Below are 72,089 nucleotides of genomic sequence, written 5' to 3' on the forward strand. Positions count from 1 at the left end.
GGAATATATTAACACAAAGGAGAAAATTGTTGATATCTTCACAAAAGTATTACCTAAGGATGCTTATGAGTGTCTGAGAGGTAAACTAGGGTTGATACCCCTATCAAAGGCTGTGTAAAAGATAGACTGAGTATCCTACATCAAATATATTGACATTCATTTCATAAAAATTGATGTCGTGGATCTTACTTTAGGAATTTCCTAAAGTAATCACATAACTGGAATTACAAATTAGTCACAAATAAGGTGACAGAGGGAGAAAATTGAAGAACCTGCAAAAACCTATATTCGCATATAACAAAAATGCCAAGTGTTGAATGTATGTCTTTGGCATTGTTGTCAAAGAGGGAGAAAGTACATTAAATTGATCAAATAAAAGAGGAACAATGGAGAGCACACCATCAGAAGATTAGAAGACAAAAAGCAAGAAAGAGGGAGAAAGAAAAAAGCAATCAGAGGAAGGATCAGAATAAAAAGAGGGAGATATTTTGATATTCTATTGATACATGAAAGAAGACAATCAGATAAAGAAGGAACTAATAGGGAGTTATATTTTGTAACCTAATCAGAAGAGGGAGTTGTTGATAGAGGGAGAAGTTTCAATCACAAGTTTTCTTTTTGGTATTGCCTTACTATTTTAACCTAGTTAGTTTGATGGAACAAGATGTTCATCATTTGTTTGACTGGTTGATTAGTTTGGTTTGCCATCAATGCCAAAGAGGGAGATTATCAATAGATGATTGAAAAGGTCATTTGAGTAGAAAGATTGTTGAAGAAGATTGTGTGTTTCAATCATTATTTTGTCACTGATGTCAAACCTACTACATGTCGGTAAGATAATTGCTTATATGTTTCAAGCACTATCACTTAGTTGATTGATGAGGAGGATTTGATCAAAAAGATGTAACAAAAGTACCTAGAGGAAACGTTGAGTTATGATTATATATTGAAGTGCAAGAATCAGTTAAGATAGTGATAACATAATGTATTGGTGATCTACTTAAGGTTACAAAATAATTGGCTACACTTAGAAAGTTCAGAAGAATAAAGTTAAACAAAGTTCATTTGCCAAGCTTGACCAAGTTGATAGTAGGTGTTGAACAAAGTTAGTGCAAGCAGAGGAAAAAGTTAGTTGGAGGTGAGTGAAAGAAAATTCTAGTGGATGTCAAGTAAGTTAGTAGATGCCAAGCAAGTTAGTTGATGTCAAATAATTTTCAGTTGATGTCGAGTGCCAGTAAAATCTAGTTGATGTCGAGTGATTTTACAGTAAATGTCGAGTAACACAGTATGTTTCGAGCATCAGAAGATTGATAATTTTGAGCTGCTACATTATGACAAAGATCAAAGATTCGCCAAATAAAAGCTGACAAGTTTATTTTCTTGGAACTTATGAATCAGGAGGAAGATAAGATTGATGAGCTAGTGGCACAGAATCTTATGTAAACTATTTTGGAGGCAAATTCAAATAGATTTCAAAGAGAAGTTTCTAGAAAAGACAAGATATGGGGATAGATACATTGTATCCTACCTAATCCATCGAAAACCCTAATTCTAGAGATGGATAATGAGCAAGAAAAGTGTTCTAATTTCCTATATGTAGGAATGTCTGGTCATAAAGCAAAGAGTTGGAGATTTTTGATGCGAAAATCTGATAAGGAGAAGGAAAGGGATTTTGCATCATCAAGTGACCCAAGTGAAGAAGTCTACAATGGCGTACCAAGCAAGGAGGTTTAAAGAGGATGAATGCTTGAAGGGTGAACAAGCTATCAAAACTACAAAGATTGGAAGCCAAGCAGAGCTGAGGATTGAATAGTGATCTGTAATCAGCAAGTAATGTTGTAAGTTGTATCAGATCAAAGCTCTACTATTACTTTCTAACAATTGTATCAGCCTAGGGTAAATCCTTTAAAGTAATGTTGGCTTAGTATTCATTGGAAAATCCTTTAACAGGGTGGCATTCCAAGTGAATAGCCTAAAGTCCTCTAACAAGGCTCACTTTTGACAGGGTGATTGAAATCCCTTAACTGGGTCACATTTAACAATGTGTATTATAACCTTTAATAGGGTTGGCTTTTAATAGGGCATCACTTCAGAAGAGTAAAAAAGGAGTGGCATGTTACTAGTGGTTTTTCCCAAATTGAGTTTCCACGTTAAATCATTGTGTCAAATGTGTTGATGGGTATGTTGTGTTTCATGCTTTACATTTTTGCAAGTTGATTTAACAGTAACATATCAGTTTTAGTTAACACACAATGAATGCATGCATGGTTAAGAAAGTTTTATGGGTTCACTAAATCTTGAAAAGTTTTATTTGTACATCTGGACCTTGAATAACTGATTCACCCCCCCCCCCCCCCCCTCTCAGTTATTCTAAAAGAATTCCAACAGTTCCTTCCTCAATTGTTTTGTCTACATCTGATCTGTTGCTACTAGAAAAACCTCCACATGTGTTTGCACTCCTTGTCAGATTAGGTCGAATGTTCACAGCACTAAAATTTTTTTCCACTCTAGCTAGATCTCCAAACTATCTCAGATCTACTTTTGCAAATTCTAATCATCCACACAATGTTTCCTTTGTGAAATCTTTAGTGTGGGGCATTACTAATTGAATCATATGAGCTACTTTCTTGAATGATGGCATCAAGATTTTCAAGATCTTCCATATTACTTCATCATCTTCCTTGGTTCCACCAAGAGACTGAATTCCTCCAACAATTTTTGATATTATATGAATATAGCTTCTTATAGATTCATCTTTTATCATCTTAGCATCTTGAAATGCACATATCCAATTATGCAATCTCATTCTTTTTGCATGTGTATCAACTTTAAATGCATGTTCTAATGCTTTCCAAATTTCATGAGATGTTTGAAGTGAATTTACCTGACTATATCCATTCTCTGGAAGAGTTGATAGTAGAGATTCTCTGGCTCTCATGTTACACATGAACAGATCTCTTTCTGCTTCAAGCTATTTTTCATCCACAATCATCTTCTCACTCTTTGTCAAGATCCAATAACCCTGACCCATGCACAATAGATGAGTCTTCATCTTCTCCTTTCAACTTTCATAGTTGGCCCCATCAAATCTAGTACTATCCTTTCTGAAAAGATTTTCCATCGATCTCCCAAAGCAATTAAGCTTATCCTTCAAGGGCCTAATGCTCTGATACCAATTGTTATGATTTATAGTCCACTAATATAAATGAGAGGGAGGTGAATCAGTTATCCAACTATTATCATAATTATCAACCTTAAGAAAACTTAACCATATGAGCAATGTAAATTGAAACCACAACAAGATACTCATACAGAATAACTAGATATGTTAACTAGGGAAACTCTTAATTAGAGAGATAACCCCGGTGGGGATATTACCCACAAGATGATGTACTAATTTAAATATTCCTTGTTAGAGGATGGGCCCTGTTAGGAGTCTATGAATACATTCAGTACATATGAGTCCATGTTAGAAGAATTTGAATCCTTGTTAGGAGATTCTAACCTTGTTAGGAGTTGTGGAAGACAACTGGACCCACTACCCAAACAACTTCAAGGGAAAGACCAATGAACTCACTATCCAAATGATCTCTATATTATTCCTTGCAGAATAATAGAAATGAAATATACTTCCTCTTCTTTTGTCATGTCAATCGGACCTCTGAGCCTTCTGATCTTGTAACCAGATCACAAAACTCCCATCCAATAATCCCTTGCATCGCTTACTCGCATTCAGTGAGCACTTTGCTCCTTTTCACACTTCACACTTCATACAATGATCACAACCCATTACAAACAAGGAAAACATCTTTCCTTTATACCATATCTTCATAATAATTCCTTGAGTCGAGCTTGAGGCTTTCCCAATTAATTATAATAAGATAATTAATTAATTACAATTATAATAGCATTGTTGGCTCACAATCTATACAATACTTCACACATGTGATACTAGGGCTTGTGCATTTGCTGACATCATCAACAAGTTCTCCTCTATCACTACCTGACTGTGCATCTTCTCATTACATCTTAGATGTAAGATAGCAAACAATATTAGGAACTATTTTCCCATTACTATGTCTCTGAACTGCTCTCTATAAATCAAGTACAACTTCTATACATCTTCGACTTAGACTATGTGCACTTGACCACATTATCAAAACATTGTGTCGAACATGTCCATAGTTGTGCATCATCAAAAAATCAAACCATTGTTTGTACTATTAAGATCTATGTCTGCTACTCAATCAATCTTTACAAAAACCATGATATGTTGACATCAATGATAAACACAATCATGAATGCAACATGTTAATACTCTCCAATGCTTAGGATACTCCCAGAAAGTAGTATCATTAGCATTCATACTAACAAAGATTTGTAATGAAAGATATATTTTGACGATTGAACTATATAAAGAATATGTTAGTAGTTGTAGTTATGCTTTGGACATGGGATTATCAAAAAAAAGAAAATGTTGAATGATACAGCACAACAAATAAATTATTAGAGCTAGTGAGTTAAAAACTTATTAAATACCAAGAAGATGATAAGATTATGTTGTCAAGAGAAGTTATTGAAGCAAGTGTAGAGCCACGAGTATTGAAAATATGCCAAACTATAACCAAGGTTAGGAACGGTCTGCAAGAGTGAGGTCAAACCTTCAAAGAATAGAAGAATAGTTATTGAACATTAGGAGACCTTAGATAATTATTATTAGTTATAAAAAAAAGGAGAAAATATGTATATGACCTGATAAAAATTAATTTAGGAAACTAATTTTTAGATATAAACTGTGTTTAAATATGTTGATACCCCTTAAAACATTGTTAGGCCAAAAGGAATTGATTAAAATCTACAAAGATTAGTGTCATGGAAAAATAAAAGAGGTTTATAATATTATATAAACCCTTGGGATGCTATTTCCATGTAATAAAAACCCTTGGGATGTTATTTCCATGTAATAAATTATGATTATAGGCCTAAAACCCTAAATAATTATTACCAAAACAATGATTGCTTTCAAAAATTAAACTTTTAAGGATATACTTGTACATTTGGAATTGTTAGACTATGAGGGTTGAAAAACAAGGTGAAAACCCAAAAAGATAAATGTTTAAGGGTCACAAAAGATGGTTAGGAGTATATCTCAATTCTTGGGACATCATTTTCATGTAGGATCATAATATTAGAGACTTAAAATGCCTTAAAATGAAAAAAATGAAGATTAATTATACAAATGTTGAACCTTTTTCAAATGTGTTGAAATAAGTTTGTCGACTCACTAAGCTGTGATCAAGGCCAAAAACTATGATAAAAACCTATACCATTCAATTCTTAAAGTACACAAAGAAGGTAAGGATGGTATATAAACCCTTGGAACAATATTTACCTATGAAAACACAAGATTAAAGACTTATAAACTGAAAAAGTTAACCAAAATGAAGATTATTTTCATGATCCTATCAAGTTGTCAAACTTAATCAAAACTTATGAAAACTTGTTACACATACATTGATCCATGAATCATGACCTTTATGTGTAACAAAAACACTCTAGGACATGAAATATGTCAATTCAAGTGTAGATACACTAAAAAACAAGGAGAATACAATGATCTAGAATTTATGAGTGGAAAATATTTACAAATGATAATAAAAATGTGCATATATCATATGGGGCATTCCAAATGTGTGTACATATAAATTTGAGCATACAACAACAATTAAGAAAATATCAAATCATTTTGCTAAAAATATATACTAATGCATTTCATGTAGTATTTTAAAAAATTGGGTTACATCAAATTTTTGGGTGTTTGAATGAATTGGGGCTCTAATTGTGTGAGAGGCTCAAGCGGATGGGAAGAGGAAAAATGTCTCCATATGATTAATAGGGATGAAGAGGTCCAATATTTAAGGGAAGTCAATAGTTGATGCTTCCCTTAGAGAAAGTAAACGACCGAGATTGCATGGTACCTTTGAGTACCTTAGAAGCATGGAAAATATTTGCCTCATGTCACACATACAGAAACCCAATTTGTGAAATTAATCCATGCTTGTACAGTTTTTTAGGACATGTATGAGTGGCGATATTAATAAGGGTAGGAATCTTCAAGTGGATAATTAGCAAGTTAAACGATTTTATACCACTTAATGAAATGTGGATGAGAAATGAGATCAAATACACATCTATGTTCATTTATTTTTAAGATGGGAACAAAGAACTTAGGTAAATAGATATTGGAATGAATTATTTGAGGTGGGTTGTAGAAAATGATGGTTAATGATTAATTCTAGGAATTTGGTCAAGTGAATGCATTAATGAATATTGATATTATTAATAAAATAGGAAAGTATTATTCGATTAATATTGGGATGTAAATTAGATAATTAATCAAATAAGTAGAGATTTGTCAAAAAAATTCAAGTGGTTAATTGAAATGGTGATATCTCACTTTTAGGTGTTCATAATTAATTTTCGTAGAAGAGATTTCTACTTCTAAGGAATTGAATCATTTAGTACAAGTTAGAGAAAATAATAACAATATAATTTTAATATACTTATCAAGTAATTTTTATTGTCTTATTGACCTCTCTGCATAGTTAGAGATCTTGTCATATTAAAATCATGTATTCATCAAAGTTTACTTGGATATTTTATTTATTTGTAGATGTATCTTCCTACTATATGTTGTGCTCAAAAGTCATCTCTACAATGCATTTACCCTGATTATTCTGCCTTACATAAAAATAGAATTATAGCATCATAATTTTAAACTTGTAGGATTAATATCATCGCCTTAATGTTGTGGTGTCCTAGCTCTTATCTAAGCCTTCTTTTAGGGGGGCAAACTAAAAAATATGATGTCATATCCTTGTATGTTGAACCAAACATCAATCCTGAGCTCAATGCATTTGATTCCCAACTTGATCGCCCTATTTTGGTAGGTCAAGGATGTTTGGTGCGCCCTTTACGTTCCAATTTAGGGCCAAATTTACACTTGTCAATGTGAAGTTCTCATTAATTGTTTCTTGATCCCAATGTCTTAATATGACTAGTGGAAGTTAGCTTAATTCGCAAAATACCTCAAGAAACCTATATAAGAGCAATCTCTCAAGTCATTTTCATATCACATAATATTCAACATCAAGGTCTAGCATTCAAGGTGGCATTTCATCACATCATATCATTCAAGCATCCTTCAAGATCTAAGCGTTGTGGTAAGTTACATCAACCTCCATCAAAGCATTTATTTATGATTGATCATCTTTATGTCATATCAAGTTATTGCAACAATGCATGTGATCACATTCAAAGGTGATTGTACCAACAAGTCTAAGGTAGAAGATTTAATATTTTACTTAAGAGGTTCAATTTTAAATAAATTTCAAGGTTAAGTCCCAAACATAATTTCCAACTAGGCAAACCTCCTTCAACCCAATATTTTCCCTTCTTTGGGTGTTCATGTGGCAAGATTAGAAGACATAAATTCAGTATTATAGTAAGTGCCTAGAGATCTATAAAATGATACTTCACATGTCAAAAAAATAGAATCGAGGGTGGCCCATGCACCATTGACCGAAACTTCTTTTACAAAAATTTCAAGGAATTTGCTAATTAGCATTATAGTATTAAAAAGACAACATTCATCCATATTTAAATTCGCATTCATATCTAGATCTTCTCTTTTCAAATCTATAACCCTAGTCTACAATTTTTTTTGTAATTTTCTATGCATGTTAAAAACCCTCAACTTCTCATATTTTGTCCTATAAGATATAGCATCCACTTCACACCTTTTGCATAATCATTCACAACTCAAACAAGGACTGTTGAATTCATGTTGTATTCAAGTTAAATAGGCCAAATTCCTAGTTTGCATGCATAAATTGGAGAACCCATTTTCCAATATTATAATAGGTGCCCTAGATATGACACTGTTTGAGTAGCCAACCTTCAATACCGTAAAATTCCAAATCTCATGGCCTTTAACATTTTCACTCTATTCACCAAAAATACATATCTTAATATAGAAAAGTTGTCTCATAGATAAATACTTTCAAATGTCTAACAAATGAATTCTTGCCTATCCACATTTCATATTATATCTTCTCTACAAGAGTACAAGTAAGAGACCTATTTTTCAATTGATAAGTAATATTAAGTACCTTAGCTTGTAATATTATCTTTGACTAGAACTTCTTAATAAGATTCTATCTCGATCCAAAAAGGTTTTGTTCAAGTTACCAGCTATTTTATTTTATTGCAATGCATATGGAGTCATTGTATGTCTAGAAATTTCAATATGTTTGTAAAATTTACTCAAACTCCTTAAATTGATACTCACCAAAATTACTCGACCTTAATACTTTTATTTTCTTATCAATCTAATCCTTTATAAGTTTGGTAGACTTGTAAAAAGATATTTTCTACAAAAATATCGCTCTCCTACCTAGAATAATCATCAATAAAGGATACATGATACTAAGGATAATCAATAAAGTGTGAATCCATAGAGCCAAATGAATCATAATAAGTCACTTCCAAAATACCTCTTGATATAGTGTTCCTAAAGTGATCCTTACATTGGTATGCTTTCCTATAAGATAATTGCCAATAAAATTCAAAATAAATAGAATAATCTAAATTGATGCCATATTTTTACTTACCAAGGTCTTCAAATTCTTCTATACTATGTGACTCAACCTATGGTTCCCCTGCATACCATAACTAGTTTCAGTAATGACGACTAAGCTGCATAAAATTATTGTGTGTATCAATCCCTTTCATCAAAGGCAACATTCATTCCAAATTCAATCATCCTATAAATAGAAATAAAATTTATTGCCATATTTTCAATATGACACACTTAGGTCAATGAACTAATAATTACTACTAGTAACATGAGCAAAGATCAAAGTGATACTAGCATACTCATCATCATCCAAAAATTTATCAAAAATATCATCTGTGTACTTCGACTTGCACTTCTCCTTTATGTGACCTCTCCTTCCACAATTCCAATGCTTTACCTTAGGTTTTCCATGAGAAACTTCTTATCTCCAACTTGTTTATCCCTATATATTTTAGTCTACTCCTTATAATCAAGGAAATACTAGATTATCCATCTATGGATTGTCTCTTGCTTACTTCACTTAACAAGGCATGTATAATGCCATCTACATTTGGTGTAGATTAACTACCATTAGTTATCATAATCATAATCTAATGAATTAAGAGTAGGAAACAAGTTGAAATTAAAGCATTTTCCTCTTATTCTTACTTCAATCTAATTTAAATTTATTGACTCATAAATAAACAAAATATGAGATGACTATTTAAGATTTCTTTTTCAACTTTATAAAGTTATGTTCCTCTATTTCATCTTTAATCAATAAAACTTTCCTTTCAAGAATAGTTTGTTCACAAGACTATTAACTAATAAAAGGTCCCTACTCTTTCCACAAAAAAATTTTAGCCAGTTATAATAACACTTTCATGTTTTAAATTAAAAAATTTGAGATTGTGGGTTTTTAATCCACTTAACTCCAATACTCATCAAACATACCTATAGTTTACAATGAAGATGATAACATTGTCTATTGATCCATCTCTACTAGGAGGTCATATCATTCAAATTTCATAACCAAAATTTTCCTATTGAGACTCTCAAGCTCAAATATTGACACGTTAACCATGTTTGACAAGTGGTTCATTGTAAATTCATAAAATTATTCAATGACTCTCACTTGAATTATGTACGTGTACAACACAAAACCCCTTATGCTAATATTTTACTACTAAACATGTAAGTCCTCGATGCCAAATTATGTCACCATGTCTAAATGGGATTTCTCTAATAACAAATATAAATAAACAATTCCCAATATAACCAATAAAGTGGTAGTATGAAGAAGGAGAAAAAAGGTAAAATTATATGCCTAACCTCATAAACATGAGGTGTCTAGTTTAATGTGGGAAACCCTTATAGGAAAACAAAATCACTAAAAATTGGGTAGTTATGGTTATATTAATCTAAAACTTCCTCTAATACATAAACTGGGTAGTTATGTTTATATTAATCTAAAGCATCCTCTAATACATAAACTATCTTTATGCATAGTAACCAAATCCAACCTATGGCTTGTGATTGTGGGGACTGACTTCCTTGTTGCTTCTTGTCTTCTTCAAAGATTTCAGCGATCTCTAGGACATGTACACAAGCACTATTATATGTTACCTTGCATTGCTATACAAGCTTCAACAACTCACTCAATTCATGATGTAATACCACATTCTTCACCTAATATCTTGTGGACCCTACATAAACCTCAATTTCATACTACAATGTGTAACTCAATATTCTACCACAAAGGCTTGTAACATTCTATACCAATTCATGGCCAAAGAATTCAACAAAATATCATACAATCCAAGACTTCTCTTACTCAAGAACCCTCTATATTTAAATGAAGTGCGCCCCCTTTCTTATGAATTCCTCATATGATGAGCAATGCATGGTGCATTCAAGCATTTTAGACATCTTACTCCTATTTTTTCCATCTCTAACCTTCACAACTAGGTTTTTATAACCATGTACACCCTACATAGATTTCATTATGTAGCACATTATTACATCATAAACAAAGGAGATGATTGTTAACTATTTTAGTTACTAGGTATGATTAGCCAAGTCTAAATCAACAATAAATATCATATCAAAATAATAAATAAATCATGTGATGGATTTCATCTTAATCGTTGCACAATTCACCAAGAATGTGTTGAGACTCTTAACTCGAAGTTCTTCAGGTGGACTCTTGGGGTGAAATGTGTGCCCAATATGCAATTTTTTAAGCACGAGATCTAGACATAATGGCCTATGAATGTAGTAACCCCATATGAATTGACTCAAATTCAGTAAAAGTGTTAATAAATTAATCAACTAAATGTTAATATTGACTTACATTAAGAAAATCACAATTAATGATGTGTTGTGAGCCTTAATCGTCTTCGCGAATAAATTGTCTTCCATGTTAGAATTAAGATTATACTAAATAAATATTGTGGGTGGCTCTATTAAATTTAATCCACTCAGTTGCAACTAAATGGTATTTTTTGTTTGGCAGTCAATTCAACTAAAACATAAAAAGTGAGACACTCAACAAAAGAGAGAATTAGAAAATGGGATTTGCATAGTTGATGCACATAAAGTTAAAAAAAAAATTAAAGATATATTTTTTTTAAAGGGTATGAAAAAGGCTCTAATAAGATATAAAAAATAATTTATTTCATTTTGTGTGTTAGTTTTAATTTTTTTCAAGAAACAATGTTTTATTTCATAAGGTTTGCAAATGTTTGTTAGCTAGTATCATATTTCTAATACCATGAGATAAATTGCATTCACTTACTCTTACTTTAAAATATATGTTCTCTATCCTTTCCTAGTTGCGTCTATCTGGATTCTCTTTAACAATTTTATTTTTGTAATAATTTTACTCTTACGAATTTCAAATGTATTGATCTTCTCTTAGTCCAATATTTGCTTGTCTTTGGCCTTAGTATTTGTGGAGAACCCATTTTTTATAGTTCCAAATTCAACGCTTTTAGGTCATGTTATATAAGGGAGTGGTGTAGGAGCACCCATAGGCCTATCATACCTCTATAAGATTAAAATTTTAAGTTTTGTTTTTTGTTTGTAAGGTTTGATGTGAATAAGGTCATTTTGGACCATTTCTAGCCATTTTGGTACATTTATGAAGTTTGTCATTTGGACAAAAGTTGCTTATTAGTTGCCAATGTCATCTTTATTATTGCAATTACAACCTTTTGAAAAGTTGTTAAAGGACTAGTTTATGGTCAATTGTAGGATGGTTGGACATAATATTTAGATGGCACAAGTATATATGTGAGACTCCACCTTGAATTTAAAGACTATTGAAGTTTGGGATGAAAGTTTGAATTCATTTTTGAGCAATCTTATGTGTAATTTATTGTAATAGTCATGTTCTAATGCTTGTTACAGACATGTATGTTATAGTATGCATATGAGACCAATGGAAAAATTGAAGGAATGAATCTAATTTAATATGCTTTTAGTTTTCACAAATTTTGTTGAGTTTTGAGTAAGTTGTGACATTTTTAGTGAGTGTAGGTCTCTTTAGAAACTGCAGTTTCTAGTTTTGATAAGAAAAAAATCATTTCTCCTTATTGGTATAGAGAAAAATGCTCAAGATTGCTAAAAAGTTTTATTTATATATAATCTTCAATTTATTCAAAGGTGAGGTCCTAGCTTTTTTTTTTGTAAAAGTTATGAATGAAAGAGCATTGCATTTCACAATGAGTTGGCCTTGAGTTTGATCAATGAATGTCTTGTTTTACCCTATTTTGTATAAAACAACTCTACTTCACTTTAACATATGTTTGGCAAAAGCCAAAAGGTATCCAAAACAATTTTCTTTACTCCCTTTAATAATTATTTGAAGGAAATTATGATCACAAAGGTTGAATTGTTGTGCCACCTTCAAAACCTAGTAAGGAGGAGAATAAGTTTTTTATCCCTTTTGTACAAAGTAACCTTCCCTAATTCTGTCTCAAATAAGTGTTCCTTCCCATAGACCAAATTTGGTCCACAAGTTTGTCCAAAAGTCATGTTTCAAAGGCTTCTGGCAAGAATCGAGGTTCATGAAGGAAAGCCCACCAATTGATGAACAAGGGTTTGAAAGAGATTGTTTGTGAGTGTTCTTTGTATCAAATTGGCAAGATATGCACTAGAACAAAAGTTGTGAGAGAGGTTTTTGAAGGTATGAAAGAGAGCCAGTGACTTATATCCTCCAATAGTGATGAAATTGGGTAGAAGATATGTAGATTTCTTCCAATATCCTAATGGATAGAGGATGGGTGGGTGTGTGTGTGCGCCCGTGCACATGCACCCGTGTGTGTCTGCGTGTGTGCATGCGCACGTGTGTGCGTCTATGTGTGTGTGCGCGCACGTGTGTGCTTGTGCATGTGTGTGTGTGCGCGCGCGCGCGTGCATGCGTGTGTGTGTGTGAAATATCAAGCAAAGTAGTCTATGGGAACTTGTAGAGTAAGGAAGTACCCATTAAGAAACAAGTGATGACAAGGTGTGTATGTGTGTGTGTGCGCGCGCGTGCGTGTGTGTGTGTGTGAAATATTGAGCAAAGCAGTATGTGGAAACTTGTAGAGTAAGGAGGTACCCATCAAGAAACAAGTGATGACAAGCGAGAAAAGTGAGATATAGAAGAAAAATGAGAAGGATAAAAAGTGTTCAGAATGAGATCATAGACAGAAGAGAAGCTTTGGAACAAGAGAAAGAATAAATCTCAAGATGCAATAGTTTCTTGAAAGAGAAAATCGATAAATGGTTGGCCTTGGCCAAAAAGAAGGAAAATTAGCCCAATCAAGAAAATCATTCAAAGGAGAAGATAAGGAAGGATAATACAGCTAGACCTTGGAGAGCCTTTGTTGATGGTGGAAGAACCTAAGTCATTTGAGGAAGAGGAAAAATAAGATCAGGAGTCCATTAAAACTCAAAATGTTATTTCTAACAATATTTGCGAGTATTTGTTTATAGGTGTACTAGATGAAGATGAAGATGAATATAAGAAAGAGAATAACAAAGAAGGGGATGTGAATGTAGTGTATAAATATTGTTATGCGTATCTAGCCCAATATGGTGAAGAAGATGTTGAAGAAATAACAAAGGTACTTCTTGTATTTTCTAATTTTATGGATGATGAATATGCTAATAATTGTATTCGCGTGATGAAGATGAAGACATCCAATGGTAATGTGGCATATGAACAAGAACTAGAATTTTGGAACCTTGTAGTTGAGCAGATGTTAAGGACACAATGCAAGAAGTGGAAGAAAGATCCAAGTAAAGTCTGGAATGCAGAACATAGCAATTTTTTGGGTTAAAGGAGTCTAAAATCAAGCAAACTTGTAGATCACATCTTAGATGGAATTGACATTTTTCTTTTCGTGGGAGTATAGTGCAAGAACACCCATAGGCCTATCATACCTCCAAGGCTCAAAATCTGAAATTTTATCCCCTTTTGTGTAAGGTTAGGTGTACCAATAAGGTCATCTTGGATAATTTGTGAAGTTCTTGTGTCATTAGGGCAAAAGTTGCTTATTGCCAATATTATCAATGAAAACTCTCCCTGTAACTATAAATTACTAAAAAGTTGTTAAATGATTAATTTACAATTGGAAGTAAGATGGTTGGACAACATAATTAGACTGCACCAGTCTTTATGTAAGGCTCCAACTTGATTTTAGACATTGTTAGAGTTTGGGATTAAAGTTCGAATTCATTTTTAGCAATTTTATGTGTAATTTCTTGTAGCTTTATTGATAAAGTGGAAAAAACTAGGAAATCGATGAAAAGTTGTGTTTTTATATCATATTCAATTCCTCTATTTGTTTTGTGAAAGTTATGAATTACAACTATTGCATTTCAAATCCTAGGTTTGATCAATGAATGTGTTGTTTTAACCATGGTTTGTATAAATGGTCCTACCTTATTTAGCATATGTTTTATAAGGGCCAAAAGGGTATCCCAAAATAGTTTTCACATTCCCTTTAACAAGAATCTGAAGGAAATTATGATTAAAAAGGCTGAATTGATATCCCACCTTCAAGGCCTAGTAAGGAGGTTAGTAAGTTCCTTCTATACTAAGTAACCCTACCTGATATTGAAATATGTTTGTGAATGGCCACATGGGTATCAAAAATATGTTTCCCTTCCTACAGATCAGGTTTGCTCTACAAGTAATGTCCAAAAGTCATTTTTGAAAGGCTACTGGTAAGGATGAGGGTTTGTAAAGGAAAGAACTCACCAATTGATGATCAAAGGTTTGAAAGATTGTTGCTTGTGAATGTTAGGAGTGAGGGTTTGTGAAGGAAAGTCCACCAATTGATGATCAAGGGTTTGAAAGAGTGATTGTTTGTGAATGTTAGGAGGCCACCCCTGCTCTACATCACAGGGACTACCATACAACCAACATGAGATCCTCTCCATCAATCATTTAATTTGCAAGATATTTGTTGATCAAGGTAAGTGGAGCATCAACACTTTTCCAAGTCTACTTTGCATCAACTCCTCTTATATGAGCATGCATAGTAGGGTGTTATATTCACAAAACTTAGAGCCCGTCCAAGGATAGCAACTAATTCGGTGGATTAGTTGATTGGAAAATCGGAGCTATTTCTGTTTATTGAATATATTTGTAGAAGACTTCAAACCAAAAAACTAGCAGCCTTGATTCATTCATCTAATATTTGTACAAGATTTCAAATAAAAAAACTAGTAGCCATGCTAATGACTTTGGGGGAAAATGTTATCTTATGCTGTTTATATACTAATCAGCACGACTGTCCCCTTATTGCACAAACATAACAAACAGCAGAAAATAATATTCAAAAAGTTTCAAGCCTCTTATTATTTCACAAGTTACACAAAACATGTCTTAAATTTCTTGAGTAAAAGGTCACTAAGAAGCCATGCCCCATTCTTGAAAATCAGTCTGATGCTTTGCATAAATTAAACATAATTAACCTTAGCAGTATCTATAGGCTGGAAATTTTCTTGATCCAAGATTTTAATTGGATCAAAATGAAAACCGAGAATTTTAATTTTAAAAATATCTAAGATTGATGATATTTCGGTTTTTAGAGTTCGTTGGACATTTATATGTTAGAACATGTATTTTCCTATTTTAGAAAATCACAATTTTGGACGGCAAACCCCAAGAGTGATCATTCTAATAGTGTTAGTTCATACATTATCTCTGCATGAGATGCCAAAACTAATACCTAGCCTAATTGTGAAAACCAAGGCACTCCCCCTGGCTAAACCTTACCTGATACCCAAGCCCTTCATAAATTACACTACCTCCTCTGTGCAAACAAGTATCCACTCGGTACTTCAGAGATGAAAAGCACTGGCAGTCTGCTCGCAGGGCTCCCAACTAAAAACCATAAGCAACATGAAAGTGAAGTTATGATGGCTACCGGTCATCACATAATTGAAGCCTTTAAGGCTATCAGGCATGAGTAGCAGCAAATACTTCTTGTTTATTCAGGCCAGTTATGAGAAAATTAATATTATTGACTATGCAAGGCGTGTAACACAAGGCACGAAAGAATTACTAGGGTTTACCCCTAGTAAATAGGGCTACAGTATCCAAACATGTGTTTCAATTATTAATCTTCTGAGAAACTAAGACTTCACTTTCATTTTCCACCAACCACTAAAATTAGTTATACATTGAATCCATAATTATAGAGTCATATTAAATCAAGAACACAAATATATAAGAAAGCATGCATTCAATCATTTTCATAATCATCACAATTGTACCAGGTATTTTCAAAAGCCTATAGTTATTTAAATATTTCAACTTTCACTGGCCTAAAAGTATCTGGCTGACAAGTCGATATTAAATATATTACATAGAGGCATCAGAGACTCGCATATACACTCCCGTCTCTAGCATGTGCAATACAGCATTGGGAATTTCTTCCTGTCAAAAACGAGACTGAAAGGGGTACTAATTGATACAAAATTGAGCAGAGCTGATATTTTACCAAATCATGCCAAACTAAAATGCCCCTTGCATGTGTACCCGTAATTCACCAAACTGATCGTCGCCTTCTTCAGTGTCCAATGACAGACGAACGGTATCAAGTCTTTGTTTCAGGACATCGATAGCATTAATAAGCATCTCAGAAGCTTTGATTGCTCCTGTAGATTCAACAGTGAATATAAAACTGTCCTCTTTAGGAGTAATAGTGAGGAGGCCAGGCTTTCCCATTGCCTCTGCTTTCTTTAAAACCTCGTCATCGTATGTGTAAGCTTCCGCATCATGTATAACCACCTGCATAGATAAATTACAAACTTCAACAGATAATGATAAAATCTCATTAAAATTGGGCCTTTAATTAAAGTATTAAAAAAATTAGAAAATACTGTTAGGTTGAAACTGTGTAGTTTTTGAGTCAAACACATTGATCCATGAGTCGCAGATAGGTGATGTCCTGAGAATGCCCATTCATTCTCATGACAGAACAACTCATGAAATACAGCTAAATGTGTTTGAGACAAAAACTAGACAGTTCAATTCTAATAGCAATATCATTATTGGACTTATCCTGATAGCAATATCATAATTTGACTTACTGTGGAAAATATCTACTACATATCTATTAAACAAGTTATAATCATCCTGAAATATGGGTAACTGTGTTTTGCAACAAATACTAAACAGCTCAATCCTAACAGCAATATTGGAATTTGACTTACTGTAAAAAATATCTTGTACATAACAGCTAGAAAAAATATAATCAGTATTAAAGCAAGTAAAGTTAGGTTGTATTATATTACAATTATTAAATGAGAAAATAATATACCATATTATGTATCTTCAAATTATGAACATTATTGTGTTGTAGATATTATATTTATTATCTTCTATTTTATTTATATTTTATTGCAATTAAATTGTTATGATATATAAGCTAAATAATTTTTATTATTAATATTCTTAAGGTATGTTCTATTTTATTTTATGGAACTTGGTATCATATTATAATTATTCAGAGAGAACCTGATATCATGCACATGTTAAGGAATGTAGAATCTAGATCAATTGGTAGATAATAATTTCAGATTATTTCTATGGATTTATATCTCAGATTTCATATCCTCTAAATCTGTGAAACAGAGATTTATATATTCGTTTGAACTCAACCTTAATTCCTTACAATCTTTACAGAATTCTCTATCTTATATATAATGTGGATTTGCAGATATATATGAATCAGATTTCCTGAGACTGCAACTTTATAATATTTTCTGCTAAGAAAAAATTATAATATGCAGATGATGACTGAAGGTAAGAGCATTGCCAATGTTACCGATGCCTTACCCAGCCGCATCATTAATTGAACTGAAGGCATTTCCTTATATGGAATGGACGGGCTGAATTTTTTAATCGATGGTTGGGAGTACATACAAAGGAGTGGACGACCATCCAACACATCCAGACCATTTGTTTTATCGCTGATACTTCGTTATTTGGAATGCATTTTCCACTCGCAAGTTTTTGGCCTACATCAGTTGGTAGGTTATAGAGATTTTAAAATTGTGAGTTGGCAAAAAATTATGGATAGAAGACTGGGCAATTATGATGTTAGGCAGGACATGCGATGCAATCAAATAGCCGATAAGGCTATTTAATTGGGGAGACTTTGGCTGAAATTTTAAGTCTGTGTCAGCAAACAGTCTGTGCCGGAAAAACAAATGTCTTTCAGAATGTATTACTGTGAATGATTTTTTGGTGCCTAAATTTTCCACCATATTGCTTATTGATTATTTGGTGCCCAGGTTGCAGAGGAACGAAGCCATAGTGACCCACCAACACTGGTTAGGTAACGAGCTGCATCGGGACTACCCGAAAGCAAAGATTTTGGATTTGAGATTTTCAAAAACCACAGAGATGCTTGAAGTTCTGCAGCAGCCCCTGAATTTCATTCTTAACGGATTTGAGTGACAGTAGATGTTTTCTTCCAAGAAGTCTTCCACAAAGCATCCAATGGATATAATTCTGATTGAGATTAAAATTTCATACAACAATTTAAGGGCTATTTTATTAGATTGGAGAGTTCTACAACTTACAGCAATTCTATAGTGAATGCTTGCAAGATATGGCCATAGATTATGTTAATTATTGTTAATTGGACAGCTGTTATTTCTGACCCGGAAATAGCAGTAGTATTTATGAGTAGCTTGGACAGCTGTTCGTCCTTATCTATATATAGCAGCATTAGTTATGGGTAGTTTGGACAGCTGTTTGTCCACTTGCTGAGAATTAGTAAATGGTTGTTATGCAAGGATAATTATTTACTAATTTAGTGATTCCCTTTTGGACACCTTGCAACCAATTCTATTATTGGCTTTTGAGTTGTCTTAATCTCAGCCGTTGGTTTGATTTAATCTCGGTCGTTGGTTTTCCAACATAGTAGTATAAAAAAGGGTCATTGGGTCATTTGAAAAGTAATTTTGTAGAAGCATTTGCAGTGATAGCAAATTGTCTTACAGTGTTAGCAAGGGCGCAGTGTTAGCGTGGGAATAGCAATAGGGAATATCAGTAGGAGAAATTAGGAGGTTGTCAGAGTTCTGCCAATGAGAGGCTAGGAATTTTGTATCTCTTGATTTGCTGAAGTTTAATATAATTCCTCATCTGTTGAACGGTTTTCCCTTAGGGGTTTTTGCCAAGGACAATTTGTTTGAAAATATTGTGTTCATTGTGTTGTGAATTTCTTTCTGTATTTTTATTGGTGAAGTTGCAGTTGTATTATTTTTCGATATTAGTTGGGAATTTATTTCCAGCAGTTTAATAATCGTTTACGATAAGAGATTAATAATCAGTGACTACAATAGTACTAATTTTTACAGATTATGCAACCAATGGTTTCACATAATCCCTTAAGAAATACTTAATAATGAGCCATGTACAGACTGAGGCAGCACACAAAATATATTTGTTGAAAAAGCTTTAGAAACTTTCGACTACGAACTCATAATCTTGGGCAAAATCCCCATGGCTGGCGCTGATGGGAGCCATAGAAAAATTGAGCTGATTCATCAAAACATATTTTCGAACTAATTTTGCGACAAATGTTGATGTCACAAACTCTCGCAGGAAAAATGCATGCAAAATGTGGAAGCAGGATAAAGATTGCAAACTGTTTGACATAATCCCTTGTAGGAATATTGTCTTGTGAAAAGTAATGATTCCATAATATATATATATATATATATATATATATATATATATATATATATATATATATATAGAGAGAGAGAGAGAGAGAGAGAGAGAGAGAGAGAGAGAATAAAACAAATGTAGTTTGTAGACATTGAGCCGTGCTCCATACCCTTGTGCTAACATCATCGTCACGTTGTGGCTCCACAACAGACAACGGGCATCGATCAATGTATAACATAGAAATGTTTTTTGTCATAGGTATTGAGTACAAGTGCCATAGTAGGTACGCATGACATGGATTTAATAATAGGGTTCTAGAAAATTTAACTTAATTGCTGAATTCCATAATCGCTGCCCAGTACAAGCGAACACCAATGGCATGCGAACCAATTGTTGAAGACGTGTGTCAAAATCCGAAATAGGTTATATTTTAGAATGTGTTAAAAATAAGGGACCATAACCTGTAGTCATGATTAGTTTGTATACTTTAAAGAGTTCACTATGTGGAATCGTAGATATATACATCGAAGTGTTTGACAAAATGTCATAACGAGATTTCATTACAATGAAGGAAATGAAAGATTGCGAAAATGTACAACGTAGATTTTGGGGAAAGACTTCAAAGCAATTTGAAGCAAACACAACTGACAGCAGTATATCAAAATTCTCCTGCTGGTTACTTGAATTGTAGAAATATATTTGTTAAGGAAATTAAATGTATTTATATTATATTCTCATTTCATATCTTTTAATGAAAGCACATTATTCAAATATTTTCCTGTCAATTTACTTCTCAGATATACAATATAATTAGAAAAATACATCAGGCTTGAAAGATTTGTCTTAACCTTAAGTCTTGAAGATTTCTTGCTTGTTGAGCTGCTTGATTGTCTCCTTTATTTGTATCTCTACACTATGTAGGAGCACCTTAGCGTGATTCAAACTGGACTTGAGCTAATGACCTCCTTGATCCCCATTTTTGGCCATTGCATCTGCATTACTACTTTTATTCCTCAATAAATGTACTAAAGAAACATCAAATGTAGGGAATATAGATTTTGGCAAGCATATTAATGGGATGTCTTTATAAGATTTATGTTTCAAAAGAAAGTTGCATTGATAGGTACATTAAATCTTGGCATTTTAGAAATAAAAAAACAGATACTTGTAGTATGCCTTCTCTTTAGATAACTCAGGAACTACTGCAACTATTTTTCATTTAAGATAGTAAGTATTATGTCAGTGTTAGATTTTTGTGTAAAGATGAAAATTTATATACATTCATGAAAAAAAGAAAAGAACTACAAGAGCAAAACCCACAATAAAAAAAAATGAACATACACTTGCAACAAATAGCATTATTTACACAACTTGTGATATAGGATCCAACAAAATTTCAAGAGATGTCAAAAGCACCATTCCTCCCATAGTTCATGCCACTGTGAGCCCAATCAAGAACAAATAGATTGCATCCAATATAAACAATGTAGACATAGTCGTGATGGATCTGGTGAGTTGATGTCACACTCCTCTCCAGACAACCACTATCTGTTCTAGATCTCCAGTACTGTTTGCATCTCAAGTTTCATACTTACAACCCGTTTCTTACTTTAGATATTTTGCAATTATTTAATCTTTCAATCATTCTAAAATTTACTATGCTGAGGACAAGATCGATTTTAAATTCAACTAAGGCCAAAGTCGAGACCTCTGTATAGTTGATGTTCTCATAGGTGATTATTGTTCTCATAGGTAATTGATAGTCACCCTTAAAGTAAAACAACTTAAATTAATTAAAGTACTCATAAAGTGTAATATCATTGTTATGTACCATATATCTCCAGCGTACCTATTGCAGACCAAAGTGCGATTGCTTGTTATATATGTATGTACATAGATACATATATGTATGTACATATATACATACATACATACATACATATATATATATGTGTGTGTGTGTGTGTGTGTATGTGTGAAGAAAGGTAGTCAAATCCACAAAGGGATATGACTCCCTCGTCACAGCCCTTCATATTCCATGGGGAATCATAGCCCTTCGTGGCTTTGACTCTTCCTTCAAATCGACTCTAAAACATCGACCATTAACTTATGACTTAACAAAGGCAACAATTAGTTTGATTTGATATCACCCAATTTAGGGTTACTGTCAGAGAGAATAATCTGTTTTAATAACAGATCAATAATCAGTATTATTATAAATATTCATTTATAATTTGAGGTTTATATATATGTGACCTATATTGAAATTTCACAATAACATACATATATATTAAATATAATACTTTCTTCAATCTGAATTTAGCTTCTCTCAACACTCCCTCTTAGCAAAAGAGGATTGAGTATCTAATAATAGAATATATTAGATCTTGTTATCAGATTTCCAGCACTCTAGGACAACATTGAAATGAAGTCTTATCTAGATAACAATTGTAATCCTAGAACAACTATCAAATCATCAATGTCACTATTTAACCCAATATGGTCCACCATTGATATATAAATCATCATGACTAACGACAAATTTCAGGACAAAAATTTAATGTAGTCTGTCATGAAGAACAACTATGACAATATCATGATGTCTGACACAATTCGGGACAACAACCTAAGGAAGTCAACCATGATAAGAAGCTATCAAGATTTCCAAATCAGTTTGCAACAATCTTAGTGATACCAATTCAACACATTCAATATCAAGATATCCGGCACAATTTGGGACAACAACTTAATACAATCAATCTTGATACATTAGCTATCATAAATTCCGGCACATCTCAGGATACACAAGTTAATGCAGTCTATCATGATAACAAGTCAACTATTGTTGAGATCGTCACCTCACAATAGCAACTCACTCTTACATCACATGAAATGTCGTCACCTTTCATAATACACATTATAGTGCATTATAACTTCCAAAAATATTCATGAATATATAAATTTACACAGGATTGAGACAATTTTGAAAGCATCACATGAAAATTTTAAGTTACAATTTAGACATACCAAGTTTACCTCTGAAGTACTATATTTTCAACTTTGCAAGAGGCTTGGTAAAAATGTCAACACTTTGCTCTTCAATGCTGATATAATCAAACTTGATAACATTTATGTCTACCATATCTCTAATATAATGGTAGGGGATTTCTACATGCTTGGATAGATTGTGAAAGACTGGATTTACAGAAAATTTGATGCAGCTTTGATTATCATAGTGAATCACAGTGGGAATCAAGGGCTTCACAAATAGCCCAACTAGTAACTTCCTTAGCCATACTAGTTCACGAGCTCACATGGCTGCTGCCATGTAGTCAGCTTCGGTAGAACTTAGAGAAACTGTTGATTGTTTCCTGCTAAACCAAAATATCATAGCCAATCCAAGGCTAAAACAACACCTGGTAGTACTTTTCCAATCAATAGAACTACCTGCCTAGTCGAAGTCAATACCCATGAAGTTGTATCTCAACCTTCTTATACGTCAAACCAAGTCTAATAGTGTACGTAGATATCTCAGAATATGCTTGGCAGCCATTAGGTGAATCTTCTTAGGTTTGCACATGAATTGACTTAACACATTAGTAGTATAACAAATATCAGGGCCAGTGTTTACCAAATACATAAGAGATCCAATAATTTCTCTATAGTAGGTAGAATATGTTGGTTTTGAGTCAGCCACTTCAATCTTAAGCTTATGAAGATTTGTTTTCATCGGAGTAGATAGAGGTTTACAATCCATCATACCAAATCTAGTCCAGCTATCAAAAGTGTATTTTCCTTGATTAAGAAAAAATGTATTTCTCCTTTGGTCATACTTCTAGACCTAGAAAATAGTGTAGAATCCCTAGATCCTTCATATCAAATTCAGCCACAAGTTCTTGTTTGCATTTGGCAATAAGATGATCTTCACCTATTATTAACAAGTCATCAACATAAAGAACAAGAATTAACATGTCATCATTAAATATTTTGAAATATATGTTAGGATCAGCCTCATTTTTGTAATATCCTAGTTTGGAGAGGTAGTTGTCTATTCTTTCATACCAAGCCCTAGGAGCTTGCTTAAGACCATAGAGAGTTTTCTTCAGTTTGCATACATAGAGAATTTTGACACGAGTAAAAAATCCTTCAAGTTGTTCTATATATACTTCTTCTTCAATAATATCATTCAAAAACTCAGTCTTGACATCCATTTGGTGTATCTTCCACCTTTTGGATACTACAATGGCAATAATGGCTCTTACAGAAGTATATCGGATGACTAGAGCAAAGGTCTCTTCATAATCGATTCCGGCCTTTTGAGAAAACCCCCAAGCAACAAATCTAACTTTGTGTTTTTCAATGCTACCATCAAATGCATATTTGATTTTGCTTTAACCATTTTGAAGATACAACTGATTTTTCTTTAGGTTAAGTACAACATCCTAGACATCATTCTTGAGGATGGATTGGTATTCCTCGATCTTAGCCTCTTTCCAAGCTTGACATGTCAAAGCCTCTTCAACATTTGACAATTCAATTTTAGTAAGCTTGGTCATAAGTGCAACATAGCATATTTGATTTCTTGTTCTCTTACTTTCTCTAAATACTTCATCAAGTTCCACATTATTTTTTTCAATCATCTTTTCTTGTTGTTGGAAATTTCAGCATTTTCAAGATTAGATGATGATGGAGGTTCATAATTTTCTATAATATTCTCCCTCTGATTCTCAATTGTATCTAATTTTGTGATTGAATCATCTTTAGTGTTTAGAGAGGGTTTAACAAATATTCATTTCTTGCTGGAGGGTTCTAGTTTAGTCCTCTTTTCCTTGGGAACATAAATGTATACAAGGCAACCAAAGATTCTTAGATGGCCTAATTTTGGCTTAATCCCTGTAAAGACTTCTTCAGGTTTTATATTCTCCAAGATCGAGTGGCGGCATCTATTCTAGATGTACAATGTTGTATTTGAGGCTTCAGCCCAAAATGAAAAATGTATGTTTTGATCATGCATCATGGCTTTTGCAGCTTCAATGATGGTTCTGTTTTTCCTTTCTGCAACTCCATTTTGTTGAGGATTATAAGGTATTGTACTCTCCCTCTTAATCCCAACAGAAATGCAGAATTCTTTGAAGTTTTCAGATATATATTCACCCCCATTATCTGATCTTAGAATTTTTATTTTCTTCCCTGGTTGATTTTCCACTAAGGCTTTACATTCTTTGAATTTCAACAATACTTCATTTGACTTTGAAGTTTTAGAAATATATCCAAGTTTTCCTAGAATAATCATCGACAAAGATTATACAATACAAAAATTCCCCTAATGATGGCGTTGATATTGGACCACATGAATCAATGTGGAGAAGTTCTAGTACATTTTTTGACTTATGTTCACTTGGAGGAAAAGACAGTTTAGAGTTCTTCCCTAAAGCACAACCTTTACAAAATTCCAATATGTTAAGATTTTATGTGAGGTAATCCACTAGTTATCTTTCCTATAGTAGGAAGGGCACTGTACCAAAGATGTCCTAATCTTCTATGCCAAATCTCATTATGATATGATATTTCATGGCTTAGTGCATGTTTTTTATTATCACATAGTTTATATAAGCTACCATCTCTAGATCCTATAGGAATAGCATTTTTAATGTTAGAATTCTTAGGCCAACGTAACACTTATCGTCATGGAAGGTATGTGATAGCCTTGATCAGCTAGACCTGAAATAGAAACCAAATCTCTTTATGCCTGGTACAAGAGAACATCTTTTAATTATAAAGTAACTCCAGTTCTTATTTGAATTGAACAAGTCCCTATTCCCTTCACTGGATAGGTGGAATTGTCTCCAATGGTGACTTCTTCAGTTAAATTGCCTTCAAAAGTTTTAAATTGGTCCCTAAATCCGGTTATGTGTCTTGAAGCTCCGCTATTGATTATCCAAGTGTTTCTATTTGAGTTTAATTCACTTGATAATGCTAGGTAGAATACAAGATTCTCAATTTTTGTAACTTCGGCTATGGTTGCTTGAGCTTTCTTTCTTTCTAGGCAGAACCTATGAGTATGTCCAAACTTATCACACTTGAAGCACTAGATCTTAGGGAGATCTTTGTTTTTATGATTTTGGTAGTTATTTCCTCTCTTTCACTTAAACTTTTTTTCCTTCCCTTTGATGCTAGATTTTACATGTAATGCCTAAACTTCTCTCTTTATCTAGCACTATTCCTCTTGAAATTAGTCTAGATTCTTCTAGGGTGTAGTTATTCTTGAGTTGATCGAATTTAGGTACAGTTAGACAACTAACACACTCAATAAAGGATTCCCAAGAAATTGGAAGTTCTCTAACTGCTATTAGTGAAAGTTCCAAATCTTCTACTTTATTTCTAGTTGAAACTTCGGCTATGGTTGCTTGAGCTTTCTTTCTTTCTGAGAAAAACCTATGAGTATGTCCAAACTTATCACACTTGAAGCACTGGATCTTAGGGAGATCTTTGATTTTGTGATTTTGGTAGTTCTTTCCTCTGTTTTACTTTAACTTCTTTTTCTTCCCTTTGTTGCTAGATTTTACATGTAATGCCTAAATTTCTCCCTCTTTATCTAGCATTATTTCTCTTGAAATTACTCTGGATTCTTCTTGGGTGCAATCATTCTTAAGTTGATCGAATTTAGGTACAGCTGGACAACTAACACACTCGATGAAGGATTCCCAAGAAATTGGAAGTCCTCTAAGTGCTATTTGTGAAAGTTACAAATCTTCTACTTTATTTCCAATTGTAGTAGAGTTAATCTCTTAATTCTAAGATTCTAATAAAGTATGATGAAATAGATTCCCCTTTATTTATTTTAATGCTTATGAATTGTCATTTTAGAGTTAGCATTTTTCTTGCATTATTTATCTCGAATGTACCTTGAATGGTTTTGAATACTTCATGAGCAAAGGTGAGATTTGATAATATGATTTTTGACAAAATCAATGATTATTTTCTTAGCCTTATTATTATATCTCTTCCATGTTGTCTTCCCAGGTTCGCTATCAGGCATCTTCATAGTTGTTTCTATGAATGAGTCTAACTCTAATTCTTGGAGTATTGCCATGATTCAAATTTTCCAAGAGATAAAGTTCGATGCACCTTCAAGTCTATCTTCAACTCTAATACCACTCACCATGATTTCTCTTCTTTAATTTCCTTTGAATCTGAAATTTTGATTTAAAACTTCCTTATCTTCTATATTATTTTTCTACCAACCTAGCTCTGATACCATGTTAAGGAATATAGATCAATTGGTAGATGATAATATCATATTATTTCTATGAATTTATATCTCAGATTTGATATCCTCTAAATTTGTGAAATGGAGATTTATATATTCGTTTGAACTCAACCTTAATTCCTTAACATCTTTACAGAATTATCTATCTTATATATAATCTGGATTTGCAGATATATATGAATCAAATTTCCTAAGACTGCGACTTTATAATATTTTCTGTTAAGAAACGATTATAATATGCAGATGACGACAGAAGGTAAGAGCATTGCCAATGTTATTGATGCCTTTTCCAGTCGCATCATTAATTATATATATATATATATATATATATATATATATATATATATATATATATATATATATATATATATATATATATATATATATATATATATATATATATATATATATATATATATGTGAAGAAAGGTAGTCAAATCCACGAAGGAGACATTTCTCATGAAGAGACGTGTTTGTACGGTTAATCATCATTAGACAATAATAATTTGTTAACAATAATATAAATAACCATATATAGACGTGTCTATACGAATAATCATCATTAGACAATAATAATTTGTTAACAACAATATAAATAACCATATCTATATATATATATATATATATATATATATATATATATATATATCAGAAAATTTGTCTAAATGATGATTTACCATCAACAATGTATCTCATGATCAAATCAAATCCGACTAAAGCTACAAACTCAACACACCCTCTTAGCAAGGGAGGATTGTTATAGAACAAAGAGCTTGTTAAGGTTGTTTAGAAGACTTCGTTTCATTGAACTCCTTGCCCTCATAGCAAAGTAAGGAATAGCTTCCCATTTTCCAGCGGACTAAAGCATTGGAAACTGCCTCTTATGTGCCTACTTTCAAAGCCTTGAGTGATTATAAGCAGACAAAGTAACAAACCTGATTGGTGTCTTCGTCAATTTTAAAAACATTTGTAGGACAGCTATCAACTCACTTGCGCTTCTCCTCAAGGGTTAGGCTCTCCATCAAATTCTCATTGATATGAATATCAGGTGTGTATATAAAAGTGATCGTTGCAGCTAGCGACCATTTGGCATGGTCCATGCCAATACCCTTCTTGGCAATGGCTCAAAGCTTCAACTCCTGACCGCGTCGTAGTTTAGCTATGATTATGCCCCTGCCCAACAATTACTACTTAGCCACACATATCCCGCATACATTAGAAAACAGGATACAATAGAAAAGACCATCCCCTAAAAAAGCCTAACCCTTACCTTGAATAAAATAAAAACAAAAAACCAGAACAGTATGCATACCTTTGTTCGGGCATGTCATCACTGGCATTGCACTTAGCAGTGTCCAAGGGAATAACTTTGTCATCACCTTCCTCATGAAAGGCGCTGAGGTCCAAGCTGATAACATTGAGGGTCTAGTCATCGTCGCATTTGATGTGGAGGTTGAATTCGACAAAGCAGTGCGCACAATGCTCATCCCCATTGCACTCGTAGCAGACGCAAGCGAGCTTCATATGAATTGCGTGCTTTGAGGTAAGTGGGATGAGGCCCAACCTATGCGCGATGAATTTGTCACTAAGCACCAACGAATTGCTTGCGATTTCCACCAGGTCTATGGCTATAGTCAGCACCTCTACAATCATACCACAGGGCATTCGCTATCCTCGGGTTTGTGTTGCGTAGCTTGAACTTTAAGTAGTCATCTTTCACCTCTTGGATTTTCACACTCAAGAAGCGTTGATACAACATCTCCATCTTCCCTGCCTCCTCAGCTTACCTCACTGCTCCCTCTGTATGTTTTCAATTGCAACTCTTCAATATTATAGTGAGCTTCCGCATGTTTTCAATTGCCACTCTTCAATGTTATAGTGAGCTTTAACTAGTGTTGCATATGTCAGTTTTCATGAAAGGATACAAATTTCTAAAAGGAAATCTCTTTTATTACATTTATATGAAATTAAATATCAATGTTTATGAAGGGATGTTTATGTTTATGGTTCCATAAAGCAATATAAGTAGTGACAAAAGCACATCATAATGGGAAAATGATAGGACAGGTGTTTAATATAAATGTGGAAGTGATTTAATGGAATCTCTGAAGGAAATGGACAAGGAAATGGGATATTAAAAAATGAATTAAATTAGAAAGGCAAATGGATGAAAATTTATAAAGAAGAAATTAGTAAAATATTAGCTAATTAAAAAATCAAATAACACCGAGAAAAAAAAGGTTCAAATAAGAAGTATAAATTGAAATGAATTTTTTTTTAATTTAGTTGTTTATGATGATTATTTTATTGTATCATTATTTAGAACCTAATAAAAATTATACCAAAATTTAGTCACGAATCTCACCCACTCTCATCTTTCAATAATTCACAAAAGTGGCACTTGTGATTATGGATAACTTGAACAATATGGAAAACCAAATATTTTAGTTTCTTATATAAAAATAAGGCAAATGTTGTTTGATATAAAGATCTTGCTAGGAGAATTTAAGAATAAAAATATAGTCAATCAAAGGGCCTATAAGCTAATAGTTTTTACTTCGACTTGATAGCGTGGGAGAGTAAAAATTCAAGGCTAACTTGGTGTTAAATATGGGCAAAGACAATGACTGATGCACAAGCACAAAAACATTAACTTACAGGTCATCATATCCTCATGGGTGACCACATTATAACTAAGCATAACAATGTAATTTTAAGGGAAGCATAAAGCAAGGGTTTTGACGTAGAATAAAGGCAGACTCAACAATTGATGGTTTCACGAAGGGGCAAAAAGAGATAGATTGAAGGATAATCAAAAGGGGGCAAGGACGTGAAAAGGGGATAAAAATTGACGAGGTCAAGCTAAAAGTAACACAAATAACAAAGTTGCATACATTACACTTCTATTATTACACAATAAAGCACTAATCTATTGTAATGAGACTAAACATCAATAACAAATGTTTGTAGGATCATGGCTCATTGTTTAAAATTTGGCTATTTGTCACATGCACAATCCTCATCAATGATCAGAAGTCCTTTGTCAGTATTTCAAATTGGTGAGTTTACCAAGCCTCTTTGTTTTCCCCGTTTTGGCTTGTTTGTTGTTTTATGGTTGATTCTTTAGGGCCTCAATATCTTTTTCTTCTTCTTCATTTTGTTCTCTTTTGTTTGTCAAGCCTTTAGAATATTCACCCTTCTCACTCCCTAGGTATTGTAAGTGGGTGACTTTGTCTCATGTATTTTGGCCCTAGCCTATTCCTAGCCCATGTGTTCCTCCAAGTCAAATTAGAGTTATGAGCGTAGGGTTTGTTGGATTTAGTTTTTCTAATGTACGTTGATAGTAGTACTCTTAAGTTTCATGTACCTCAAATTGATCATGAAATACACTCCATGCCCCTCTACCATTATAGAATGTCTCTCAACATAACTAGTGGTAGTCAATCAAAAGAAACATTTAAGTTACCAGCCAATCTATTGTTGTATTCCCTTGACTTCTTTATGTACAAAGTGGCAATCATAAAAATCACAAACTTAAGGTTCTCCAAGAGTTCTCACAGTCACCAATTTATAACATTACCTTTTTTCACACCTTTAACTATGATCTTCAAGTCCCTTTCAACAAACATTTTTTTTAATTTGAACATCCAAGTCAAGTTTACAATCCAAAATCAAACCAATGGCCTTAATAGCATTATTGGAATTAAATGCCAATGTTCAAAGTAACAAAAGCGAATTAACTGCCTGTATAATCCCCTGAGACCATCTTTGCTCCTATAGCCTAAAATGTGTTTTGAGGCCCCACAATATTTAAGAATAATCCAACCATATCCATAAGGACACTATGGCTCCAAAATTCTTCACTCTCCTTGCCTTTAACGCTCTCAAATTAAAGATCACCTCGATCTCTAGTCAATTTATGAGGATGAATAATTTAGAAAGATGTGTTAGAATCCTTGTTCTTAGCCTTATTATAAAAGGTCACGCTTCAAGTGCAAGTTCAAGCAATTTATTTCCAAACATGACCCCAATATTTAAGTTTAACATTAAGTAGGTTAATGTTTATTTCATGCCACACCTTCAATATAAATATCCTTGGTGAGAGGTCCCACAAATCTTTTAAGGATCACAAGGAAGACAAGATAGTGTTGTGAACCAAATTATTCCTTAAAACTTTATCCAAAATTCCACAGAATATAAAACAATCCCTTTAGCAAAGTCACAATGCAATGGGCAACGGGAGTTGGTTGACCTCTTCAAGCTAAAAGAAACAAAGTACACAAACCCTCACTAGGAATATGGAGCCTCTTCCAATTAAGATGATGCTCAGTGATAATCTTACCACGACAAACCAGCCAAATAAAGACCTTGAATATAGGCAAAGTTGTAGAGGACTCGATAGTCATACATGGAAAAGAATCAAGGATGCCATCAACGGAGTTGACCAATTTCTCCTACCAACTCTTAACCATGTAGGTTTTATTTCCCACTTGGTTTCATCCCAAAGTATCCTTCTTAAGACTACAACTACGATTAAATTTCTGAAGTAGGGCATGCAAGGAAGTGTCCTTATCAACAGCAACTATGGACAAAAGGGTTTTCCATGTTGTAGAAAATCCAAGTTTCCTCCTCAACTCAATAGTCTTTAATTTTACAGAAAACCGCTAAGATAAGCTAGAATAACTTAGACACCTAAATTTACGATAATGAAGTCTCACTGAATCACTAATCATCCCAAAAATCAGCATTTCTCCATTTGTAAATATTCCAAAAATCCATGTCTACAAGGCATTTTTCCATCTTCATACTTTCTTAGATAACCAAATCTCTAGGGAGATTCCTGTGGGATATGATGCAACTAGAGTCAAAACCCCCTACACAGTTTTGTCATTAATGCCTTGTTACACACTAACACACAGACAGAGCTTAGGTGTAATGGTATACATTAACAGCTAGGTCTTGAGTAGATTATATAGGTCATTTAAACTTAATGTAAAGGAAAACTAATTCAAAGTACCTATGAGTTTGTAGAAGGGAATCTTCATTCTAATCATGGGGAACATGACTATACAACCTTCAAAAAAAGATGTAAAGGAATCTTCACAAGTGACATTTTATGGCTTCCAGAATAAGGTTCCAGGAAATGATGTGTAAACCAGATATTTGAAACCACTGTCGTGCCCCACAAAAAGTACAGTATTAAAATCACATGACACTTGAATATTACTCTCACATGAAAGTTGCAACATCAAAAACTCCAAATCACTGTCTTTGAAATTGTGCAAAGGAAATACAAAGAGCAGTGACACGTTAGTATGTTTGGACTAACTTTAAAATTTAAATTAAGAGTACTACGGGCAATAATTCCGGAAAAAGCCTTCAACTAAAAACAAATTAAGAATTGAGACAGTAATTAGGGATGGAATGTTGCAACCTTTCAAAGGGGAATAATGGTGAAAGGTTGTGACTCCTTAAAATGGAAGCAATTGCTAATAGTTGTATCCTTTCAGGACAAAAAGGTATGACCCTATCCATTGTGGAGGATATAAAAGCAAGGAAGCCTCATTTGTATGCATCTATGAACTATCAAAAACCAAATAATCAAGAAGTTAAGCTAAGCGAGAAATAAACTAAGATCAGAACTAAGAGCAGAAAATATTTATATTATAAGCAGCAATCAGATCAAAGATAAGTCTATGAATATGTTAGAATTAGAAATAAACATTAGTAATTATAAATTTCTTCTCCTAATGAAAATCATAAAATGAGTCAGTAAGGAGAAATGATTGGGAGAGCAAAGAAGGGTTCCCCATCTAAGTAGGCCACCCCTTGTTGGATGGAGAAAAGTTCCTGCCACTTGTGAGCCAAAAGGTATTATTATATCACCCACCGTGCAAGAAAATCAAAAAAGGGATAATCGAACTCCTTCCTAGGGATGTTGACAAGACTAAGACAAAAAACTGGAGGCATGTCACCGTATTGAATATGTTAAGAAGGTTAGCAGTTAGAGTATTGAAACATCTGCTTTAAACTAGTATACATAGATATATATATATATATATATATATATATATATATATATATATATATATATATATATATATATATATATATATAGTGCAGTATTTTCAATATTCTTTTATCTGTTTAGCCTTATACAATCAGGTGATTAATTTATAATACATCTGACTTGTATCTCACTGCCGATTATCTTTATATCGACAGACCATTAAACAGTATTGAAAAGCCATCTCCGATTTCAATATATCGGGTAGCTTCATTACATTATATTAATGTTATTGCTATCAGGTTTAACCTGTGGCTTATGTAATACCAAGGTTGCATGGGTACTCGTACCCACACCCCTGGTACTCGTACCCACCGAGTACCCATGTACCCAAGTACCGGGTACATGTATCCCACGTACCGGGTACTCGGTGGAGAGCATCATAGCTAAGGACCTTGATTAAGATTCTGATTTTTTTTTTAATTTTTTTTTTTTGTATTAGCTTGTTGTTTATCAAACGTAATTCAATACCAAATCAGTTTGAAACTTTGATACTCATTAACAATAAACTTTATCACTGTTCAAGTCATAAGTTTATCATTTGCAATATGTCATTGTTATATGATTTAGGATCCTCTTGTTCATGTTTAAAGTCTGCCTTCTTTGTTATGCATCTAAGCATTTATCATGTATTATTATTTCAAACATATAGCAAATCTGAAACTGAAAACAATACATTACATTTGCAAACTTTATCACTGTTCTTGTTTTGAAAAACCATTGTCATGACTCATAATTTCAGATGTTTTATAAATATAAAGGTATAATTTTTAAATAAGTTTGACATACCCAAGTACCTCCGTCCCCTATTATGAAAAATACTTTAAACATTAAACAATCAGCAATAGCATATATATATATTTCAAATTTCTTGTTTTGAATGCTCAATGTTATGACTCATGACATATATTTTGATTTTTATATTTTCTATAAAATATTAATTATATAGAAAAAAATAGGCATACACACGTACCCCCGTCCCCTATTTTGAAAAATATGCGTACCCGTACCTGTTCCCGTTCCCGTACCCACGTACCCGTGCAACCTTGTGTAATACTATTTAATGTTAATTATAATTGTTATGAATGAGTATATATATGTTGGGACATGAACGTATAGGGTCATGACTATATATATATATACATTAGTCTCAATCTAATTCTGCAGATCATATCAATAAACTTGGCATAGTGATCTCAGATAAGAATATTATATTATTACAGCAAGAACATAAAAGTTTATCAGAAAGAAGATACCAGTCTGCTATATTTCAGAATACATATCAAACACTTTGGTAAGTCTACACCAAACACGATCTATTAAAACTTTACATGGTATCAAAGCCTACTCGGTAGAGAGACTATGAAAAGTGCTGCAAACATGTCAAATAATGCAAGAGTAGAAGATAGACTCGAAAGTGCTGTAAATTTCTTTTCATGGGAAATTTGGATTACCACAATCCTTGAAGAACTAGAACTAGAATCATTCATTGACTCTGATAATCCAATTCCAAAAAATGAAACAAAAAAAATCACTTGGAGAAGGCGAAACAATAAAGCCAAGACAATCATGATAGACTCCATAAAGGATCACATTCTTCCTTCCATTTAAAATCTGAAGAAAGCCTTTGTAGTATTCACAACAATAAAAAATGTGTTTAAAATAAACAACTCAAGCAGATTGATCACTCTAAAGAATCAATTGATGAATACTAACATAAATAAGGGAGAATCAATCTCATCATATTTTGGAAGGATCTCTGAAATTAAGAATCACTTAAATTCCATTGGAAACAAAGTAGAAGATCAAGAACTCTCTATATTACCACTTAGAGGATTACCACTATCATGGGAAGCATTCATTCAAGTTGTCAGTAGACCTTCAATCCCTTCATTTGATCAACTAAAAACTGACTGTACATCAGAAGAGTCGAGATTAATTTCCAGAGGTATTGTATCAAAGCAAGAGGCAAAAAATCAAGCTCTTTTCTCAGCTCCAAATCATCAAGGAAATTTAAAGGAAAGAAACATGACTATAAGAAAAAGTATAATAGGTTCAACAATACTAATCTCTCTAAAGTTAAATGCTATAAATGTGAGAAATTCGGACATGTCTTCAACAAATGTCTTGAAAGGGAAAGAATCTTAGCCTCATTAATCGAAAGTAAGAAAGATGAGAATCTAGTTTTCTACTCTACTTTATCAAGTGAGATAAACTCCAATGAAAGTGTGCGGATAATACATAGTGGCGCTTCCCGACATATAATAGGATTCAAGGACAAATTTGAAACACTTAAAAATTACAGATCTGAAGGAGTTACTATTGGAGACAACTCCACTCATCCAGTCAAAGGCATTGGGACCTACTCTATTCAATTAAGGACTAGAGCTACATTAAAGTTGAAAGATGTTCTATTTGTACCTGGAATAAAAAGAAACCTAATCTCAATCTTTGGATTAACAGATGAAGGTTTTCAAGTTACATTCAACAAAGACAAAGTCTTGTACTGGCCTAAAAACACAAGTCTTAAAAATGCTATCACTATCGGGACTAAAGATGGGACCTTATATAAACTACATAACATTCAAAACCAAGCTCTTAATCATGAAATAACAAATTCTAATAAAATTTGGCATAACAGCCTTGGGCATATTGGTTTCAGTTCACTACCAAAGATAGGTAAAATAAACTCTGGAATTCCAAACCTAAATTCTAACCATACAAGTATATGTAAAGGTTGTGCCCTAGGAGTTAAAAAACCTTTCCCTATTAGTGAACACAAGTCTAAATCAATTTTGGAACTAATTCACTCTGATCTATGTGGGGCCACGCCAACTCTCTCCCTAGGAGGTTACTCCTATTACATAACCTTCATCGATGATTACTCTAGGAAGACTTGGATTTTCTTTTTAAAAGTTAAAGAATCAAATGAAGTGTTATCAAAATTCAAAGAATTCAAAGAATTGGTAGAAAATCAAGTGTCAAAGAAAATTAAGACTCTAAGCTCTGACAATGGGGGGGAATATACTTCTGAGAATTTCAAAGCCTTTGTACATCTATTGGGATTAAGAGGGAATATACAGTACCTTATAATCCTCAACAGAATGGTGTAGCAGAAAGAAATATTAGAACTATTGTTGAGGCAGCAAAAGCTATGCTTCATGATCAAAACCTACACTTTTCATTCTGGGCAAAAGCCACTAATACTATTGTATACATACAAAACATATATCCACACTCCATCCTAGAAAATATAATACCTGAAGAAGTCTTTACAAGGAATAAACCTGACTTAAGTCATCTCGGGATCTTTGGTTGTCCTGTGTATATACATATACCTAAAGAAAGAAGAACTAAGTTAGAACCATCAAGAAAGAAAGGAATATTTGTTGGGTATAGTGAAAACTCAAAAGGATACAAAGTCTATATTCCAGGACAAAGATCAGTAGAAGTAAGCAGAGATGTCATATTTGAGGAAAACACTACTTTAAAACTATCTATAAGCACAAATGATGAGCCTTCAACAAACTTAGATGAAAGTACACAATCTCAAATTCAAAAGGAGAATATATCAGAAGAAATGAGTTCATTACTAGATGCAGAAAATAGAAACATCTCAAATATCAAAAAGAGACCATTGTGGGCAAGAAAAATGATTAAAGAAAATAATATTGAACCAAATGAAATTACTAAGGAAGTCAAGAAAACCAGAAAGAAATCATGTTATACTGCACTAGTAACTGAGCTCACTAAACCTAAACCTACATCTATTGAAGAAGCTCTAACTTTTCAAGCACGGAAAGATGCTATGCTTGAAGAATATCAATCAATACTACAAAATGATGTCTGGGAAATTGTACCTAGACCTAAAGCCAAATCTCTTGTCTCTTCTAAATGGCTATATAAAATTAAATATGCAACAGATGGGAGCATTGAGAAACATAAAGCAAGATTTGTTGCCCGAGGTTTTTCACAGAAAGCAGGTATTGATTATGAAGAAACTTTTACCCCTGTTGCTCGTTTCACTTCAGTCAAGACAATTCTTGCCTTGGCAGCAGCGAAAGGATGGAAGGTACATCAAATGGATGTGAAAACTGCATGCTTAAATGGAGTCATAAATGAAAAAGTTTATATTGAACAGCTTCAAGGTTTCGTGATAAAAAATGAAAATCTTTATGTATGTAAACTAAAGAAGGCGTTGTATGGCCTAAAACAAGCCCCTCCAGCTTGGTATGAAAGAATTGACAGTTATCTCATCAAATTAGGGTACTCTAAAAATGAAGTTGATCCTAACATCTATTTCAAAATATCTAATGGAGATATGATCATATTGGTTCTTTATGTTGATGATCTCTTAATAACAGGTGAAGACCATCTGATTGTTAAATGCAAATAAGACCTTGCTGCTGAATTTGACATGAAAGACCTAGGTTTGCTACGCTATTTTTTCGGCCTAGAAGTATGTCAAAAGGAAGATTACATATTCTTAAACCAAGGAAAATATATGCAGGATATTTTGAATAGATTTGGGATGATGGACAGCAAGCCACTTGCAATTCCAATGGAAACTGATCTACACAAGCTAAAAGAGGAAGCAGCACATTCAGAATATATTGATCCTACCCTCTACAGACAAATTATTGGATCTCTCATGTTTTTGGTAAACACTAAACCTGACATTTGCTACGCTACAAATGTACTAAATCACTTTCTCTATGAACCTAAGAAAATACACCTAATGGCAGCTAAACACGTTCTAAGATATCTATGTGGCACTATTGGTCTTGGACTAAAATACAGAAATGTTGAAATCAAACTTGAAGGCTACACAGATTCTGATTGGGCTGGTTGTTCCTTAAATCGAAAGAGTACCACCGGATGTTGCTTCAGTCTCAGCTTAGCAATGGTGTCATGGTTCAGTAGAAAACAACCTACAGTTGCCTTGAGTTCTACTAAAGCAGAATATATGGCAGCCTCCATGGGAGCACGTAAAGTAGTTTGGTTAAGGAAGCTATTATTTGGATTATTTGGAAAGAAGTTAGATTCCATTGTGATCCATTGTGACAATCAGAGTTGTATCAAACTTTCAGCAAATCCAGTGTTTCACAATCAATCAAAGCACATTGAGACTCCTTACCACTATATCAGAGACATGGTTGATAGGAATGCGATCAAGCTAATCTATGTTAACACAAATGATCAAAATGTTGACATTTTCACTAAACCTCTTGCAAGAGTGAAAATAGAGTATTTTAGATCTAAACTTGGAATGACAAATATGTAATTACATTTTTTTTGTAAATCTATTCATGAATATTATATTAAATTATTGTTTGCAAACTTGTTAAATGAAAGGTGACGATCTTTCATATTTTGTTAAAGGTCTTTATTATAAGGTGACGATCTTTCATATTTTGTTAAAGGTCTCTATTATAAGGTGACGATCTTATCAATAGATGACCAACCTTTAAATACCAAAAGTATTGAAGGTTATTGGTGTCATTGTTATAGGCCGGATTCTGCCAAACACATTGATATCCATCATGACTATAGGCCGGATCTTGCCGGACATCATGAAAATTATTAGTGTCATTGTTATAGGCCGGATTCTGCCGGACACATTGATATCCATCATGATTATAGGCCGGATCTTGCCTGACATCATTAAATTATGGGTGTCATTGTTATAGGCCGAATTCTACCAGACACATTGATATTCATCACGATTATAGACCGGATCTTGCCGAACATCATGAAAATTATTGGTGTCATTGTTATAGGTTGGATTCTGCTAGACACATTGATATCCATCATGGTTATAGGCCGGATTTTGCCAGACATCATGAAAATCAATTATTATGGTTATTTAGACCAGATTTTTTGCCAGATATCATATTTCATCAGATATAATCAAGTCTACTCAATTGTATACAGAAGTTTCAATCCCTCATTGCTAAAGAGGGAGTGTTAAGAAAGTTAGCAGTTAGAGTATTGAAACATTTGCTATAAACTAGTAATTATATATATATATATATATATATATATATATATATATATATACACACGCTAACAATCTATAGTGCAGTATTTTCAATATTATTTTATCTATTTAGCCTTATACAATCGGGTGGTTAATTTATAATATATCTGACTTGTATCTCACTGCCAATTATCTTTATATCGACAGACCATTAATCAGTATTGAAACGCCATCTCCAATTTCAATATCGGGTGGCTTCATTACATTATATTAATGTTATAGCTATCGGGTTTAACCCGTGGCTTATGTAATACTGTTTAATGTTAATTATAATTGTTATGAATCGGTATATATATGTTGGGACATGAACGTATAGGGTCATGACTCTATTATGTCATGTTTCAACATATATATATATATATTAGTCTCAATCTAATTCTGCAGATCATATCAATAAACTTGGCATAGTGATCTCAGATAAGGATATTATATTATTACAGCAAGAACATAAAAATTTATCAGAAAGAAGATACCAGTCTGCTATATTTCAGAATACATATCAAACACTTTGGTAAGTCTACAGCAAACACGACCTATTAAAACTTTACAGAATGTCTCCTACAAATTACTAGCCTAGAAACTAGCATTCTTCCTAAGTTTATAACAGTGTGCAAACTGGATTTTTTAAAGGAAGATATAAATTAGAGAATCTGATTACAAGCTGGTAAGCAATGGAGTCGACCAAATGCTCAAAGCAAAAAGCTGCTTTGCTCTTGCTAGATTTCAAGAGGTCATACAATACGGTGGAGTAGCCTTTTCTAATGATGACCTTGGAAGCTTTTGTATTCCTAAGGAATTATGTGATAAGGTTGATACTCTACTATGTGATGCAATGGCCCAAGTTGATGTAAATCGCACCCTATCTGAGACCTTTGTGCTGGAAAGATCCATAAGACAAGGGTGCCCTCTAGCACCTGCCTTATTTGTTATTGCATCTGATGCTATCCACTATCTGCTACGAGAGGCACAACCTGTCCAAAAAATTAAATGTATAGCACTCCATAATAAGAAGGATCTAATTAGCATCCAATTTGCAGATGATCTTGAAGAAGAAAATGTGTTTCACCTTGTTAAGAAATGAGATTTCTTTTGCTTTGCCTCTAGAGCCAAGGTGCCATTATAAAATCTATTATGCTGGGGTGGACGGATACACCTCCAACATGTTTCAATAAAATTGACTTTCAATTGGTTGATCCTAATAAGCTTGTAAGATACCTTGGGATCCCATTTGCTATCAGTCCAGACCTGAAAAATATATGGTTGTGGATTAAGAAAAAAACTTGTTGGATGGAACGAGCAATAACTCTTTCTTGGGGGCAGATTGCAAATATGTGAAAAAATTAGGTCATTGTACAGTACTATGCTTCAGTCTAGCTCTTTATATTTATCAGGTAAATGATTTTCAGAAGAACATTAGATGTTTCACATGGTGTGATGGCAAAGGTATGAGGTGGGGAAATTCTGACAAGTGGGAGTTTTGTAGTATGAACAAGGGGCACAGGGGGCTAAGTCTTGAAGACTTAAGGTTGCATGGCATCGCCCTTTTTGTTAAATGGATTATTAAGGCTCTTGAGCAAGATAAGCCCCCAAAAGTATTGGTAAGCAGTAATATCTTGCTGGCTCTTCCCAAGCATGCCATGAAATGGAAAGATCTACCACTTATTACAATAATAAATAGTTTCTATTATCTCTATTTAGTATCTAATGGTTATCTATTGTAATCTTCTCTAAATATTAGAATGTTTCTAATATTTAGTTTTTAATTTCTAGAATAGAATGTTTCTATTCTTTAGTTAGTTGTAGATAACTATTAGTACTATTAGTTTTCTCTTAGCTAGAATAGAAAGTTCTATTCTTTACGATCATTTCCTAAGGAAACATTATTCCATTCTTTTTATATATAGACCTCTTGGTCTCTGTTAATAACAAAAAAATATTATCCAATTACTTTGTAATATGGTATCAAAGCCAATACTCTAAATTTTTTCGAAAATAATTATAATTTCTGAGTTAAATTATCTGCCTTTTATTTTCAAAATTATTTACATGCATGTTTGCTTCCAACTCTCTATATAATCCGACTAGAGTTTTCATTCTGAGAGATTTGAATCCACCAACTTTTGATTGTTGATGGGTATTTTGAGATCTCAACTAAGTTGTCTGTTTTTTCTTAGTGCCTCGATTTTTGTAACTCAATTTTCGAGCCAACCGATCCAGAAATCGATAACATATTCTTTCTGCATTTTTCGAGCTCTCTTTTGGGTGACCTTTCAAATTTTCTAGGTCTCTACTTTTTGAGGGTTGCATGTACTTGCATGTTGTTTGCATGTGCTGCTTTACCATGAAAAGTCTCATGTTTTGCCTCCCTTCAAAATTCTAGTGGGTTTTCATAATATTTCTCCTCGAAAACATTTATGATGGGTTTTCATATTTTTTCCCTAAAAAAATATTCTTATGGGTTCCTATAAATTTTCCCTTAAACATTTTTGATTCTGTAATTCACAAAGTTGTGTGGGATTCCTTTGTGAGCTTGTAATTTTTGCCTCAAAAATTATCTGTTGAGTTTTACCATTTTTCCTAAAAAAATTGAAGCCTTGTATTGTCAAGTTTTGATTTTTTTTTCACCTCAAAAATCATGTCAGGTTTTGATTGTTTTTTCACCACAAAAATCATGTTGGGTTTTGATTTAATTTTCACCTCAAAAATCATGTTGGGTTTTGATTGATTTTTCACCCCAAAAAATCATGTTCGGTTTTTTAGATTTTTTTCTAAAAATCATGGCTTTTAGTAGTTTGTTTTGGAGCATTATGCTCGTCTACAAAGTTTTGGAACATTATCCAAAGTACCATCAACAGTCTTCTTAGCAAACATCCTCTGCTCTAGATTCAAAGGCTCATGGAAAACGAACATGCAATGCAACTATTACCACAAATATGAGTACATAAAAGTTCAATGTCAGAAGCGCTTAGCTGCCCTATCTAAGCAATCTAGTTCGTAGCCCACAGCGAACAGTACGAAGACCTTTGAGCAGACAAAATCTGCCTTTTACGATTTTTGACAGCTTCGTGCTCTGGAAAGATTAACCATTAAGAGAGGGTATTACGATAATAGATAATTTCTATTATCCCTGTTTAGTATCTAATAATTATCTATTATAATTTTTTGTCATTATTAGAATGTTTCTAATATTTAGTTTTCTGCTTCTAGAATAGATTGTTTCTATTCTTTAGTTAGCTAAGTTAGCTGTAGATAAATTTTAGTTTTCTCTTAGCTAGAATAGAAAGTTTCTATTCTTTACAATCGTTTCCTAAGGAAACATTGTTCCATTCTTTTGTATATATAGACCTCTTGGTCTCTATTAATAACAAGCAAATATTTTCCAATTACTTCGTAATACCACTTAGTAACCTCCTCATTAGCAAGTATAGTATTTTCATTCCAGGTTTTGTAGTCTTTAGTAGCCTATGGAAGGCTTGGGAACTAGTTTAACATAAGGTTATAAATTGTCATTTATTGCAATACAATGACAAGGCTATGCAGGGACATAGGTGCATTTAGTTAAACCTTGCGCATAAAGATACGCCCCTCACTCTTCTCCAGGGGTGCTCAGCCAAGAGTCGGAACAGGAAGGTATTCAATGTTTCAATATTATTATTAATAATGGTTATTGATTGATTGGCCATCCCTTAGCCAGAAGCATAATCTTCCACAGTCTAATTGGAGAACATTTTCCATTATGGGAGAAGCCTGCAAGGGTTTCCAAATGACTATCAACCACATTAATGATTTTTGAACTACTAGCTTCTGGTTTAGATCATGAGTTTTTTAACAACATTTTGGATCACACTGTATGTAAGCAAGAGATGAATAACATTAATGATACTAATCAACATAAAGAGTTCAAATGGAATGAAGGTATTTTATTATACAATACTAAAACTAAACTTAAATATAAAGCACTTGTTAATAACATCTCTGACTACTTGGATACTAAAGGGGAATGTTAAGATAGATGCTAAAAATGGCAGAAATGTTTCAAAATGATCTGGTCCAATATTCTAGAGGCTAGAAAGGCATGTTTTACATGGGCTTTTACCTTACAGCACTAACCTTATACACTGAAATGTACTGGCATTGATGTGTGCTCCATTTGCAGAAAACCAGAAACTATCAGGCATATATTTTTTGAGTGTTAATGCACAAAAGGGATTTGGAATCTCTTCTGTGCAAAACTGAAAATCTGGGATATTAATAATGAAATAACTCGTATGAAATTCTAACCGATTCTATTTACGATATTAAAAAAATGTATAATAGTTTTTTATAATCACTGACTCAGACTCTGTGGTTTCTGTGAAAGACAAGGAATGATGAGAAGTTTTGAGGGAAGCAAACAGCACCTACTGAGTCATTTTAAAGACTCGCCTTTTTCACTGATGATGCAGGTGACTGTGACAATGAAGATATCAAATGCTAAATTTATGAAGCTCCTTGGAGATGAAACGGTCAGAGTAAACAAAGAGGAAGTCAAGCAGGGCCATACATGGTCATATAATCAATTCAAAAGTCCCACTTTCCATAAAGAAATGATTGAATTCTAGAACAAATACAAGAGACCAGAGATCAACGAAAAGGAAGACACCACCACAAATAGTCAAATGCATGCTCACCCCTACAAATGTCTAAAATACCACCACAAATAGTCATTTTGTAAGGTCCCTCCTCGCATGTACTTATTAAATATGCATTTCTCTATCAAATCTGTTGTAGGAGATTTGAATGGATATGGGTAATGTTGTAGGTTTTTGGATGTCCTAAGGAACATTGAGAACAACAGATATATCCATGCTTTAATACTCAAAGATTAGAGAACGACTATGTTGTCTTGACTGTTTAGACATTAATTTGCACTAACAATAATACAAGGTGTTTCACTTAATGATGATGTTATTGATTTTGTTACCTCAGTGATTTGGATTCTATGCATTTAGATAGTTCAATACTCACTATTGGTGATGTTATGATGTTTAGGTACATGCATGCCTAACAATGATTATTCTTGTATTTAATCTAAATTAATAAATAAGTTATATGTCATATCGATTATGTAATTACTAATGATTAAATGTGAGTAGAAATGAATTAAATAGTTAAATAATTGAAGCATTATAATCTGAGTTCACCCCGATCCATCGTAGCATAGTGATACATTACTATTATTTGGATACTCACGACTCGAGATGTCGAGACATTATCTGATGCTTGAACATATTTTATTATTTCATGTTGTGTGATGTTACTTTCAGATATTTGATATTCGTCATTTAAGGTTTTATGTATATGTATGTTGATGAATTAAGTAAAATGTAGGATTAACACATTGATTTTGGAATCTTTATGATTAAGGATATAAGTAGGATGAAAGAAACCCTAATCGATGTATGTTTCAATTTATGTAAATTTCTGATACGTATATACATATGTACATGTGATTTTACGGGACTACTGATGTGTGCAATGAGTGTGCAGGTATTTTAGCTGAGAAACATGACGGAGGAACATAATTGATCCCTATGTGCTCATTGTGGAAACCTTGTTGTTCGTAATTCAAGTATTTTATTGTGAGATGTGTGAATGTATCTTTCTATGATCAGTAAATGTTAATGTTCGTAACTATGTTTTTTTTTAGTGTCGCTTGACACTCGTGAATTTGTTTGGGATCTTTAGCGTGCGGCTAGTTGTGTAACTTTTGGACCTAAGTCGGTTTAAGTTAGTGTCTTTTTGCTAATTTGGTTCTTAATCGAGTTTAGTCATCCCTAATCCGGATTAGCGCTTAATCTGCTTTTTAGAGTTGTTAGTTGGTCCTAATTATTTTTTCTAGCCTTTGTTTGGCTCTAAACCTATTCCTAAGGCTTTTAATCACGAAATAATTATATCCAAGGTGTATGGGTATGGGTTGGGGGTCTTTTCCAACCCCTAAGCCCCTTTTATTGACTTTTGAGATCACTCAAAAAGTCTCTTTAAGTCTCTTTTTGCCTTTGTGCGAAAATTAACTATGGCTTCCATGAGTTGCATCAACCCACCTCCACTTAGTGTTTAACCATAGTGTGGGTTGAGTTAGGAGCTTCTAGATTTGTAGGTGGGTGGGTGAAGTTATTGATCCCTTTAGTGGTTGAGTTGGAGGCTTATTTAGAGGCCCTTCTTGGACTAGTTGAGGGGTTACCCAATCTCTACATTTAGAGAGGAGTCTTGGAAGATTGAAGCAAGGAAGGGAAAAGCTCTACTCAAACTTGTTCTTTTGCCATTACCTCTTTGTGAAGGTAGGAATTTTCATCTCCCTTGTTCAGATTTCATTCTTGTTTCATGCTTATGCTACCTTGTTATTGTTTGAATGCTTGATTGTTTGTGAGTATATTGAGAAGATTTGAAAACCATGTTATTTTGAATGATTTTCCTTTCATATTTATGTTTGAAATTTTGAAGCTTTCTTGTATGGGTGTTTTCGTATTACTCACCCTTGGATAGGGCAAAAGTGACCAATTTTGGGAAATGTCTTTTTAGTTGGACTCCAACCAGTGTAGAGTCTCTTCTCAGGATGAGAAGAGGGAGAGAGGGTAGGGTGTTATGGGCCCCTACCTGTCAGCACAAACCTCGTATGAGTTTGGTATGTTAAAATGGAAGAACGGAAGTTCTTGGTTTATAGCCCCGATTGGGCATCTATTTTGGTGTTGTGCCTGACTTCTCCTGTTGGAAGAATCCACCTTTCCCTAGTTTTGATCCATTGTGAATCCTATTGTGAAAACCTTGCATGAATATGCATGTTGGATTTGTCTCTTAGTCATGCTTCTTGATACCTGATCAGATTATGTTCTCTCCACGGTTCTTAGAAATGTGTTGCAGAAATTGATATGGAACCCTTGTTAAGGGCCATGATGGAAATGTATATTGATTGTTGAAATTCAATTACGTTCGGGATTAGAATCCTGTGTAGAAATGTATTTTAAACTGTTGTTGAAGTGGCAACGAAGCTGGGTTTTCTTACTGGTTCTTTCCCGGCGGAGCCTTTGAACCAGGTAGTTTAATGGAAAAATGAGATTGAGTAAATATGCTTGCATTGAGTCTTATAGCTCTGTTTTCAGTTTTGCATATGTAAATTAAAATCAGGTGTGATGGTGTTACCATACTGTATATTTATTTTATGATTGGTAATTACATTTGTTTAAATTAGATTAATCAGATAACATGTTGATATATATATTTAGCTATCAAATTTTAAATTTTAAATATGTTAAGAAAATTTGCATTCGAGTTGTGTTTAAATTTTATAATTATACATGTGTGTGAAGAAGTTAAGTGAATTTATTTGAATACTTGTTTATTACATTTAATTCTATTATCACTTTTAAATATTAAAACATAACTATTTTGGTGTTTTTGGGCATGACATTTTGGTATCAGAGCCAAGTTTTGTGACACTGGGGCAATAATGGACACATGTAAAGTGTGGACGTTTAAAACTACATGAATTAAACCTCTTCTCGCATTTTCGTATTTGATTAGTGTAAATTTGACAAAATCCTAAACCTATTAAGTTCTCTATTCAATATTCAAAATTACACTTTCAACAACATTGCATTTTTCTTACTTGGAAAATTCAATGTTTAAAAAGACGAACTATAGTCTTAATTGGAACCATTTGTAAAACCACTTTAAATCACTCCTCTGTTATAGGGAAATAAAAATACGCTATGTAAACAAATCTACGAGAAAACTTCAGTGTGAAGGAAAGAATGTAGGATTCATACTCTTAGTGTTCTCATTTAGTTACTAAATGCAATTATAGATAGGACCCTATGGTTCTTGATTAATCCGATGCACATTCTAATATGTGTATGTAATTACTCTTTTTAAGTATGGTGGAACATATCCACTTATTAAACCCCTAAGAGCAAGAAAACCTAGTAGAACTAATGCATTTTTTTTTTTTAATCCATGAACCTCTTAGTTGTTGAAGTGATTTTCTAATTCCTTAATTAAATGGTGCTTAGCAAACTCCTAGTAGCCTTATGCCCTTCTCAATGCTTATAAATTCTTAAAGTATGTCAATGCTATCTAAGAAAGTAAATAAAGAAAGCAAGAGAAACTTTCTCAAAATACATATTCCCTATACATTTCCTGAGAGAGCACATTTGCTCCCTGGAAAATGTATGGAAAAATAAAATTGTCTTCAAAAAGTGGAAGCAGAGAATATTCTCAAAAATATTTTCCCTTGACTACAAAAAATAAATAAATTATAAAAATAGTAATCATAATAATAAAGAAATAAATCAATCTATCAATAACTCAAATATCCTAAGCTAACCACCCTCCTAACTTCCACCTAACCATCCCCTCATTCATAACTAAGCCACCTAGCTAGCCGACCAGCTTCCCACTAACATCCAAATCAAGCAATAAATTGGATAAGCATAATTCTAAGAAATCTCAGCTTACGCGATATATGCTTTGACATAGGAATAAGTGGATTGTTTTTAGACCATGTGATCCCTTCATCCTCCCTTAAGCGCTTGGAGACTTGGAGTTACTTAATGTATATTTCTTGGACCATGCAACACACATAGTAAAGCGCATTAATCTGCCACATTAATGATATCAGTGAAAAGTCGACCCTTATGGGACTTGGTGCAGATAATGTTTAAACCAACTACCAAGTTGACTTGAAGGATTTGAATCTTACAAGTTTTTTTTTTTTTTTTTGAATTAACTTTCTAACAATAGCACCAAATCGTATGCCTAGGGAGTAGGGAGATCTTTTAGGCCTAGGTGGATGGCATTTAGAAAAAGAAGCCAATAAAGTAAGATCTATTATAGGCAGGTCATTTCGGGTTTGGAGAAACTAGCCTTGAAATCCAAGGCGCCACCTTTCCTTCCATGGCAATGAGCAAAACCTATAAATAAAGTGAAAAGTATAACAAATGCAAGTTGTCTAGGCGTCACCATCTAAAGGCAAGGAAGAAAGGTACTTAAAAGTCATCAATTGCTGCTGATTATGTCACAATGTCCTTGTCATCTTGGACAGCGACATCACCCATGTGCCTTATGAAGGAAAATGGGATTCTTAAGTGGGGAAGGTACCTTGGAGAGCGCACATACTCTCCTACTTGCTTCCCACCAACTCCCACTCATTCCTAGGCGACCATGTGGCAAGTTAATATTATGGAAATTGAGTGCATTTTAATGAGTCATGTTTCAAACAAAACAAAATCTTCCCAAATTCAAGTTGACCTCAAAAGCATGCGCTTGAAAAAAAAAAAAGAGAGTAAGTTTAAATTGCATGGGGTTGTGTGAAAGGACAGCCTATAGTGTCATAATGGTGAAGGACTAGACCCTCTTGCTTAGGTGTTAGAAGGAAGTGACAGCAAGATAGGAGTTAAGTAGTGATTTTATCTTTTAAAAGAAATTGAATATGTATGCATGGGTGAGTTTGAATCTTAGTTTCTAATGTTTTTAATATGATACATTAAATAACAAGTTATGCTTTGTAGGGGGACATGATATGTACGCTAGTTATGGTTCTTTAATCATTCCACTAATAATATTAATGTATTATGAATTGAGGATACTTGATTGTAGTATTAAGGGGATTATAGGTAGATAAATTAGTGAGATTTACTTAAGCATGTGTTGTTAGAATTAGTATGTTGTTGGTATTTCAGCCATAGTTAAATAGGATTTAACTTTTAATATAATATATTGTTTAGTTTAAAGTAATTAAGGGTTAATGGGATGAATAAAGCTTGACATTAGAAAGTGGGGAGTGGTTGCTTGGGAAAAGAGTCAAGCACTCTTTTATTGTGATGTTCTGCTGTTTGTCAAAGATTTTTTTTTTTTTTCTTTGACCCACCCCTCATCTCCATAATTACTTGGCAGTGTTTTGGGGCTTGTGAAATTCGCTTGGGAGAAGAAACACGTGGGGTGGGGTTGTTTAGATAATAGGATAGAATTGATGTGTATAAGTAGTAGTATAGCTTAGGTTTGGAAAAGTGTTTGTATAGGTTTAAATTTGGAAAGGACTTGGTTTAGTTTAGATTACCCATAATTAAGAATAAAGGTTTGGTATTTGAATTAGAACATCTTGGTATTAATATAGGTATTTAATATATAAAAATTTATGCTTTATTTAAATGTTATGTAAGCAAAAGATATATATTTACATTAATTATTTGCCACATGGATAATAATCATAATAATAAGAAGAACAACAATAATAATAAACTAATAAATGCGGTATGTTGATCAAATATGAATTCTTCATGGCTGATAGAGAAAGGGTTAAATTTGTGGATGGACGCAGTAGTGACCATGAGATATAGGAGGATACAGTTTAGAAAATTAAGGTAGGATTCAGTAAGATCGTTGATCGGGTTAGGAATATATATAGATACTAGTATAGTTATTATATTGTAATATTTATATATATATATATTGTTAGCTAGGAATAAATATAGATAAGGTGTAACTAAGTCTAGGATCATGTTAACCCTTCAGAAGTTTGGAGTTTAATTGTTAAGATAGATAGCATTTATTGTGATTGTTAATATGGTTAGATGTTTTATTAATATTATTATTTTTGGTAGTTTAGTAAGTTTTGTTTTATTTGTTGTAGTTTTAAAAACATTAGTTAGATTTATTTTGGGTTAAAATATTTTATTTAGTAGTATTAGTAAGGATTATTTGGGGTTTTGTGTTAGAGTAAAGAAAGTTAGATTTTTAAATAGTTTCAACAAGTGAAATTAGTTGTTAATTGTTGATGTTAGAATCTAGTAAAGGATAATTATTGGTTGATGTTAGTACTATGGTATGTTTTAGTTACAATATATTAGTGATTAGATTTATAATTGATTCTTAATTATAGAAGTATAACTCAAGGTGACTAGTGACACATAATAGGATGGGTTAGATTATGATAGAAGATGAGTTAAATATTGTAAAGAGTTTAATAATAAATGTATTTTGAAAACTTGATGTCATATCTTTACAATTTGAACAAGTGAGTTAGCTAGGAACACTCAAGGAATCTTAGCTAACCTATGAGTAGTGGAACCCTAATTGTAGGGCAATGTCGATAAAGTTAACTACCTAGTTAGTACGTGGGATTAATCAGAGTTTAAGCGACATGGTCGTTAGACCTCCCTCTAATTTCTATTCTAATCCCTGCAATGTATTAGGAAGACCTAAGCTTCCTCATTTTCCTCAGTGACCTTGGTACGGCCACATTATGTCAGTAATGTAAATTTTGTGAGTCATTGGATTTCTTTCGTTATTTGTCTGATTTTAGATTTTGGTATTTTAATGTTTTTCCTTTTTGCCAATAGTATGATGTGGGGCTATTTAGCCAACCGTATTATTGATTATTCTATTTTGCCTCTTGGTTATGTCTTTATTCCTTGAGTAAAATTTTACTTTTGTGGCCACTATTTATTTAATTACTTCTTTTGTTTCATACTTTTGCGTTAGATGTTTTATCCTTAATGTTGAATTTAAATTTTGAGGCACTTTCTTCTAAATGTTGTTGGCAAAAGTGACATATGATGGGCCTACCAGAGGGATTCCTGAAAATTAAGTGGATGTGTAACACTAGGGTATGGGGTTATTAGTAAGAGTACTCATGCCCCACCCTTTCCCAAGACTTTAAGATTAAGAGCAAGGAATTTTTGTTGACTATTATGAGTGCTAGATTGCACCCGAACATGATATGGTTAAAGGTGAAAAGGTGCAGGTGTAGCGACAGGTTGTTTAGTATCCTATCGAGAAATCAGTATGTCATGGAAACTCTAAAGTAACAATGTTTAACCTTGAATAAAGGGGCAAGTTGCTTATTATGAAACCTCGTTTGAGGGAATCTCGTACAACTGTTACTCTATGAGTGGGTACGTGGAATTCGAAATACCTTGTTTTGTTATTATTATTAGAGACTTCATAAGTATTTTATAAGAGATTAGAATGTTGTTTATTTATGACCGATATGTTTTAAGGAATAATTGACCCTGGAAAAATGTAACCACATCAAAATTTTGGATTGAACTTCTCTTTTAACAATGGTAATCAGACAAATATGTTATCTCCCTATGTATGTATGTTAATTAGTAATCATTCTTTTAATAAGAGTAAATCTCTGAATAAGTCTAGATAAGGGCTAGCATAGAATGAACATTTTAGTTGTGCGACTTCCAGGAGGAAGTCAAAGACTAGTGGGGGAGGATGTAAGGTCCCTCCTCGCATGTACTTATTAAATATGCATTTCTCTGTCAAATCTGTTGTAGGAGATTTGAATGGATATGGGTAATGTTGTAGGTTTTTAGATGTCCTAAGGAACATTGAGAACAACAAATATATCCATGCTTTAATACTCAAAGATTAGAGAACGAATATGTTGTCTTGACTGTTTAGACATTAATTTGCACTAACAATAATACAAGGTGTTTCACTTAATGATGATGTTATTGATTTTGTTACCTCAGTGATTTGGATTCTATGCATTTAGATAATTCAATACTCACTATTGGTGATGTTATGATGTTTAGATACATGCATGCCTAACAATGATTATTCTTGTATTTAATCTGAATTAATGAATAAGTTATATGTCATATCGATTATGTAATTACTAATGATTAAATGTGAGTAGAAATGAATTAAATAGTTAAATAATTGAAGCATTATGTTCTGAGTTCACCCTGATCCATCGTAGCATAGTGATACATTACTATTATTTGGATACTCACGACTCGAGATGTCGAGACATTATCTGATGCTTGAACATATTTTATTATTTCATGTTGTGTGATGTTACTTTCAGATATTTGATATTCGTCATTTAAGGTTTTATGTATATGTATGTTGATGAATTAAGTAAAATGTAGGATTAACACATTGATTTTGGAATCTTTATGATTAAGGATATAAGTGGGATGAAAGAAACCCTAATTGATGTATGTTTCAATTTATGTAAATTTCTGATACTTATATACATATGTACATGTGATTTTACGGGACTACTGATGTGTGCAATGAGTGTGCAGGTATTTTAGCTGAGAAACATGACGGAGGAACATAATTGATCCCTATGTGCTCATTGTGGAAACCTTGTTGTTCGTAATTCAAGTATTTTATTGTGAGATGTGTGAATGTATCTTTTTGTGATCAATAAATGTTAATGTTCGTAACTATGTTTTTTTTTAGTGTCGCTTGACACTCGTGAATTTGTTTGGGATCTTTAGCGTGCTTATTAGAGTTAGCTGTGTAACCTGTGGACCTAAGTCGGTTTAAGTTAGTGTCTTTTTGCTAATTTGGTTCTTAATCGAGTTTAGTCATCCCTAATCCGGATTAGTGCTTAATTTGCTTTTTAGAGTTGTTAGTTGGTCCTAATTATTTTTCCTAGCCTTTGTTTGGCTCTAAACCTATTCCTAAGGCTTTTAATTATGAAATAATTATACCCAAGGGGTATGGGTAAGGGTTGGGGGTCTTTTCCAACCCCTAAGCCCCTTTTATTGACTTTTGAGATCACTTAAAAAGTCTCTTTTTGCCTTTGTGCGAAAATTGACTATGGCTTCCATGAGTTGCATCAACCCACCTCCACTTAGTGTTTAACCATAGTGTGGGTTGAGTTAGGAGCTTCTAGATTTGTAAGTGGGTGGGTGAAGTTATTGATCCCTTTGGTGGTTGAGTTGGAGGCTTATTTAGAGGCCCTTCTTGGACTAGTTGAGGGGTTACCCAATCTCTACATTTAGAGAGGAGTCTTGGAAGATTGAAGCAAGGAAGGGAAAAGCTCTACTCAAACTTGTTCTTTTGCCATTACCTCTTTGTGAAGGTAGGAATTTTCATCTCCCTTGTTCAGATTTCATTCTTGTTTCATGCTTATGCTACCTTCTTGTTGTTTGAATGCTTGTATGTTTGTGGGTATATTGGAAAGATTTGAAAACCATGTTATTTTGAATGATTTTCCTTTCATGTTTATGTTTGAAATTTTGAAGCTTTCTTGTATGGGTGTTTTCGTATTACTCACCCTTGGATAGGGCAGAAGTGACCAATTTTGGGAAAGGTCTTTTTAGTTGGACTCCAACCAGTGTAGAGTTTCTTCTCAGGATGAGAAGAGGGAGAGAGGGTAGGGTGTTATGGGCCCCTACCTGTCAGCACAAACCTCGTATGAGTTTGGTATGTTAAAATGGAAAAACGGAAGTTCTTGGTTTATAGCCCCGATTGGGCATCTATTTTGGTGTTGTGTCTGACTTCTCCTGTTGGAAGAATCCACCTTTTCCTAGTTTTGATCCATTGTGAATCCTATTGTGAAAACCTTGTATGAATATGCACGTTGGATTTGTCTCTTAGTCATGCTTGTTGATACCTGATCAGATTATGTTCTCTCCACGGTTCTTAGAAATGTGTTGCAGAAATTGATATGGAACCCTTGTTAAGGGCCATGATGGAAATGTATATTGATTGTTGAAATTCAATTACGTTCGGGATTAGAATCTTGTGTAGAAATGTATTTTAAACTGTTGGTGAAGTGGCAACGAAACCGGGTTTTCTTACTGGTTCTTTCCCGGCGGAGCCTTTAAACCAGGTAGTTTAATAGAAAAATGAGATTGAGTAAATATGCTTGCATTGAGTCTTATAGCTCTGTTTTCAGTTTTGCATATGTAAATTAAAATCAGTTGTGATGGTGTTACCATACTGTATATTTATTTTATGATTGGTAATTACATTCGTTTAAATTAGATTAATCAGATAACATGTTGATATATATATATTTAGCTATCAAATTTTAAATTTTAAATATGTTAAGAAAATTTGCATTCTTTAGTTGTGTTTAAATTTTATAATTATACATGTGTGTGAGGAAGTTAAGTGAATTTATTTGAATACTTGTTTATTACATTTAATTCTATTATCACTTTTAAATATTAAAACATAACTATTTTGGTGTTTTTGAGCATGACACATTCATTCATTTACATTTATTAAGTGTCAATCAATTATTATTGGCACAACAGTCCTAATGAAAAGATCAAGTGGAATAGAAGAATTTTGGTATTTGAAACTCAATGTATTTTTGGCAATTGGTTGTCCAGTTTATCTGTGTGCGAAATTCAAGGAAGTTGATTTTACTACTTCACCACAAAAGAAGTGGGGTGGGCAATCACCTATGGCCATATAAGTCCATCTCTTGATGGGAATACAGTGGTTGTAGTTCATTATCCTGCAATGGTTGCAGTCATCTCGCTACAGTTATTTCAGTCATCTCACTACAATCGTTGCAGTCTTCCAACAATTGCCAAGGGAGCGTGCAGTCATCTCACTACAATCGTTGCAGTCTTCCAACAATTGCCAAGGGAGCGTGCAAGTGTGGAATCTTGCAATGTGCAGTAGGGTTTCTGTAATAGCCCAGGAGACAAAATAAACACTTGACTGTCCAGAGTCCCTGTATGGGACACTTGAAGAAGTTCATTTTATTGCTTTACCACGAATGGATTGGGATGGGAAATCTTCTATAGTGGCATTAGTCCCATCTCCTGAAAATATAGCTGTTGCGGTTCATTTTCTCATGTCCTACAATGGATGCAAATCCATCTATCTATAGTTGTTACTGTCTTTTATCATGTGGCAATGCAGTGTCCAGGTGTGTGGAAGCTTGAAAAGTGAAGTAAGGTTATGTAATAGCCCAAGGGGCAAAATAAATACTTGTAATATCTGTTTTTGGATGGCATAAGGAGTGTTGTTCACTATAACCGAAGTTTTCTTTTTGTTTGACGGTTTCTCTAGCTTTACATATCAGTTGGTTGTATTTCCAATCATTTATTTCCAAATATATGAAGATATCTATGTTTCCATGATTTTGACAGGACTGTATATTTGTGACACTCATGGTTAAGTGGCCTAAAGAACTTGTTAAGATGTTTATAAGATCTCTTTTCATTGACCATTCGTTTCCTCAAAGCAAAGGAAGGAATATCTTCCCAGTTGAGAAATAAAGCACTGAAAATTGACTCTAATGTGCCTACTTTCAAAGCCTTAAATGATAACAAGCAGACGAAGTAACAAACCTGATTGGTGTCTTCATCAATTTTAAAAACCTTCGTAGGACTGCTATCAACCCAGTCTCGCTTCTCCTCAAGGGTTAGGCTTTCCATCAAATTCGCATTGATATGAATATCAGGTTCGTACATAAAAGTGACCGTTGCAGCTGGTGACCATTTGGCATGGTCCTTACCGATACCCTTCCTGGCTATGGCTCGAAGCTTCAGCTCCTGACCGCGTCGAAGTTTAACTATGATTATGCCCCTGCGCAGAAATTAGCAATAAGCCACACCAATCCCCTCCCCATTACAGAGCACCAATACAGGAGAGAAGACTAACCCCAAAAATACTCTATCCCTTCCCCTGAAATAAAATAAAAATAAAAACCCAGAACGTTTTGCATACCTCTGTTCCGTTGGATCGTAGTCACTGGCAGCGCGAATAGCTGCATCAACGGGAATAACTCGATCGTCAGAGGAGACGAGGTCCAAACTGGTGACATCGAGGGTTTGGTCGCCATCGCATTTGGCATGGAGGTGAAATTCAACAGAGCAATTGTCGCACTGCGCGTCGCCATCGCACCGATCGCAGTCGCGCGAAAAGCTCATCTCGATTGCGCGCTTCGAGGTAAGCGGGATAAGGCCCAACCTGTGCGCGATGAATTCGTCATTGAGCACCGACGAATTGTTCTCGATTTCCACCAAATCTATGGCGATTGTCGGCACCTCTGCGATCATCACTCGCCGCAGGGCATTCGCGATGCTCACGTCTGTGTTCCGCAGCTCGAACTTCAAATAGTCGTCTTTCACCTCGCGAATTTTCACGGTCGGAAAGCGCTGATACGACATCTCCATCTTCCCTGCCTACTCCTGAGCTCAACTCACAGCTCGCTCCCAGCTCGCTCCCTGCCTACTCCTGGGCTCCAACCTCGCTCCCTATGTCCTATTGCCGCTAAATATCATATGTCATGAAACTAGGATTGAAACTAAGATTCAACTTTCTAATTGTTCCTGGTCTATATGAAACTAAATGAAACTAAAATTGAAACTAAGATTCAACTTTGTTCCTGGTCTATATGAAACTAAATGAAACTAAAATTGAAACTAAGATTCAACTTTCTTATTGTTCCTGGTCTATATGAAACTAAATGAAACTAAATTTGAGTAATCATGAAAGTAATATTATTTTCGCTACATGCCTATTCTTTAGTTCACAGCTCGCTTTCTATGTGTCCTATTGCCACTAAATATTGAATGTCATGAAACTAAGATTCAACTTTCTTGTTGGTATTAGTCTATATGAAACTAAATGTGAGTGATCATGAAAGTAATATTCTTCTCGCTCACTGCCTACTCGTGAGCTCACGCGCACCCCCTATGTGTCCTATTGCCACTAAATATCAAATGTCATGAAACTAATATTCAACTTTCTTGTTGGTCCTAGTCTATATGAAACTAAATGTGAGTGATCATGAAAGTAATACTCTTCTCTTTGGGGACGGTTTTTCTTCTCTTGATCTTCTTGGTAATTATATTACACCTTTGAATAATCTCTTTTGTGTTTTAGATAAAGAAGAGGTAATCTAGTAATGACACTTGAATAATTTATTTTGGGTTTCAAATTAAGAAGAGGTAATCTAGTAATGAGAGTTTTGATCTTGATTGTCACCTACAACTTTCAAAGGAGTTCTTCATCAACTAGCTAAGAAATCATTTATAAAGACTTGTAAACATTTGAAAAGCAAGTTGTTTTTCAAGTGTTTACAACTCTTTGTAAATGATTTCTTAGCTAGTTTTTTAAGTGGAAACTTGTTGCCCAAGCTTAAGTTCATATATTTTTGCTTTAGGGTTTTGAGTCAAGTCAAGTATCAATTTCTTAAGTTTGAGTCTAGATTGCCTATAGGATGGCCTTTCTTTTCATCATTCCTTTGAGCTAACCTAATGCAAGGAATCATGTGAGCAATGCATCAGTCCTAAGCTAGGTGATTAGGGTTTGGGAGGTTTTTACGTGTCATCCCGATGAGAAGAATGTCTGGATCTTCTATTGATTTGTTTCTAATCATGATGAAGACAAAGATTCAATGTTACATTGTAGTTTCCATGGAAGACATTATAGATGAGCAAGATCAGTGAGCAGAAGAAGCAGTTCATGCAGAAGAAGACATTCAAAATCTTCCTAAAGTCAAAATATGAAGATAAGCAAATATGTGTCATCAATTCAGTACATGAATGGTTCAAATGCAATCATAATAAGCTATGTAATGAAGAAAAGTCAAATGAATGAAAGAATGCACACCATTGGCCAGTTGACAAGTTAAATGGTTCAAAAGACCAAATCCAGATCGTCGATAAAGACCAAATCAGCAGATGATGTTTTAATGATGGAAATATAAGTATTCAATGATGCATCTCGTCGATCGTCAAATCAAAAATAGATCTACACTTGTTGCTATATCATTATAAAAAGTTGCACAAAGAATAATCCTGACGACATAGTGACAAATCAACACCTGTCTACGAGACCCAATTGAAGGTGGGACCTCCTTTCAATCATACACAGTAATTGAAGAACATAATGAAGATCGTCCATCTTAGGAAAGATCTACGACTATCGTTATGTCACCATGGAAAGTTGCTCGGTTATTAACCATAGCGACATAATGAAAGAACGACACATGTCTTGTGGGTCATCACATTCCATGAGATAGAACCTAGTCATGAAGTGCCATGAAGCAAAGAAGGTCAACGTTGGGTTCTTCAAGCAATGGAATGGTTCCATCCATCTGCCACAACATGCATAGCTAGAAAGTGGACCTGCATCACAAAGTAAAAGGGTTAACATCATATTATCGCCACCTTCAGATCAGAAAAATATCTACATTCGTCACTATGTCGCTATGTAAAGTTGCACAACTATTATTCATAGTGATGTAGCAACATTTCGACACATGTACATGGAGGGACTTGCGGAGGAAGTTATAAAGGAAGGGTTATACTATTTTAATCACGACCATTGGTTTAAGATTGACGACCCAAATTCAAAACTCCAGTGACCATTGGAATATGAATAATATAGACTTGGTGCGAAACAACATAATATAAAGAAATAATGATTTTCTATAGGATTCTTGAGATTGCATGAAGCTAAAAAGTCTTCAGGTGTTTTTAGAAGTACCATGGATTCATTAGCATCGATGGAAAAGATGCCACATGTTCATAATTTCATATCTTATTCTCTTTTCTATTTTGTGACTATTGCTCTGCTGAACTGAAGGATAACAACAAACTATAAATTTAATCTCATTTGACAATGCAAAGGTCGGAAAACTTGATGGTGAATTGGTCTGTAATTCCATTTACCCTATTTACTTGTCATGCTTTGTTGCCCATGCATAGATTAGTTCTGCATTAAGAGTTGAAAGACAGCCATATATGATTCTGTGATAATCATATGGATTCCATTTCATTTTAGTAATTACAGTGAAGGTGATTCCATTTACTTTCTTCATATATGCTTTTGTTTCTTCTCTTGTTAATTTCATATCATGTTAGATAGTTTCGTTGGGAAATGAAAAGATAAATGTGTATGAATCTATTAGTTATTGGTTGGATTCCATTTCATTCAAGACTGATAGTGAAAGTAATTCCATTTACCCTCATATGCATATCTTCTTCACTTCTCTGCATTTAGATGTTAATTTGCATCTAGGATAGAAGTAAGGGTTTGAAATATCAATATAATCTATTGCAGTCATTGCATTGGGTGTGATAGGTTATTCAAAATTCATCTTGCTTAAATTGTTTGTGCTTGCAAACAATTTGGTTACCATTTACTGCTCTCGGGTTAAGAGCTTATAATGTCAAAACTTTTGATCTCATAGAAACATATTCATTGCAAATCATAGGGAGTTGTACCTAGTAATTCAATAGGCAGTGATAGAATACTTACACTGAACCATTTGTTGGTAAACATCCTTTTGTCTCTCCAAAACACTTGGAATTAAAGAATCAAGTAATAAAATCTAATAGGAGGACAAATTGTTAACGAACAAAACTTTAAAAAAAAAAAAAAAAAAACTAAAGTGGATTCCATCTTAATCAATCTTCATATAGAATTTTAGACTTTGTAAATTTGTGTTCATATTATTTTCTTTTGTATTTTTACAATATGTTTATGCATTTCTATAAGAAAATACAATTTTAATACCTATACACTATTCATAATATGCTTATACTGCTGGAAGGAGTTAATGGGAAACAAGATACTAAGAGGGGGGATGAATCAGGATCTTAAGCTTTTAACTTCAAAACCAAGTTAATGAATTCTCTCTTAATTCATTTCATTCAATAGATCTACCATTAAAATGGTAATGTTGAAACATAAATGAAATACAACAAATCGATAAAAAATTCAACACATAACATGATGATTTGGTAACCCAAAAACACTTCAATGCAAAGGTAAAACTGGGGTAGGGATGAAACCCACAAATCTTCACTGTTGCAACAATAAAGTTAACATGTTAGGGTTACAATGTTTGATCATAAGATATGATCTACCCTGTGAGGGCTCTGCCCTATTAAAAGTTTTAAAGACTGTTATATCTCACCTTATTAAAGGATTTAATACTCACAATAAAGTAAGGACTTTATTAGGAGGTTTACATAGGTCTGTTAAAACCACTTTGTTAAGAGATTTACCCTAACTTAATTAATAGTAACTGATTCAATACCTAACCCTCAGTTTGCTCTATAGATTGGTCTTGGGTCTCCACTCTGCTATATCTTTGATATGTCTCCTAATCTGATAACTTTGTTCAATCCTTCACTTCTTTGATTGCTCTGTTTGATCTGCTCTCAAACTTAGTCTTGTCTTCTTCACATGTGCATACACCCAATCATTCCTTCATTCATATGCACATATTGATTCTAGGGTTAGAATCCTCCTTAAATGGATATTTGTGGAGGTTCTAGATCTTGATCGACGGTTTAAAATTCATCATTTTTGTCATTTCTATCTTATTTTTTGATTGGTTGAATTGCATACCTTGGGATCATTGCCTTTGGAAATGACGAATGATCACCTTATTAGCTAGCTCTACAAAGATTGAATGTCATAGAAAAGTCAGCCAAAATGATTTGCATGTGTGTTTGTGCTATTACAAACTCATATGTCAAAATTGAACTACTTGGCACTTGAAAGCTCTAACACTTGGTCATGTAGACTTCTTCATGTTGTCACTGACTTCTATATACATGCTTGCTCATTAATCATTAACTTGCCAATGTGCTTGATTCCAACTATATTTCTAGACGCGTACATGTGTTTGCTCTCTACTGAATACTTAGCAATCACTATCCTACTCAGTATAAGCTTTGTATGCTCAACCTTTACTAGATAACTCGATTGCAGTGATGACCATGTAATCTTGACTAGTAAATGACTAAGTGTTTGGACACTGATAGACAACATAGGCTTAGAGATCAACATATGCATCTACATGTACACACATATACATGTTTGTATATTATGATTTTTTATGCGAGTATACAGATAAGTCAAGTGATATGGAACTCCATGTGTGTCTATCACTTTAATTATCTATGTAGATCATATATAAATAAATTTATATCTTTATTTTACATGCATATAAATATTGAATAGTTGAAAATGAAAGGTTCCTTGTAGATTTAGAAAGATTAAAAGTTTCATCATGATGATATAATTTTTTAGCTACATGGTCTTATCTTTGTACGATGTTGAGGCACATATACAACTAACTTTAAATGAAATTTGTTGTATAAATGTTGGATATGGTGTATTTTATCCAATACTATGGGTGTTGTCCTTTCATAAACTTTAAACGGATCAAAGTGATTCTAAAAGAGACAATATAGTGTTATCTAATGATGCACATGCAATTAGGAATGGTACCATTATTGATATAATTGGTTAATTGTGTGTTCTCTTTGATGCTACACAAATGTCATATCATTACCAGTTAGCATATGTTGAGCTCATTGGAGCGGTGAAGACAGTTCTCAGTGTCTACCGAGCATTCCCATGTTTGCCTAGTTCAGAAGACAGTGTCTACCAAGTTCACTTAGGCGTCAAAGGAAAAGTTACAAAAAGTGAGTGTTAACCAAGCTCACTCAGTTAGTGAAGGAAAGTTGGATGGAACTAGCGCTAACCAAGTTCACTCAGTTGCCAAAGGATTTTCGTAAGTTTGTATTGTTAACTGAGCTTCAATTGATTAACACAAGAAGTCATTTCTGAGTTGGTTTCTACCAAGTTGGGTCAGCTAATGAAGGATTTTCTTATTTTGTTGTATTAATCTGAATTGATTTATCTATTGATTCCAACCGACTAAGGTGATGAATATTGATTATTATAAGTTGTATTTGAGCCATACAATAGTGGTTTGTGTAGTGTATTGTGGTTTCTCTATAATTATATTATGTTGGTAAAAAATATTTCCATTATAAGAAGATACCACATTTGGCGTTTGTTGTCAGAAGGAAGTCATCATAACGTTCATAAGGAATTTTGGTTATGGGGTAAAATCACAAACTTGTATGACCTATACCTCCACTCTTCTTCGCACCACCACCCTTGCCAAAAATTTGGTGTCCTTAAGACTTTGGCTTTGAGGGTCTTTTGCATATGTGCTGATGATAACTTAGACCAAGAGTTAGAACACTTACGCAAGGTCTCTATATTGAATGGGTACTCAAACAAGCAAGTCTTAAAGGCCCTAAAGCAAACTAAGGTCTTGTTTTATTCTAAAACCAATCCTCCCAAACCCTCATCCTCCCTCTGTGCCACCCTTCCCTTTGTTAATGACATTTCACACAAGATCTCCAAGCTTCTAGCTAAGAAAGGCTTGAGATGTGCTTTCAAAAGGATCTCTATGTTAAATTGTTGCATTCCTCATCTTAAAGACTCCCAGGATGCCCTTCTAGAATCTAGAGTCTACAAGATTGAATGCTCATGCGGTGCTCCAGGTATCAAAGAAACTGGTAGAGCTTTCAAAACCAGATTCAAAAAGCATGGTGTTGACATAAAACATTATAGAATTCTCAAGTCAGACCTACCAGAACATTCTTCCACTACCAAGCACCATGTGTGCCTAGAGAATGCTCAAGTCTTATTCAAAGAAGAGCATCTTTTCAAGTGCAAAATTAAAGAGGCCATAGCTATTAGCAACCACCCTTCAAACCTCAATTGTGATGAAGGGTAAACCCTTAGTCATTCCTGGCAACCCCTTTTAGCTCTCATGAGAAATCATACCTCTCACCCTTAAACCCCCACCTCAAACCCCCCCACCCTATCCTTCCCACCTGTGTGGAGCTCGCCCATTACCCATGTTCTTCCTACTGCTTTCATGCTCCTGTTCCCTTACTTGCCTCTTGTTTTAGTTTAGCTAACCTTTTATTCTCCTCTTCTTTTCCTTGGTTGCTCCTTTGAGTTTTTTAGTTTATTTAGAGATTGAGGTTCCTTTTGTTCCTTGGTCTTTTGATTTGTATTTTATTTTCTTCCTCTATTTTGTCTTACACACACACACACACACACACACACACACACACACACACACACAAACACATAATATATATGTATATATTATGTGTTTGTGTGTGTGTGTGTGTGTGTGTGTGCAAACACATAATATATACATATATATTATGTGTTTGTGTGTGTGTGTGTGTGTGTGTGTGTGTGTGATATCTGTGTGTGTGTGTGTGTGTATCAATGACTATTAAGTCTTACTTTGTGATATTGTATATACATTTGTGTGTGTGTGTGTGTGTGTGTGTGTGTGTAGTAATAAGTAAATAGATATTTTATTGGTTGGTATTTTTTGCTTTTATATATGTATGTGTGTGTGTGTGTGTGTGTGATATTACTATTATATAAAAGGGCTTTTGATCTCATTTCTTTTATTGTCTTCTATTTATTTCTTTTTTACTTTTTAGTTATATTGTTTCTTTGTATATATAGGTGGGTGTTTCTATATTTGTAGAGCATTTGGAGTTGTTTGGCTTGTGGTATATTTCTCTTATCTATTATTTTTATTATTTTTCTTTTTCTTTTTCTTGTATATATATATGATATATTGGTGATCTTCCTCTTTTCTTTAATTAGTTCTCTAGTTTCTTTCTTTACTTGTGTTATTTTTGGTGCTTCTCTTTCTTTTACTTTTATATTTAATTAAAAATTTAGTTTTCCTTTGGATCTAGTTTCTTTATACTTTATTTCCTTTCCTCCCTCTTTGTCCTTGATCTTTGAGCCCTTGCTAATTTCCATTCTTTTAAACCCCCTTTACCCCCACCATGGTCTGTAATCTATGTTCTTACTCATCCGTTAGCTCTCTTTTTTCTTGATGATGGATCACAGAGTGTGATCCGAAACATTGACGCAAAAACTCCAACACAATCTCTTCCAAAAATGGTTGCTATACATGATGGATTGTGGAAAATTGACGTCTTTAAGAAAAAAGATCCCAAAATGCAAACAATTCAACTTTAATGACATAAAAATGGTGTTTGGGTTTAAAATTTGAAGATGATGTAAACTTATGAAATGTATTTGTTAGAAATGCTTTAGAATAACTGAAAGGGGGGGGGGGTGCGTGGGGTGAATCAGTTATTCAAGGTCACAAATGTCCAATTCAAACTTTTGAACAAGTATGCCCATTAAACTATTCATCCATCCAAGCTTAGTCATTCCTATTCAACAAGTTACTGTAAATCAACATGCAAGCATAAAACATGAAAAGATCAACACATAACACAGTGATTTATGTGGAAACCCAATTTGGGAAAAACCACCAGTAACATGCTCAATTCTCACTTTTTTGAAGTGATGCCTTATGAAAGGCCTACCCTGTTAAAGGCTACAACACACTATTAAATGTGACCTAGTTAAAGGATTTAATCACCATGTTAGAAGTGGGCCTAGTTAGAGGACTTTAGAACATTCACTTGGAAGGTCACCTTGTTGAAAGATTTACAAATGGCTATTAAACCAACCTAAATCCATAGGATTTTCTTTTACCCTAACTGATACAATTACTAGAGAGTAACAATAAGGGGTTTTGAACTGATTATAGCATACAACTTAACTTGTAGATTTTAGATCACTTCTTAGCTCATAACATTGCCTGGCTTTCAATCTCTGCAACTCTTGTCTGCTTTCCCTCCTTTCAAGCTTGATTTCCTTGAGTCTCCATGCTCAATGTACCAGTGCAATCATCTCTTCCTAACCACTAATCGAAGCAGAGTCTCTGTACTCTAGTCGTCCTTCTTCTATATGCCTTCTCCTAGACACCCTTTAGCCACTTCACAATTTTGGCACACCAGTAGCTCTTGCTTCTTGGTCTATGACTCCTTAAATAGAAGTCTGGAACTTCTTTTCCCACTTGATTCTTCCCTCATTAATTTCAGTTCGAATGGGTTAGGTAGGATTCATTGAATCTAACCCTCATTTTGTTTTTTCTAGAAACATCATGAAGAATCCTCTTGAATTCACCCAAAAATGGTTTACATAGAATTTTATGCCACCAACTCATCGTCCTTATCCTCCAACTATTTCACAAAGTTCAAGGTAACAACTCTGTCGGCTCAGATTTGGTGAATCTTCAATTTTTTCAATAATGCAACAACTTGACACTATTGAAATTTTGATGCTCGACACATATCATGTTACTCGACATCAACTGTGTTTTATTGATGCTCGGCACCTGAAGTTCACTTGGCACCCACTGATGAACTTAGTTTAAGCTTTGTAGTCAACCTTGTTCCATCTTATACTTCTAGTGTTTCTTAGTGTGGCCAACCTCTGTATCTTCAAGTATGTTATCAATACATCATTTAACCATTGTCTTAGTTGATCCTTGCACTTCATTACAAAACCATAACTCAACCTTTCCCTTAGGTACTCTTGTTACATCTTGTTGATCAAATCCTCTTCATCAATCAACTAAGTGATAGTACTTGGATCTTATAAACAATTGTCATTCCTACAAATAGCAAGTTTGACATCAATGACAAAACAATGATTGGAAACATTCTTTTAACAACAATCTCCCTCTTTCAATCAATCTTCTTCTCACAATAATCTTTTCAATTAGATTTTCAACAGAATTTTATGCCTATAATTATTGTGATTTTTTATTTATTAATAATTTATTCATTTTTAAAATTTTGAAGCACTTTTTTCAACTACAAAAAATATAGGGTGTAATTCTTGTCAAACATGTATATGCAAATCATCCTATTTTTCTCTGATCTAAAAGTATGTTATAGATCACATGTATAGCTAGGGAAAAGAAACAAGAAATATTGGCTTTTGATTTATAATTTTTTTATTATACATACTTGAGGTTGACCTTATTAGAAACCAACAATTTTCTCCTCTTGTCAAAACTTCTCTATCAAATCTAGACCTTTTTTAAATAAATTTAAATATTCTTGAAGAGGACTCTTTCCTCTAGGGATAAATATAATTTTTTTTTTTTTTTTTAATATGATTTAATATTTTTTTTCCTTTTTTTGAGGGAGCATCTTTTGAAAAGTTAAAGTATCTAGTTTTTAAAATTTGAAATTATAACATATTGTAACTAACCAAAACACTATAAATTTTTTAAAATGATGATATTGACTTTGAGATCTATAAAAATGTATTTTTAAGTTTTTGAAAAAAGTTCAGTTTTGATAGAGAAATGAGATTTGACCAAAATAAGCTTAGAGGCCCTAAAAGATGACATAGATATATGCTTTTACCCCATGCTTTCCCATTGCATATAGAAGAAGAGTTCTATAAGATGATAATATTGTTTTAGCTGATAATGTGGTGACTAATGAAGGATGACACTAAAAATTACATGAACAAAAAGGGAAATGCAATACAAAGACCTAAGATGACCTCAGTACTAACATGAGACCTCTGTGGGTGTTCAACATGAGAATTTTTTATCAAAACCCTTCAATTGGACTGAGTAACATATGGTGAATACAATCGAAGTCAAAACATTAAGACTCTTGATGGGTAAATATGATCTTTGAAGGAGTTAATAAAATATTGAAAAAATTCTGATGAAAAAAATAAAATATTGAAAAAATTCCATGCCCCCTGGAAAGTATCTAAGTAGATCCAACCAACAAAGGAATATAGTTGGCATTTGTGAACCCAAATAGATGAATATCTTTTGTGACCCAAAGTAATCGATTGGTGTACCGAACATTCACTAAAAGAAAATAATTGGTGGCTTTAAATTAGTGGGAGTGAATAGTTTTAAAAGGAGGGATATACCAAATATTTCAAAATTGAATACATGGAACAACTAGGGTAAAGATAAATCGTCAATGTCAGGTTGAATGAAAAAATAAAAATTGAAAGGAGCTATTCATATATTTCCATCGAACATGGACATGAGTTGCTAAATTACCCAACTGTCTATTTGGAATTAAAGACTCCCAGTAATTATATCCATTTTGGATTACATATAACCACTAGGATATTTGGTGTACATGATCCTTGATAGGACATCTGCCATTGGAAGGAGGATAACTAAGTTATTGCAATGGCCTTAATGGAATGTCACATTAAGTTGTATTCTAAACTTCACCCCCGCATTAGTATACATGGGTTAAACAAGTAAAATGCAAGTCAGAGGTACATATTTATCTCTTATTTATTACTCCTATGTCACTATGATATTTAAATGAATATAGATTAGGGAACCAATTAGAGGATCTATTGTTAAATATATTTGGTATTGGTAGATAAAAAATTACTAAATATATATGAGTTATTCATGATTTGAATGAGCAATTCCATAATCACAATTAGTTATTTGATAAAAAAAAAATGTTAAAAAAAAAAGATTCTTTCTCTTATTTTTTGTATTTCTATTCACACTATAGAGCTATGTTCCTTGATCTTTTCCTCTGAGCTTGTTATTGCAATAAAAATGATTGATATCAGATTCAAAGGGAGTCTAACACGTTGTTAAAGGCAAGAAGCTCAAAAGATTGTTTTTCAAAGGGAGTCTAACACATTTGTCTGAAGGAGTGGATAGAGGATATGTTTCAATTGATCCTTGAGGATCTTGATCATGTCAAAATCAGATGGAGTTTTGAATTCATATAAACATTTGATTTCATGTGTATGAATGCATGATTTAATGGGCCTACCTCCTATTTACTTCATGAGGAAGTGATGACTTCCAAATGATTATCACTTGTATTTGTAGAAGTTATTGAAAGACAAGGATCTTACAATAACTTAATTTTCTATTATGATGGATATCTCACTATGTCTATGCAAATAATGATAGATTATACTTTGCATGGTGGATGTTTATATGGTACACATGATGAGAATGTGTGTGCACATACCTTATAAACATTTTGAGTACTTGTTGAATGTTATGCAAATTCATCTTCTAGAGGTCATTATATAGAGTACTCTGTGAATATCATGCGACTTGATGTTCAAAGGGCCATTACTCATAGTACTTGGCAAATATCTTTCATCTCAACATTATGAAGGCCATTACTCAAAGAGTGTTTGGTGAATATCATATGTTGATATTTTGGAGGCCAATACTCATGATATCAAACCTTATTAAGTACATGGTGAATATCATATGTTGATATTCTGTAGGCCATTACTCATACTATTTGGTGAATATCATATATTGATATTCAGGAGGCCAATACTCATGTGATTTCAAAATGGTGAATTTCATGTGTTGATATTCTGCAAACCATTACTTGGAGTATTTGGTAAATATTACATGTTAATATTCTAGAGTCCAATACTCATGATATCAAATGTATATCAAAATGATGGATATCTTATGATCAAATATATCCTTAAATTTATCGTTCCTAATATTACCAATGGTGTAATATATGTCTTGTGTTTATCCTCCCTAGCTAAGAGGGAGTGTTGATGTTTGGTAGCTTCAGTTGGATAAGTTCACGAGGCTAAATTGAAATATTTATATATAATATGGTTGCCTCCTCTGGGAACTTTGGGGGATTAGCAGTTTTATGGGATCCATGGAAAGTTGACTTTACTCTTTGGTCCTCTCGACACAATTGGATGTGTGGTAAAGTTCATAGTCTTAAAAGTAAATTAAATTTCTACTTAATAAATGACTATGGAACCACCCCTATAACTTTTAGAATTTATATTCTTATTGTATCATTAGTGATCTTATCAAAATTAACTCGTCTAAGCACTTTTTTATTGGGGGAGATTTCAACATTAATTTGAATCTAGAAGAGAAGTATAGTAATTTTTCCACATCCTCTTGGACTTCAAGAAATGGTTTATTGATAATGAGATTTTAGATATCCCTCTAGCCAACAATATGTTCATATGGAATAATAGAAAATTAGGTCTTAACTACATTGCTGAAAATTTAGATAGGTTTATTTATAGAGTGATCATATCTCTCCTTGATAATTATTTTTCTTCTTCTATTCTTTTGACTATTTGACTAGACCATTTACCTATTAGAATATAATTCATGGAAGCTTTTAAACCATCAAGGAATCCTTTCAAAGTGGAAAATTTGTGGTTCTTAGATCTAACCTTCTTAAACAAGCTTAAAATTTGGTGGAAAACATGATCAATCAAAAGATCTAAAATATTTTATTTTGTTTCTAAACTTAAAACATAAAAAAATAAAAATCCTTAAGTGGAACAAAATGTACTTAAAAAATATCCTTGAAGAACAAATTATTACTGAACGAGAAATGGTGGATTTAGATAATGAAGTTATTAAAGTAGGTTTGGACAATGAAAAGTGTTTAAAGGAAAAAGAATTATTGTCTAAACTAGAGGATGTTTTACCTAAGGAAGAACTCTTTTGGAAATAGAAATCTAGACAAACATGGCTATTTGAGGGAGACCACAACATGAAATTTTTCCATAACTATTCTAAAATTAGAAGGAATGTCAATAGAATTATTGAGATTAAAAATGATTTGGGTATGGTAGTAAATAATCTTGAAGAAATGACTAAAGAACATGTTGTAGACACTTAAAATTATCCAGTTGATGACAAATACCCTTATCTTGACCAATAAATAGATATTTATTATTTATTTAATTTCAGCATTATCCTACCTTTAATTAAATAAATTTACATTTATTTAATTACATCCACTTTATCTCATATCCTTGATTTAAATAGATTTACATTTATTTAAATCTTAGGCTATTTCCCCTCATCCCACTTGCATCTTAATCCTTCACTTTAATTAAGTGAATGACTTATTTTACTTAATTAATTCCTTTTATTTCCACTTGGAATTAAATATTATATTTAATTCTATTTGAGCACATGGCTTCTAACTTTAACCTTCACCTAACCTCACTTTCCTAACCTAACCCATCCTTCTAACCTAGGTCGATCCAATTACCCACTAATTAATTCTAGTTTCCCATCTAATCATATCCTTAATTGTGCAATCCCAATCAAAGGATTAGCAAACCCTAGTCACATGTGACATGTGACTCATAACACTTACACATTTTCCCCCCTTCACATGTGAACCAAAGGTGGCTTACAGATGTGTGAGAAACCTTGAGCCTCCAACCCTCTTACACATGTCATTAACCTATCATATCAAAGGTTGCTCACACATGTGTGAGCATCTTTCTCCAATCCTTCCCTCTTTGAATGGTCAAAACCCTAATCCACATGGAGTCCACTTAGTCTCCACCTCATGGACACCTCATTGATCTTGAAGAATCTAATCCATTCATCTCATTTTGAATCTCAATCATCCATTTCATATCATTTCCTATAAAAGAAGAACCCTCTCCTCATTTCCACAAGCACGATCTAGTCCATTATTATGCTATAGGATTTGTGAGAAACCAGATACCCTCAACAACAACAATATCAACACTTCTTCATTTTGGGGAGGTTTGCATGTGTTGTATTGAGTATATTAAGTTAGCCTCTTATTTTTATTTCAATACGTTTCCATGCTTTCTCCATGTCTTTCATATTTGAGGTTTGCATGAATATGTAGGAATAGGCTTTAGTTGCTTATTGCTTATTCCTTAGTTATATTTTATGCAATACATTTTGGCACACTCGGTGGGACCCACTTCAAGAGTTCAAACTAACCATTTAATGTGTTTTTCAGTGTATTTGTGAGTTTTCAAGCTTGTAGAGTGAAAAAGCACTTGGAGATCAAGTTTCATGAAGAGTCTTAAAGCAAGCCAAAAAGCTCACCATTGTGTTTAAAGTACACAAGAGTAGTATTTCAACATGTAACACTCTACATATTGCTCATTTTATCATTTTCAATTCATAAGAGTGTGTATGCATTGAGTATATTTCATTATTTATGCAAAAAAAAGTCTATATTTGTTGTTAAATAAATAGATTAAAAAAATTATTTATTTTTATTTTATCATTTCTATTTCTATATATAATTAGCAATATAAATATATATAATATCATATATTTTTATATATTTACATTATATATATACACACACACACACAAATGGTAAAAAACACTATCAAATTCTAAATAGAAAAATGAAAAACAAAAATATATCATATATATAATATTAAATATTAAATAATAGTTTTTTTTTAAAAAGAGGAGGGAGAAGACTGTGGAATACCATAGTCAATGTTGTGGTTCCACATAGATGTGGTCCCACTACAAAGACACAACTCCACTTTTAAAATGCACGCAAAACAAGAAAACAATTACATCAAAAATGAAATATATGGATTTTTGGAAGAGAATGGTATTGGATTCAAATCCCATTGCATGCATTTTTCCATTAGGTGCAGAACAAGTTCTTAATACGTTTTAAATTATACATTTTATGAATACATGGTTAGCGTGTTGGCATTTGAACTGATGTTTAAAGTATGAGGTAATGAGGTCAAATCCTACATTTTGATGCATTCTTTCTTTCCTATTACAGGGTTTCGGCCCTTGGTCACATGGGTGACTAGTGGGCTTTGCAAACATCTAAAAATACACTTTCACTAAAACATCTATAACTATTGCATACGAGCTCTGATTTTAATGATTCAAAAAGCATCAAAAAGATTATTCAGCCCTTTATCCAGATCTATAGATATTTTTTTCAGAATTAATTGAAAAAATTAGGTGCATGCATTCAAATTTACTCTTTCTTTGCAACCTTAAAATGCTCATAACTTGTGCAAACGAAATTATTTTTCAATTATTTTTATCATAAATTATTAGAAAAATGAAAGGAATTTATTTTTGAAGTTAATTTGAGCCTTTGGAAATATTTTTGAAGTGTTTTCCACACATTTGCATGTTGAGGCTTAAAATTTACATACACATTTGGGTTTGGATTTAAAATGAACAAGTGTCTTTTAAACCCCAAGGCCACTTATGTATTCTCTCCTCTCACACCTTTGGGTGATCTTGAGTGCACAAGAAATAAGTGGTCTTGTTTTCTTTTTCTAGGAGGCATGCTTGGGGATTTCATCACCTCAAGGGATGACCTCAACTCCTGTGTTCCAATGGAGTATAAATAATTGGAGGTGAATCTAAAGACACCTCTCTTAGAAGTAGAATCTTATCACTCTTAGCTAAGCCCCAAAGAACTTTATACCTTTGGGAAGTGAAGGTGGAGATTTGGGTTACTGTCTCCTCCTGGCTATGTGACATTATTATCTTTCATTTATAGATTTGGGCCTCTCATACCTTGCATATATCGAGGAAACCCCTAGTTGAGCTTGTATATCCTAGTTGAAGCTTGATAGAATTTTTGGTGTGTTTGGCATGCTTGAGTGTTTAAAACTTTTTGC

At 33.4% G+C, this 72,089-nt stretch overlaps 1 protein-coding gene and 1 pseudogene across 2 annotated transcripts; both read right to left on the reverse strand.

Annotated features, from left to right (window-relative positions):
* Positions 1-16,342: 16,342 nt before the first annotated feature.
* Positions 16,343-28,052, reverse strand: LOC149540278 (DNA-directed RNA polymerases II, IV and V subunit 3 pseudogene; annotated as a pseudogene). The gene is made up of 2 exons (XR_016356379.1): positions 28,005-28,052; positions 16,343-16,907 (listed from the first exon to the last, which is right to left on the reverse strand). The product of XR_016356379.1 is annotated as a DNA-directed RNA polymerases II, IV and V subunit 3 pseudogene (transcript).
* LOC149540279 (DNA-directed RNA polymerases II, IV and V subunit 3-like) lies at positions 20,652-56,255 on the reverse strand. The gene is made up of 3 exons (XM_089801419.1): positions 55,659-56,255; positions 55,280-55,517; positions 20,652-20,791 (listed from the first exon to the last, which is right to left on the reverse strand). Exons 1-3 carry the CDS (start codon positions 56,105-56,107, stop codon positions 20,738-20,740), a joined length of 741 nt encoding a protein of 246 aa, XP_089657545.1. The 5' UTR covers positions 56,108-56,255; the 3' UTR covers positions 20,652-20,737.
* Positions 56,256-72,089: the final 15,834 nt, after the last annotated feature.

This window comes from Cupressus sempervirens, chromosome 9 (genome assembly GCF_028749045.1).
Source record: "Cupressus sempervirens isolate cs-2001-9-10 chromosome 9, ASM2874904v1, whole genome shotgun sequence".
NCBI classification, from domain to species: domain Eukaryota; kingdom Viridiplantae; phylum Streptophyta; class Pinopsida; order Cupressales; family Cupressaceae; genus Cupressus; species Cupressus sempervirens.

Coding starts and splice junctions, on each gene's coding strand:
- LOC149540279 (XM_089801419.1), bottom strand. CDS start 56,107: ATGGAGATGTCGTATCAGCGCTTTCCGACCGTGAAAATTCGCGAGGTG. Junction 55,518..55,658: donor TACGATCCAACGGAACAGAG/GTATGCAAAACG, acceptor ATTTCTGCGCAG/GGGCATAATCATAGTTAAAC. Junction 20,792..55,279: donor TTGATGAAGACACCAATCAG/GTTTGTTACTTC, acceptor GTAGTAATGCAG/ATGCAATGGCCAAAAATGGG.